The sequence below is a fragment of the Eucalyptus grandis genome, chromosome 3 (genome assembly GCF_016545825.1).
Source record: "Eucalyptus grandis isolate ANBG69807.140 chromosome 3, ASM1654582v1, whole genome shotgun sequence".
NCBI classification, from domain to species: domain Eukaryota; kingdom Viridiplantae; phylum Streptophyta; class Magnoliopsida; order Myrtales; family Myrtaceae; genus Eucalyptus; species Eucalyptus grandis.
Genome location: NC_052614.1, coordinates 47,249,323 through 47,312,241, shown reverse-complemented (window position 1 = coordinate 47,312,241; position 62,919 = coordinate 47,249,323). Strand labels below are relative to the sequence as shown.

General features: G+C 41.8%; 7 protein-coding genes and 2 long non-coding RNA genes across 14 annotated transcripts; 8 read left to right on the top strand and 1 right to left on the bottom strand.

The window, feature by feature from the left end:
* The first annotated feature begins 2,087 nt into the window (after window positions 1-2,087).
* On the top strand, window positions 2,088-5,007 carry LOC120291155. Of its 2 annotated transcripts, none has more exons than XR_005549005.1 (3): window positions 2,088-2,226; window positions 4,736-4,805; window positions 4,879-5,007. It is a non-coding gene; the product is annotated as an uncharacterized LOC120291155 (long non-coding RNA). The 2 variants fall into 2 exon arrangements; XR_005549004.1 differs by having other exon boundaries at window positions 4,867-5,007.
* Window positions 5,008-6,296: 1,289 nt separating this feature from the next.
* Window positions 6,297-6,911, bottom strand: LOC120291889. Its single transcript, XM_039309683.1, has one exon. It carries the CDS (start codon window positions 6,909-6,911, stop codon window positions 6,297-6,299), a length of 615 nt encoding a protein of 204 aa, XP_039165617.1.
* Window positions 6,912-9,043: 2,132 nt separating this feature from the next.
* LOC120291888 lies at window positions 9,044-12,589 on the top strand. Its single transcript, XM_039309682.1, has 2 exons — window positions 9,044-9,321; window positions 12,307-12,589. The coding sequence occupies exons 1-2, from the start codon at window positions 9,044-9,046 to the stop codon at window positions 12,587-12,589; spliced, it is 561 nt and encodes a 186-aa protein (XP_039165616.1).
* An 8,741-nt stretch (window positions 12,590-21,330) lies between these two features.
* LOC120291887 (disease resistance protein RPV1-like) lies at window positions 21,331-22,730 on the top strand. The gene is made up of 2 exons (XM_039309680.1): window positions 21,331-21,807; window positions 22,143-22,730. The coding sequence occupies exons 1-2, from the start codon at window positions 21,331-21,333 to the stop codon at window positions 22,728-22,730; spliced, it is 1,065 nt and encodes a 354-aa protein (XP_039165614.1).
* Window positions 22,731-25,695: 2,965 nt separating this feature from the next.
* Window positions 25,696-37,970, top strand: LOC120291886 (disease resistance protein RPP5-like). Its single transcript, XM_039309678.1, has 10 exons — window positions 25,696-26,206; window positions 27,480-28,574; window positions 28,749-29,036; window positions 29,124-31,259; window positions 32,677-32,830; window positions 33,033-33,094; window positions 35,624-35,962; window positions 36,105-37,593; window positions 37,697-37,780; window positions 37,883-37,970. The coding sequence occupies exons 4-8, from the start codon at window positions 30,279-30,281 to the stop codon at window positions 37,503-37,505; spliced, it is 2,937 nt and encodes a 978-aa protein (XP_039165612.1). The 5' UTR covers window positions 25,696-26,206; window positions 27,480-28,574; window positions 28,749-29,036; window positions 29,124-30,278; the 3' UTR covers window positions 37,506-37,593; window positions 37,697-37,780; window positions 37,883-37,970.
* On the top strand, window positions 25,830-29,955 carry LOC104439802 (disease resistance protein RPV1). Its single transcript, XM_039309679.1, has 8 exons — window positions 25,830-26,206; window positions 27,480-27,693; window positions 27,846-27,919; window positions 28,079-28,244; window positions 28,464-28,574; window positions 28,749-29,036; window positions 29,124-29,485; window positions 29,679-29,955. The coding sequence occupies exons 1-8, from the start codon at window positions 25,830-25,832 to the stop codon at window positions 29,953-29,955; spliced, it is 1,869 nt and encodes a 622-aa protein (XP_039165613.1).
* LOC108959062 lies at window positions 32,344-34,443 on the top strand. 2 transcript variants are annotated; one of them, XR_005549030.1, is made up of 4 exons: window positions 32,344-32,955; window positions 33,287-33,849; window positions 33,963-34,015; window positions 34,217-34,443. It is a non-coding gene; the product is annotated as an uncharacterized LOC108959062 (long non-coding RNA). The 2 variants fall into 2 exon arrangements; XR_005549031.1 differs by lacking the exon at window positions 32,344-32,955 and adding an exon at window positions 32,961-33,094.
* A 2,005-nt stretch (window positions 37,971-39,975) lies between the features above and the next one.
* LOC104450903 (disease resistance protein RPV1) lies at window positions 39,976-54,639 on the top strand. 4 transcript variants are annotated; one of them, XM_039308158.1, is made up of 8 exons: window positions 39,976-40,167; window positions 40,709-41,199; window positions 41,680-42,056; window positions 42,234-42,796; window positions 43,061-43,348; window positions 43,441-44,972; window positions 45,076-45,159; window positions 45,262-45,921. In XM_039308158.1, exons 1-6 carry the CDS (start codon window positions 40,045-40,047, stop codon window positions 43,966-43,968), a joined length of 2,370 nt encoding a protein of 789 aa, XP_039164092.1. In that variant the 5' UTR covers window positions 39,976-40,044; the 3' UTR covers window positions 43,969-44,972; window positions 45,076-45,159; window positions 45,262-45,921. The 4 variants fall into 4 exon arrangements, with proteins under 4 accessions (XP_039164092.1, XP_039164091.1, XP_039164090.1 ...); XM_039308157.1 differs by lacking the exons at window positions 45,076-45,159; window positions 45,262-45,921 and adding exons at window positions 54,317-54,400; window positions 54,503-54,639 and having other exon boundaries at window positions 41,680-42,796; XM_039308156.1 differs by having other exon boundaries at window positions 41,680-42,796.
* Window positions 52,419-54,583, top strand: LOC104439807 (disease resistance protein RPV1). Its single transcript, XM_039309677.1, has 4 exons — window positions 52,419-52,598; window positions 52,873-54,042; window positions 54,317-54,400; window positions 54,503-54,583. Exons 1-4 carry the CDS (start codon window positions 52,419-52,421, stop codon window positions 54,581-54,583), a joined length of 1,515 nt encoding a protein of 504 aa, XP_039165611.1.
* Window positions 54,640-62,919: the final 8,280 nt, after the last annotated feature.

The following is a 62,919-nucleotide window of genomic DNA, read 5'->3' as shown; positions in this document are numbered from 1 at the left end:
TTTTTCTTTTTCCTTTCTATTCTACCGTGTACAAGTTGTTGATCTTTTTTGTATGACTAGTTATTACAATTTAATTTTTTACCTCATCCTTTGTATAATAAGCACTACAATTGGATGTTGAATCTTTTTTTCTCGTGCTAGCATTTTTCAAATAGAATAAACTACTATTATATTATGATTATTACGTTAAAGATCTGCAGTAATTAAAAGGTAAACGAGTATTCAATGAGTTACAAAGGAGAGGGCCATACATGGAAGAATGAAGCTTTCACTCCTAATTTAACAGCACCTGAACCTTTAATTTCTCTGATAGAGATCATTGCAAGCAAAAAGATCTCTAGTTTATTCCTTATTCATTCTCTATTGGTTTTAAAACTCCTCTTTCTAGACCAGCAATTTCTTTCTCAAGGGTGAAAAAGAAGAAGGAAAAATCACAAGAATAAATGGGACCATGTAATTTAGAGGCTAGGGTGGGGAAATGTGAGTGAGTGAGTAGGGTTTGACAACGTGTGCACTGCATATAACACATGCAGTGGCTTGTAAAATAGATAGTGACCAAACCAAAAAAAAAAAAAAAGGGTCAGCCTATCATGCCTAACTTTTGCATGTAAGCAAGCATTAAGATTTCTCAACTCGTGAAAATTTGTTTTTACTAATTTTTGGAACGACCATATCAGAAGGAAAAGTTCTTTCATCATGTGAAATGATTTAGGAAGCAATTCCAAAAATTACGTGTTACACCAGCATAAGTGGTTTGGCTGATGAAATTGGGTCAGAGGTGGAAGAAAATATAAATCAGTTTAAATACGTTCTCTCTCAAAGCACTGTTGAAGTGTTATATAAAGCGCGTGTTACCCTTCTACAAATTATCTATTTGACCCTTCACACACTGAGCATTAACGCTATATTAAAAAGTATCAAACAATGAAATAAAAAAGGGAACATGTCATTGAATAAGCTATTCGATCATAGAGAACTCATTGGCCGGAAATTTGTAATGCGACACTGAATTAAAAGGAAAGCAAAATGTTAACAAATATTAATTTAAGGACAAAAAAAGTGACTAGGATGGGAGGGTATAATTAGGTCATCTTTAGGCATGATGTGGCATGGAGAAGAAGTCTAGTTTGGAATGTTTCCTGAGAGATATATATTGTATTGAAAAAGATAAATTTATTTGATTATGTTTTGAAGACATTCTCGATGATTTTCTTTTCTATTTTTTAAAATTAATATCAAGTCAAAGAAGCACATGCAAAGGTTCCAAGCGATATCTCCATAGTGCTTCGGAAATTGAAGAGTCAAGGATTTAGAGTCGTTGACCTCGACTATTGACGAATCGATGGAGTGATTGTGCTCCTCCGAGAAGGTATTTTTTTTTTTATTTTTATTTTTTTGTCGTTAACAGAAACTTCATTCACGAAATAGAAAAGTGACAGCAGTTCAACATATCAGTACATAACAGATCAAACAAAGCAGGAGGGGGGGAGGTGACCCAATTCGCTGGGAGAAGAGTTTGGGCTTGGGCTTTTGCAGCCCAGTCAGCAACTGTGTTGGTTTCTCGTCTGCAATGTTGGATGCGCAGGGTTGGGAAGAGGCGGAGCAGAGCCCTAGCTTCAGCGAAAAGAGCGCCGAGCTCCCATGGTGTGCGATCTAGGTCGTGAATTGCTTCAACCACAGCAAGAGAGTTTGATTCCAGAAGGAGGTTGTGTTGATTTCTGCTTGTGGTGATGAGGAATCGAAGGCCAAAGATGAGAGCTTGGGTTTCGGCGTGCAGGGGCGAAACAGAGGGTGTTCGGTGAGCACTGCCATCAAACAGCTTCCCGGAGGAGTCTCGACAAATACAAGAGACAGCAGCACCATCCATGACCGTGGGGAAGGATGCATCAATATTGATTTTAAGCACACCAGGAGGCGGAGGACACCAAGACAGATCCAAAGGGGGACGCCGAGGAACAGTCTTTCTAGCCGATCGAAACCCAGAATGAGAAGAAGCTGCATCAAATCCACTGGTGAGTGATCTGTTTCTCTGGACTGGGATGTCTTGCTGGTGCGACGTCTGATGATTAGGTTGCTGCAAGGCCTGATGACAGCGATAATATGAGCGGGCATGAGCCAGAGCAGAAGCTACAAGGTAATCGGGGTGCAGGGGTCTTCGGCGAAAGAGAAAGTCGTTCCTGGCTTTCCAGATGTGCCACAGGACATATGTAATTTGCGCATAAAACTGTAAGTTTCTCTCATGATCAAAGATATGTAATAGCCAGGCGTCAAATCTGTGATGTTGAGCATGCTGAATAGTACACGGTAGATGGGCATGAGTCCAAACTTTCTTTGTCCATGGGCAATGTAGAAACAAATGTTCAGTGGTTTCGGGGGTGGGGCTACTATCACTACAGAGTTTACAAATAGGATCTTCAATAATATGACGATAGTAGAGATTCGCAGCAGTGGCTATAGCATTGTGGCATAGTGACCATAAAAAGATACGCAGTTTTGGAGGAGCTGGTACCTGCCATATAGTAGCCCAAAGGTGCTTAGGGGGTTGAAAGGATGAGGAGGGCTGATTTTGAAGAACTGTGGTTGCTGCTGTTTTGATCCGGTGATATCCATTTTTGACAGTGTACACACCATTTAATCGTCCTTTCCACATCAATTTGTCTTCAGTATAGTGCGGACTGATCTGTATTTTTAGAATTTCAGCAACTTGATGCGCATCAAAACTTCTAGAAAGCAAGGGATATTCCATGTCCGAAGGTCCGGACGAGATGAAGTCCGCGACCTTAGTAGGCTCATTCCTAGGTCTTTGGTCCCCAATAATACACGTAGACAGCCATTTATCCTCCCTAATGTTAATGTTCTGCCCATTGCCCACTGACCACTGTAGATTAGATGCTATAGAATCTCTGCCTAGCAAAAGGCTTTGCCATCCCCAAGAGGGCCGAGCACCTCTGTCCGCATGTGCAAAATCAGTGGAGGGGAAATACAGCCCTTTAAGAATGCGACTCCATAGAGAGGTAGGTTGGTGAAATAGCCGCCAAGCTTGTTTAGCCAACAATGCTTTATTAAAAGAGATAAGATCCCTAAAACCAAGACCACCCGAGTCTTTTCGAACTTTGAGAGAGTCCCAATTCCGCCAATGAATACCTGACTTATTGCCCTGAGATTGCCACCAAAAGCTAGCCACCTTTTGTTCAATAGACTTACACAGTGATATAGGTATTTTAAAAATCGACATAGCATACTGTGGAATAGCTTGTACTACAGCTTTAATCAAGATTTCTTTCCCACCCTTCGAAAATAACTTTTCCTTCCAGCCATGAAGTTTAGAGTGAACTTTTGACAAGATCCAGGAAAACATTTCTTTTTTAGATTTCCCCCAGTCTGATGGGATGCCGAGGTATTTGCCAGTCTTGTTCATCACGGGAACTCGAAGTTCTCTAGCAAGAGACTCCTGTAGAGCAGTAGGGCAAGTAGGACTAAAGAAAACACCAGATTTATTACGGTTAATCTCTTGTCCCGATGCCCAGCAGTATTGAGATAATATATTGGAGAGATTCTGACATTCTAGCAGTTTCCCTTCTATAAAAAAGATGGCGTCATCAGCAAAAAATAAGTGTGAGAGGGTAGGGCACCTGGGATTGAGTCTAATGCCTGAAATGTTACCCATCTCCATAGCTTGGTGTATTAGACTAGAGAGTGCGTTCGCCACCAAGATGAACAAATATGGCGATAATGGGTCGCCCTGTCGAAGCCCCCTCTTCATTGGAAACGGAGGGAGGGGTTCACCATTTAGCTTGACACTCATAGAAGTAGTGGTGACACACTGCATAACCAGATGAACCCAGGTTGCATGAAACCCGATCTTCAAGAGATAATCTCGCAGAAAGTCCCACTCGACCCGATCATAGGCTTTTTTCATGTCAATTTTGAGTACACCCTGAAATGTACGCTTGCGTTTCCGTATGCGAAGTTGGTGCAAGACTTCCTGGACTAAGAGAATGTTATCCTGGATTTGGCGACCACTGAGAAATGCACTCTGTTCTGTTGAGATGAGGGTCGAGAGTAACGGCTTCAAACGATTAGCTAAGATCTTCGAAATGATTTTGTAGGAAAAGTTGCAGAGGCTGATTGGCCGATAATGGTCCAAAGTTTCAGGGTGAGAGATTTTTGGAACCAAAGTAAGATAAGTCTTATTAAGGGCTGGGTTGAGCACACTTGAATGGAAGAAGTCTTGAACACAGCTAACAATGTCTGCCTGTAGAATATCCCAATGCGCATGATAGAACTGACCAGTTAACCCGTCCGGGCCAGGTGCTTTGGTAGCTCCTAATTGAAAGGTAGCGTGGCGAACTTCCTCAGGGGTTACTGCAGCAGTTAGACAGGCATTCATAGAGTCAGTGACCACTATTGGACATTGATCAAGTATTGGGCCATAGTCTCGGTGACCCACAGTTGAATATAAATTCTGAAAAAAGTGCTGTGTCATATTCTGTAATGTCTGACGATCTCTGACCCATTGCTGATCTGCATTGAGTAACATGCTGATTCGGTTACGCTGTCTTCGCTGAATAGTAGTAGCATGAAAAAACTTGGTATTTTTGTCACCCCACTTGAGCCACTGAACTCGGGAGCGCATGGCCCAGTATTGTTCTTCTTGCTGCCACAAGTGCTGAATTTGAGTTTTTAAGGCATTCATCCGGAATTGGTCTTGATGAGAGGTGGTTTTGTTTGTCAGGATCTGAAGTTGATGCTGCAGTGCTTTGAGTTGGCGGGAGCTGTTCTGAAATTTGGACCTACTCCAACTGGTAAGGGCTGCTGAAACCTTTGTTATCTTCTTTGGTATATCCAAAATCTGAGAAGGAGCAGTTTGCCATGCAGTTGATATTACGGAACGACACTCCGGCTCTTGTAGCCAATAAGACTCAAAGATAAAGCCTCGTTGTTGCCTTGGTGGAGTGGCAGTTGTTGTTAACAGCAGTGGACTATGGTCGGATCAATGGTCGGAGCGCGAAGACTTCAGCTGCAGGAAAAGTAAGGCGCCAATCCATAGTACAAAAAAGCTCGGTCTAATCTTTCTTTAACTAAAGCATCCCCAGCTCTATTGTTGCACCAAGTGAAAGAACATCCTTTACTGTCAAGGTCCATAAGTAGGCATTTGTTTAACATTTGATGAAAAACTTGCATGCGCTGAGTAGAGGGTGATTGTTTACCTTGTTTTTCCCATGGATACATAACCTCGTTGAAGTCACCAATGCATAACCATGGTAAAGTGTTAAACTGGCTTATGAGTGTCAGGGCTCGCCATAAAGATTGCCGCGGCTGAAAAACTGTTGGTGCATGCAGACAAGTCAAGCGCATCATAGGTCCACTCTCCCCCTCCGCACAAAACATATCAAGATAGTCTGGGGTTTGTTGATCCAGTGTGAGGTAAATATGGTCTTTCCAAAACACCGCAAGGCCCCCTGCTATGCCTAAGGGCTGTTCCAAAATGCTATTTGGATAAGTAAGTTGTTTCTGAAGCTTTCTAAGTACCTGTTCTCTGTTCTTAGTTTCCATAAGGAATAGAATATCCGGCTGTTCCCGGGCCACCAACGCCTTAAGGGCTTGAATTGTCAGGGGATTGCCCAACCCCTGACAATTCCAACTGATGAGCTTCATTTGTCTTTGGGTGGCTTATTAGGGCCAGCCACCATAGCCCAACTGTTAGGGGTTTCAGCTTGAAAGATTGGAGTCTCCAAGAGGTATGATTCCTCAAGTCCCTCTTTCAACATAGTACAGCGTTTGGCCTTTTTTATTGGGCCTGACTTAGTACTCAGCTTACTGCTCCTTACTTTTTTTGTTGTCGGGGAGTGCTCTGAGCTTTCAAATGCCATGACAGGAGGATTGGAGACAGGAGCCAGGTGCGTGAGAGTGGGAGCAGCACAGTACTGGTCAGGTAAGGGACGCCAATTGAGAGGTTCAGCCGTAGTAAAGGATGGGCCATCCTGCAGAAACTGAACAATCTCTTTACCTTTGTGAGCAGGGGGTTGTTCCGGTGGAAGCTCAGTCGAAGGCACTATAGGGGTCTCCGGAACCATGTCTTCTGTTTCAGGACAGGATTGAGGAGAATCATAAAAAGTATGCCAGAAAGGGCTGTGCTCCCTAATCTCGGCCCTGAGCCATTGACCAAAATACATACTATCCCTGTGCTCAAAAGTGGCTTCATCATAGGGAATGTCAGGGCACCCCATGGCATAATGTCCAAGTCGACCGCAGGAATAACAGTAGTGCGAAAGGCGTTCGTATCGAAAATCTAACTAGAAAGTTGTTCCTGCAACTCGCAGCAGTTGTCCTGGTTTAAGAGGTTCATTAAGACTGAGATCAATCCTTGCACGGACAGACCGAAGAGATGTACCGTCTTTACCATCAATTTTGACTGCTTGAACCCTACCAACATGGCGGACAGCCCTGCGAATAACTTCTTCTGTGCAACGTTCTAACGGGAGACCAAAGACTTGGACCCAAAAGGTACATGTAGAGAAGTCATAGCAGTACAGGGGGGTATTAGGAATCCAAGGCTTGATAATAACAAGGTGATTTCCAAAATGCCATGGCCCATTATCAAGAATTCTCTGTTTTTCCAGTTCAGTTCGGAACTTCATAACGTATATGTCAGTTTCAGGGTGTGTAATTTCCACAGTGTCTACTCGCCAAGCTCGCCTCATGGTACTTTGGAAAGCTGGAAGATTGATTGAATTTTGGGTAAGTACCTTACCGACGAGGATGAGTTTGCATTCAGCCAATTTGTCAATCGAAGGCGCTTCATCACAGACTTCAATGCTCTGTGTTTCCCATAGGCGTCCAAGATGAGAGCACAAAGCAGCCAGTCGTGCATCTTCGGGAGGAGCTGGATTCTGGCCAGGAGGTTCCATGGGTGAGGTAACAGTAAATCAGCAATGCTTACGGTAAGACAAGGCTAGCACACATAAACCACAGGATATCGATCATTCTAATGAAAGAGATTGAACTCAAAAGAGTTGCATGCAAGGCCGATGAAGGAGAAAATCTGATGGAGGAGATTCGGAGCCATGCGATAAAGGTAGAATCAGGCGGATTGAAATTTGGGTGAGGGAGTACATCGCGATGAGGAGAAAATGCGTTAATTGAAGAAGGACAGCGATGAGGAAATCGGAAATTCAACTGGGAGGAAATGGATGGAACAGAGAAATTAGGGTTCCGAGGAAAAGGGAAGAAAAAACACTACCCGGATGGTAGAGAGCGACTCGACAGCGAAGGTTGAGTGGTGCGAGCAAAGCTTTCTAGACAGCGAAGCATGACATCTTCAAACAGTGCGAGGACTTTGTCGTGATCACGCTCAAGAAAGAGGGGAAATAGCTTCATGTCATCTTCCTAAAATTATGAGAGAAGGGTGGAGGACGAGTTAAGTAATTGAGAAGAGATATGATATTTAAATTGTTCGAGTGCACTAAAGTGATCAGTATGTTACCACCGCCTGTGGTGGCGTCGCTGGCTCAGGCTCTCTTCCTCTCACGAAAGGGAGGGGTTCGAATCCTAGAGGCGTCGTTAGAGATTCTTACGCGTGACGTCAGGGTGGTTTACCAAAAAAGAAAAAGAAAAAGTGATCAGTATGTTAAATTTCTAGACAGCGCCATGCCTTCATCGATAACCATGATTAGAATGAGTTTCATGGAGAAGAAGAGGAAAGTACATAAATCCATTCATGGTACTAGGAAGAAGACACAAGCAACCACATTTGATCGCGCAAGTGAACTTATGAAGCTCGATGCGATTACAAAATTAAGGAGAGAGAAGGTTGAGTAAGGAAGCCAGAGATCACAATCGTCATCAAGGGACGAAGCTCTAACTTCACTGTTGAAATTGTGCAAATTGAAGAACAAAATAACTTTGTAATCCCAAAACCAGAATAGGATTTGTCCGGAGATGGTAAAAGATTTTAGTAAAAAATGATCCTTATAGAAGATGCATTGGCTTGTGTTGCCTTGCTGACCAGAAAAATTAAATTAGGTTTTCTGGCAATAACTTATAATTGTAAGTCTTTTTGTGAAATTTCAATATAATTTTTTGGGCAAATTTTAGCTTTAATTTACTGATCTGGCAGTCTAGTTATTGTGATCCGAGGCACAGTGTGGATAAACTCAATTGAAAAAGGCCTTGTTTTCACTTATTTTCTGATTTTTCTATATATATATATATTAATTTTTACTGTTCATCTTCTTCACGTTTCATATTTTTAAAAATGAAGCGAAATTTTCATGTTTGAAGCTGAAGGGAGGGGTGAGGACGAGGGAAACCTTCACGAGACTTGCGGCCAACAAGCTTCACGGACGACGTCCTCCAATCTAAAGTCAAGCCGCCATGGACAACGACGCTTCCACTACCTTGGAGGAGGCTCGGCGACCTCAAATCTAAGGTCGCTTGTTTAGGAGCCAAATCTCGCCCCGGTCCGCTCCCATCCAGATTCCAGAGGTTCCTATCACCTTTTTCGTTGTCCCTCTTTAGCCGGACGAGTTGAGAGAACAAGATGAACGATCTCTGGTTCTTACACCCTCACATGAGAAACGAGAAACGTTCTTTCTGTTCCTCAATGAAAGGACTGAGCGAATGGTACATTGCACCCCATCACGTCCACATCATTATCCTGCTGAACTATGAGGCCTTGCGTGCCGTTGCTTTCAAGCATCAACACAAACGGCTCTAAAGTCAAGCCCCGCCCCAACCGAAAAGCTACCATCCACAAACCACAAATCAAGGGCGATGTTTGGTCGAAACGTACCCTGGGCTATCTAATTCGACTGTGAATTTGACAACGATTAGGGCGCGCATGACAAAATTTTTCGGAATAGAAATTAATTTTTAGTCAAAAATTAATTTTTCAATTTTTATTCCATGGACGAGTTTTGAATAAAGAAACGCGTTTGATAACAATTCAAATTTTCTATTTATGAAATAAAAAATTGTTTGATAACATAATAAAATTTCTATTTTTAGGAGCGGCAACGACCGGTGTTTGGTGGCCGAGTCGATGTTCGACGACGGCGTTCGGCATTCGGTGACCGGCGGTGGGCGGCTGAAGTCCAAAATTCGACGTTCGGCATCTGGCGCCAAGTCCAGTGACTGGTGGCGAGCGGCCAAAGTCCGGAGTTCGACACTGGAGTCCAACGACCGGCAACCGATGTCCAACATCCGGAGTTCAACGTCGACGTCCGACATTCGGAGTTTGGCGACAAGAGGCCAACAACGAGTGGCTAGTGGCCCGAGTCCGGCGACGGGTGGTGGGCGGCCGACATTTGGCGGCCGGTGGTGAGCGGTGGATGGTTGCCAACAAACATCTAGTAATTGGTGGTGAGCTTTCGACATCCAATGATTGGCGATGAGCGGCCAACGACCGGTGGGCATCCGGCATTCGGCGATCGACGATTGGCGATGAGCGGCCCGAGTGCGGTGGCGGCGGCGACGTCCGGTGGCCAGCGCCGGTGGCTGGTGGTTGGGGCCGGTGGCGGGTGTCCGGCATCCCACGAGCGGTGACAAGAGTGAACGATAAGAAAATTTTGATTTCTCATTTCTGTTCTAGAAATAGAAAAATGAAATTGCGTTACTAAACGGATTTCTGTTTCAAACCTATTTCGGGAAACAAAAAAACAGAGAAATAGAGAAATATAAATTTTGTCATGCGCGCCCTTAGCATCCGGAGGAGCCGGTCTTCTCCATCTAGGTCATCTTCGGAGACCGGAGTTTTCATCCCAAAATGTTTGAGGGTGTAGGTTGTGAGAAAGGAATGATCTGGGAACATGTTGGGAATTGGATTTTTCTTTCTGGACTGCTTTGCCGGTATGTGACCGATGAAAGTAGAGGAAAGATGGATTTTTCCCAGGGAGATGAATAGTATAGGAACAAGGAGCAAGATACGGTATCCATCAAAGAAAAGAACAAACATAATATGTAAAATTCAAAAATTTGTCTAGTAGACTATTTTATCAGTATTTTCAAGTCAAAATTGACCGGAATAACTATATTAGCATTTAATAAAAAATTCTAAGATTATATTAGCAAAATTAAAAAAATATAGGATCGAATGTGTTCACGATTGAGGTGATCATTTTTCCTCAATTATATTTGAAGGATCCAATTCAATCGAACAACTTAGGAGAACCACCTGCCAGTTTATTTCATCATCTTTATATGCTACTACCACTGAAAAGTCTTTTTTTCCTTCATCAAGCAAAGTTCGTCATTACTCTTGTTTTCTTATTTTATTATGATCCGTTTTATGTGACCAATCGTTAGTGTTGGATGGGCAAGACCAGAATGGCCGATGATTTTCCCACGCTTTGCGGGTGCCCAGAAGTCCGACTGTCTTGGTCATGTATTAAATATATCTGATGTTTATAGACCTCCTGTGCCACAGAGAGAGAGAGAGAGAGAGAGAGAGAGAGAGAGAGACGACAAATGGATTCGATGAGGGCACTACTGTCTACGGTGTTTCTTTTTTCGAATGATTGTTGCTGCAGTTGTTGGTCACACAGTGGGTTCGATGGAGGCAACACTGGCTGTGGTGTTTCTTTTTCTCGGAATGATTGTCGTTGCAGTTGTTGGTTTCACAGGGTGTTGGACGACGACAGCACTGCTTGAGGTGTTTCTTTTTCTCGGAATGATTGTTGTTGTAGTTGTTGATTTCGAAAAGAGGAGAAGAAACCGGGTCAGTTTCCTTTTGCATCTTTGAGATTTGTATGTCATGTAGAACTTTCTTCGACATGCATACGTTGCAGTCGGTCCTCTGCTTGTAGTTCGACCCCGCTAAATGCTAAAGATCCTCTGGAATGGTGCAAATCTTCTTTGACATGAACGATAAGAACCACTAAGTATTAAAAATCATGATGCTATTTAAAGTCCAAGCACTATTGATATCGTGCCTTGTCAGATCAGCGAGCTTAAGCTCGCCGGTCTCAGGGCTCGCTGGCCTTGGGCCTCGCCAAATTGATGAGCCTCTCCAAGATCAGTGAGTTCGAGCTTGCCTTAAGTCGGTTGCTATGGCCAGCGATCGACGAAGAAGAATGAGGAGAAGAAAAGATAAAAGGAAAAAAGAAAAATTTAGAAAGAAAATTAAAAAATCAATTTATTATAAAAATAAAAATATATAAAAAATAATTTTTTATTAAAATGAGTGCACGAAGGAAAATAGCTTCACGAACGCCATAGTTTCCTTGATTTGATAGGAATCATCTTCGACCTCATCATCCTCATCGTCATTGTCCAGAACCAATCATGAAGCGTTCTTGAGTTTTAGAGGTGCAGACACTCGCAGAGGATTCACGGATCACCTTCAATGCTAATTGGTAGATGCGGGGATTGAGGTCTTTAAAGACGACGGGAATCTCCATGCTAGAGAAAAGATCAAGCCAGAGCTAAAAGAAGCGATCAGGCAGTCGAGGATCTCAATAGCCATCCTCTTCAAAGACTATGCTTCCAGTAAAAGTTGCCTCATTGCCTCATGGAAGTGTTACAAATCTGGGAGTGCAAAATATCTAATGGATAGACTATTATCCCGATTTTCTATGACATTAGTCCCTCCGATGTAAAACACCAGGCTGGGCATTTTGAAACATCCTTTGGTTGACATGAGAAGGACAGTGTCAACTCAAATACCATCAAAACATGGAAGGAGGTTCTTCGACAGATTGGGGGGTTAAGCAGATTTCATCTGGAAAACGTAAATGGGGGGTAATTCTTTTACTTCTGGTTTCCATTCTCTTTCCCAGATAAATGAAAAAAGAAAAAGAAAAAAAAGAAAGAGGTTTAGGGCGATGTGAAAATGAACTTGAATCTTTTCAAATAAATATTATATGTAATCATATCGTTCATGATGGATACTCAAGAGGTCTTTAAGGTTATTCTCATGAAATGGGTCGATGATTTAATAGGTTGTAGCTTGATATGCCTATTGAATAACCGGTGAGTCAATTACAACGGCCATTTGAAAATGACTAGACTCGTGAACATTACTGCGAGTTCGATCAGACGTACTGATCTGTGGCGCCCTGTCCGTTCCCCCTTGGCTAGAACTTTTGTTTTGCAGATAGCATGATATCAATGTCATAATTGCTATGTGCATGAAAGGGAAATAGACCACGCATTAAAACTTGCTGTCCATTTTAATTGAAGATTCCCTCTGCCCATGTTGATTGTTTCAATTTTCATCGGTTCATTCCCCACTTGATTTTTGTCTAGTTTTTAATACTGTGAGTAACTGTGTTGTCATCGTTGTGCCTCTTCACTTATGTTTTGCAGGCATGAGTCCCAGCTTGTAAAAGAAGTTCTCAGACGGGTCAGGCAGGTGTTGAAGAAGGATGACCAAGTTGTAACCGATAAACTAGTTGGAACTGATCTTCATGTTCAAGAGGTGATGAGAAAGCTTGGTGTTGTCTACAATGATGGACGAGCAATCGAAGTTTGTGGACAAGACCTACGTGCCGTTGGAATATGCGGAATGCCAGGTGTCAGAAAGACTGCCCTTGCAAAGGTTATCTTCAACAAAATGCATATGTTGTTTGATGAATATAGCTTCCTTTAAGGTATTAATTCGAAAGGAGTCATGTTTTCATAAGAAATGTTGATTGCTGACCTTAAGAAAGAAAAACCTGCACCACTTAAATCTTCTGATGAAGGTATTAAAAAAATAGCAAGTCTATTTAGTAGAACGAAGGTTCTCATTGTCCTTGACGATGTGCATGAGGTTGAACAAACTAAAGCATTAGCCGAGAAACTTAATTGGTTTGGTCAAGGAAGTAGAATTATTGTGACCACAAACATAAGGAATGTTCCAGATGGATTTGACAGTGGACCAGCCGAAGAATACAAGGTTGAACCCATGAGATATCACCATGCTCTTAAACTCTTTCTTAAGCATGCTTTCCGAGGGGAAGCTCTTTAAGATGTCTCCGAGTATGATTACCTGTCCATAGACATCATCAAAGCTACTGGAGGGCTTCCTTTAGCTATTGTCGTTGCGGCTTCATATTTATGCAACAATAAGGATGATATACGAATATGGAGAAATACCTTGATATTCTTAAAAGAACACCAAGCAAATGAAGTTGAAGCTGCCTTTAGGGTCGGTTACCACTCTTTAGATGTTCATACAAGGAAGATATTACTCGACATAGCCTACTTTTTTATTGAAAGGTTAGCCTGCTTTTTTATTGGAAGGGATGAGAGGATTCTCTCTTACATGTGGGAGGCTTGTGATTACTATCCTGCTAGAGGAATAAAATGCCTTCGTGAGATGCCTTTATTGGAAACTGGAGAAAATAATGAATTAAGAATTCATGACCTGCTAAGAGACTTTGGCAGGAAACTTGTCTAGAGAACAGATCTTCATGAGCGCTGCAGGATTTGGAATCACAGTGATACACTTTCTGTTCTAAAGGATAGTAAGGTAAGTTTCAAAGCCTCTTGAAAGCATAAACTTACTTTTCTTTTCTAAACTTACTTTTCTTTTCTCAATCTCGAATATAAAGAAACGGATTTGTTCTTAACGCAATTTATAATGCATAGTGGATACCACTGATTTTGTAAATCTGATTTGTTCCGTTTCATTGAATGGAGTAAGATATTGAAGTTCTCAAATTACTCACGCGTTTTTCCCCAATCGAGGTTGACAGGGTACTAGAAATGTCGAAGGCATTGGTCTCACAGTTGAAGAGGGTTGCATCGTATGTTTTACATGTGAAGAATTTCATAAAATGTCGAATTTGAGGTAACTCAGACTGGACCAAGCTAACATTCAGGGAAACAACGAGGATCTTCTTCCAAATTTTAGATGGCTTGAATGGTCAACGTGCCGTTTGATTTCTGAGCTAGGTAATATGCATTTGAAGAAGTTAGTCATTCTCGATCTGTCTTTGGAGTCCGGTCACTGAAGAATTCACTAGTTTGGAGACAAATCATGGAGGTATGGTGGATATTGTTGGTAATTTGTTTATAAAATAAATGAGGAGGTGCATTGTCCCACATCGAAAAGATGTGAGTGCGCACGTGGACGAGATTTGGCACTAACAGACAATCATTAACTTTATTTATTGAAAAAAATTCGGATTTATTTCTATTAAAATTAACTATAGTCTTGTTGAAACAATGCGACAATTCATGAAAAGTTTCGATTATTTTTATTTTTATTTATTTAATTCCGAATTTTTTATGTCTTTTCAACTTAACCTTTGAGACGTCTTTTGTTCATGAAAGGTTGTCTTTGTTCTTTTGCAACCTTTTGAAGGGTTGCCTCTATTCAAAAGACAAAGATAAGTACGTTTGTTTTGAGATCAAACATATATCTTCTTCCATTTTTTCGTTTTCTTTCGAGAGAAATTACAGCCATTGTTTCTAATTATTTCTCATGAGAGACCCTAGAGAAATAGTAGAATTGCTATCTAGTATTCTCACTTGAGACTTTGTTGTATCCTGGAGGAAATTTGCCGGTGACCATTAGCAACGTAGTGGGACAAATAAATCCTTAAAGTGATATTACGCCTCAAAGTCCGACTTAAGTACTCTAAAGATCCGACTTCATTATTCTACCCAATTCAAGCCATATTTTTCCAACAATTTTAAGGATTTATTTGTGCAACAATGGAGTCAGAGACAATCAAAGCATTACTCAAGACATGGTGATACTAAACTGGTTTGATGGCAACAATTTTGCTTTTGTGATTTGATGCAATGCGGTGTGCGCTGATCATTTGATGTTTCTTATGTTCCGATTCTTTATCATCTCTATTCCCATGCCAAGACTACGTTGATTGTTGTTCTTAGTTTCGCTCTGAATATATTCCCTGAATCCTTTCGAGGAAGTTCTGTTTTGGGCTTGTGAGTGAACCATGCAAGAAATTGGGAGGATGAACTTCACGAATTTTCTTAAGTTTTAGATAGGAGTGGAAGGGAGTCAATGTGGTCCTGAAGGCATGTTCTTTCCTTTGGAGTTTACGTACTCTACGGCCCTTCTCCAAGCCGAAATCCGATGACCTGAAAGTTTCAAATGAGTCGGTCCTTAAACTTCCGGTTCCCGAACATACGAAGCACTTCATCTTTGCTATGAGGGAACCCGAGTCGCAGTCTGTGATTTACATGCTCGCCATGCAGAATTTTTCTGGGATTCCTGCGGGGAACGCTATGTGTTTGATTAGAAGAGAGAAGGGGAACCACCAAACGGCTATAATTGACGTTACAAGTTCCATATCTTGCGGGGGCCCAGATCATCAAAATAAAAAATAAAAATTCGCCTAGTAGAAGACAAGCGTCCATATTTGGCGTCCATGTCGTGGAACGCTGTCTTGAGGAAGCAGTTGAAACGAGTCCCTTGCCAATGCCGATTAGTAAATCTCGAGGCAACGGGTGGCCGTAAATCTCGAGGCAACGTGTGACCGTGGATAAAGATGCAAGAGGCCAGGTTCGTCATTGCGCGATGCGAGCACCAGACGCATGCAAGTGGACAGGTTCTTTCACTTCCCAACAGGTCTGTTCCTCGATGGCTTCTAGTCGACGCCAACAATCATCACTCATCACCGTTGGCCAGAGTTTCAAAGAAGATCTACAGGCTCTCTCTCTCTCTCTCTCTCTCTTTTTTTTTTTTTTTTTGTGTCCATTTTGGTTCTGTCATAAGGGTGTGTTTTATGTCTTTTGTGCGCCCAATGCTATGCCATGTCTTGTCTCTGTATTTGATGTTCGGTTTGGGACTAAACACTTACTAATCTTGACGGCATGCAAAAGGTGATGAATGAGGCTCTTGCTCACGATGTGAAATCCATCATGGAAATATCATGCAAGATGGCATCTCATCTTGTAAAAACGACTTTGAGGATGTCGAGACTCTGATCATGAGATCGAGTGCAAGATCTTTGTTCGGGAGGAGATATAGCGATCCTTCGGTCCAGAGTAACATGAGGCATTGGCCGTCAAGGGTCATTGCTGGTCCCGGCCTCAAGCCCATGATTGTAGTCAATTTCAAGGTAGTAAAGAAGCAGTTTGCTGTGGAGGAACTTTCATTTACCCTCCTCACAAAGATGCGTGAGACCGCTGAGGCTTACCTTGATATGACTATCAAGAATGTGTTGTCTGGGTCCCTGCACACTTCAATAACTCGGTCTCGTCAAGGGCCAGATACATGATGGATTCATTTTTTTAAAGATGCCTTTGAATCTCTTTCGCTGATTGGCATTTTGGATCCATATCAAGTAGGAGGTACTTTCGCAGTGAATACAAGTACCGAAGACTGGATGGTCTCACTCCTATAATACAAAGAATGGCTTTGATAGATGAGCTCAACAATTCGGATGACGGGTTCATATTTATTCTAATGACAAACGTTGGCGGTTCAAGGACAAATCTAACTGAGGCTATGTAGTTGACCCTGACTGGAACCCGAAGAAGCTTTTTGCGTGTGGTTGTTTGTTCTGAGACGCGAGTTGTGGTTCTCTTTAGGTATTCGGATGGGTGTCTTGTGTTGCGTGTGTCGTTGGCCGTATCGATTTGATCTATACTGGCCACGGCGTTGGATTTGCTCTGTACTGAGTCGATTATCATGACACTAGTCATTCACGCAAGGTTCTGAGTTGAACGAAATGAGAAATTCATATTCTTCTATCAAGGCACTTCAGAAACAGATGCTTTCATCCTGGGCATTCAAATAGAAGGGCAGTTGCAACGAATGATCTGTTTTGGGTTCCGCAGTCTCATAATAGCAGATTCGACCTTCGGTATAAAGAGATTGAAGCACCGGTTGTGCACGTTATTCATCTTTGATTCTAGACAGCATGCACTTCTTGTCACTTGGGTAATTACTCGTAGCTTTTCGAAGCCAGATGTCTCCAAGTGAATGAAAGCACTTCTTGATTGAGGAAGAAGTGTAGAGCCTTGGGGGAAGGTTAGTAGTTCTCTTATTAAGTATATGATTTTTTTTGGAACTAATATGACTAGAGTCATTGAGACTTAGAAGTGTCTAACTTTCAATTTCAAAATGAAAGATTTGGGTGAAGTAGATACTTTATTGGGTGTTAAAATTAAAAAAAAAGAAATAGTGGGGGTTATTCTTTAAGCCAAAGTGATGACATGGAAAAGAGGTTAAATAAATTTAAACCTCTTGGCTTCAAAGAAATGTATACTCCATTTGATTCAGTATTAAATTAAATTATAATACTAGTATAGCAGTAGCACAATTTAAATATGCTAGTGCTATAAAGTCTTTAATGTATGCGATACATTATACTAGACATGATATTGTGCAAGTTGAGTAGATATACTAGTAATACAAATATAGAACATTGAAAGGCCATTATTAGAATTTTTTTTTGGTTATTTTAAGAGAACTTAAAATTTGTGATTGTTCTATAATAATTATTTGGTTGTATTACAAAGATACACCGATACTAGTTGGATTACAAGTATGGGAGATGAAACTTCTGGATGGATTTTCATATTACGTGAATGTGTTGTTTCTTGGGCGAGCAAGAAACAAATGTGCGTAACTCACTTAACTATGAAATTTGAATTGTTGCTTTAGCAAAATTTGGGAAAGAGGCTAAATGGATTATGAATTTGTTATTGAATATCAAATTGTGGCCTAGTCCTATGCCTCCTATTTCTATCCACTGTGGTAGTCATGCTACTTTGGCAATAGTTTATAGTAGCACCTATAATGGTAAGTCTAAACATATTAGTCTAAGATATGAGTATGTGAGACAATTGATTAAAGATGGTACCATAACAATTGTCTATGTGAGGTCAAGTAATAATCTTGCCGATCCTTTGATGAAGACTTTACCGAGAGACATAGTAATAATGACCTCATAAGAAACGGGGCTGAAATCCTTTAATTGAAATCACCAATAATGGTAACCTGACATTTTTCTAGAACATTACTAGTTATAAGGTTTAATGGATAAAAACAAGTTATTGAATGTGATTGTTTGATACTGACGTAGTCCCGATATGAGAAGTTAGTATCGCCTGTTACGTTTTGTAGGTTAAATTGAATTCTTAATGAAGTATAGTACAAATTTGTAATGTGTTAATTGTAACAGAAACACATGGTAGATACTTCACCTATATGAGCTTAGAAGTGGTGCCGCTTCTTACGAAAATTAAGATTGCTTTCTAGAGAGCTCATGAAACAGGATCAAGCACAAGGCCATGATAGTGTGGAGTAATATAGAATTTCTCGCTGAAACAAGAGGTTAATGTATGTGTGGTATGTCCGATTCTATCATATAAAAGTACAAGTTTAAAGTCGAGCTACTTGTCACTTTAATAGAGCTTTGAGATACTTGCACTAAGTAAATGTTTAACTCGAAAGAAACTTTTATGTATGTATATTAATCTCACAGAAATTTTGGTTGTATATTTCTAACGTTTTATTTTTTGTTTTTTTTTTATAAACAAAAGTGGGGGGTTGTTGGTAATTTGTTTATAAAACAAATGAAGAGATGCCTTGTCCCACATGTTGACGCCTAAATTTTGTTTTTTAATTATGGAGTTTCTTTATTTATATATTTTGCTTCTTTTTTTTTCGGATAAAGAGATAATAAAACAGAAAAAACCAAAAAAATAGTAAAAACAAAAGAAAGCAAAAAAAGCCAGCCCCTCCCCTCTTTTCTTTTCCACGCGGGCCCAGGGCCTAGCCCTTGTTTTCTTGAGTTTTGGCCCGCCCCCCCCTCTCTTCTTCTTCCTCCTGTCTTCTTCTTCCTCATTCGCCTGCATCTCACGCGCAGTGGCCGGCGACGCGCTCAAGGGCAGCCTACGGTAGAGAGGCACGGAGGTAGGCCACTGAAGGAGAGGACGAGGCACATGCGCCTTCAATGCACCCCTTTAATGTTAAGATGAGATGCCGGTTTGGCCGCAGGAGTCCGGTCGGCAAGCCAAAGACCGGCGGCCGAATCCCTCCGTCGACCGGACCTCCTCGCCTATAAATAAGAGGGCACAACCTCCGTCAAAGGGCATCGCGAGCTCCGAGATCTTCTCACTAAGAGACTTCAGGGGGAGACTGAAGAGCGAGCGAGAGAGGAAGCGGGTCATGAGCTTAAACGACCTCCCACCGAGAGACATCGGGGGAGGCCGTCGGCGAGCGAACTTGCAGAGAGGGAGAGGGATCGAAGTCGCGACCCTTGGACACCCCACTGAGAGACTTTAGGGGGGCCGAGGGTTCGCGGCCGGAGATCCGAGGCGTTGCCGGAGGAGGAAGTAGAGAGAGAGAGAGAGAAGCGGATTGAGGTCGCAGACCTCGGACGACCCACTGAGAGACTTCAGGGGGTCCGAGGGCTCGCGGCCGGAGATCCGAGGCGTTGCCGGAGGAGCAGATCGAGAGAGAGGGGGAGATCGAGCACGGGGAAGGCAAAAGGGCGTTGAATGCCGTGCGACGTTGTCACCGTCTCTGCCGTGCACGGTTGTCAGTCTTGGCCAGGTAGCCTATCTCCGTCGTCATCATCACTTTGTCGCCGTCGCAGCCCTCTCCGTTGTCCCGTTCTCGTCACGCCTCCGTTGCTACCGTCGCCGCCATCGCCATCGCCGTTGTCGCCCTCGTCGTTGCCGTCGCCACCGTAGTCGCCGTCGCCGTCGTAACGCCTCGGTTCCCAACCTCTGCGCCGCGGATTCGCAAACCCTAGGGTTTGCAATTTCCCGGGTTACGATTCAGGTCGGTTCGGGTAGGGTTTTCGCAGGGGAGCCGGGTCGTGGAGCGGGTTGTCAGAGCGGGTCGTCGGGCCGGGCCGGGCGTCCCTAAACGCCCGGCCACGGCGCCATTTAAAAAAAAAAAGAAAGAAAGTAGAGCCCGCTACGCGGCCCGTCTCGTTTTGGGTGACTCGGGTCGGACCCAACCGGCGGATTCGACCCGGCCGGCTTTCATATTATTTTATGTAATATTTTAATAAAAGTATCAAGAAAAATAAAAAATAATTTATTTTCGAAAAATATTAAAAAATATTTTAATTTCCAGAAAACAGGAAAATGTTTTAAAATGTTAAAAAATGTTTTATTTTACAAAAAAATATTAAAAACATTAAAAAAATTATTTTCTGAAAAATCAAAGAAATAAAAAATATTTCATATTTTCCAAAAAATGCCAAAAATCCAAAAAAAGCCAAAAATTCATGAAAAAGCCAAAAAATTCATAAAAAGCCAAAAGACTTGTATTTCTAAAAATACCAAAAATCCAAAAATCCCTTTTATGTCCAAAAATGAGAAAAGACCTAAAAATGTTTTTCCTCCCCAAATTGCATGGAAAATCCATCGAACATCAAAAAAGCCTTAGGGTTTAAACAAGATTAGGTACCGAAAGGGCATTAGTGATTAACTAGTGTAATCAAGTCTCCGATCCTAATAATTCTCGTTGCTCGGGAGCGAGTATTTCTCCCGATACTTCGCTTGGGTTTCTAATCAACCCATCCAAAATCGATCGATGGCGACTCCATTTTAAAAATTGATTTACGGTTAAAAACTCAGATTATTAAAGTCGTGAATTGGTAGACTTGGGAGAGTCCGGGCATAACTAATTTCAGTCGAGCCATTAGCCTCCGCAAGGCGCCCGCCCCGATGTGGGTGCCGAAAAAACAGAGGTCGTGACACCACATCGAAAATATGTGAGTGCGCACGTGGACGGGATTTGACACTACCAGACAATCATTAATTTTATTTATTGAAAAATTCGGATTTATTTCTATTAAAATTAACTATAGAGTCTTGTTGAAACAGTGTGACCATTCATGAAAAGTTTCGATTATTTTTTATTTTTATTTATTTAATTCCGAATTTTTTATGTCTTTTCAACGTAACATTTGAGACATACTTGTCCACGAAATGTTGTCTTTGTTCTTTTGCAACATTTTGAAGGGTTGCCTCTATTCAAATGACAAAGATAAGTATGTTTGTTTTGAGATCAAACATATATATTCTTCCATTTTTTCGTTTTCTTTCGAGAGAAATTACATCAATTGTTTCTAATTGTTTCCCATGAGAGACTGTGGAGAAATACTAGAATTGCTATCTAGTATTCTCACTTGAGACTTTGTTGTATCATGGAGGAAATTTGCCGGTAACCATTAGTAACGTAATGGGGCAAATAAATCCTTAAAGTGATATCACAACTCAAAGTCCGACTTGAGTACTCTAAAGATCCAACTTCATTGTTCTACCCAATTCGAAGTCATATTTTTCCAACAAATATTTGCTTTTCAAATCTGTCTTAAGATGATAGATACGAGTGGTTAGGGTTTGAATCTTCTTTTCCACATTGCAGAAGGTGGATGAATTGAAAATCTTGAACCTACAAGGATGTGTTCAGTTACCTGCGTCATTGAACTTTCGAGCTCCAACCAATTTGGAGATTTTGATACTGGAAGATTGCACTCAGTTATATCTCAAAATGGGCCATTCATTAGTAATCTGAAGAACTGGAGTTCCTCAAATTTGAGAAAGTGCAGCCGAGTCAGGCAGTTGCCCCAAAAACTGTGCTGCATGAAATCTTTGAGGGAACTTCTGATTGATGGAACTGGCATTTACAGTATATGTTTCCCGGAAGGTTCTTTGGGGAATCTTGAAATACTTAGTGCTTGTGACTGTCAATATTTGCAAGATATATCCACAATTGGCCGCCTAAGGAGTCTCTCAAGTCTTGCTATGAATGTTGCTGATATCGATGGGCTTCCATATACTGTTGGATTTCTTCAGAAACTTCAGAGACTTTCTTTAAGGAATTGTTGGAAGTTCAGTAAACTTCTGACTTCCATCGGGAAGCTGGAGCTGCTAGAGGTAATGGACCTTTCATACATTGGAATCATGAAAGTGCCATGGTCAGTTAAGGATTTGAGGAATTTGAAGACACTAAAGAGGGCGCACACTCCCCTATGAAAATTTCCTGAAGATATCGTGAACTTAGAGAACCTAAAGGAGATAGATTTCTCCTGCTGCAGTTTGGAGGGTGAAGTTCGTTGTGGTATTTCAGGATTATCCTCTATGAGAATTTTGATATTATCATCATTTGATGTTGCCGGGCTGCCTTCGAGCATTTGCCATCTCTCGTGCCTCCAAACCCTGGACCTACTCGACTTCGACCAACTTCAGGCTCTACCAAAGTTGCCATCCAGTTTACTCGTCTCGTCTGGGGATACAAAGAAATGATAGCCTCCGACTTGTCATATCTGACGAATCTGAAAGAGCTACTTTTGAAAGATGCTGAGCAGCCAGAATTTGAATGGCCGATGAGGTTATTGAATCTAAAGATTCCCAATATTGAGTGGATCGCGAGATTACCAAGTCTAGAGACCTTGCAATTGTCCCCTCCAATGGTCACCAATCTCCCCAGGAACCTCGGTGCCCTTACTCAGCTCCAGGAGCTCTCTTTATCCTACATGAAGGAGCTAGACCTCACACGACTTCCCTCAACTTCAAGCTTATCGACTCTGCGTCTCAAACATTGCATGATTCAAGAGCCATATTTGTCTGGTCTGAAGTATCTGTCAGAACTGGAACTAGACAACTACGGTTTAGCAAAGATTGGTGGTCTTGAAAATTTAAAGCTTTTGGAAGTCCTGGAAATTTCCAAATGCAGCATAACCAACCTTGATGGAATCAAAGATTTACCCCGTCTCAGGAAGGTGCAAGTTTTCTCTTGTGATCTCGCCAGTCTATTGGAATTACGTGAATGTAAATGTGGAGTGGACATTCGCAGTTAGCCTATGCCTATATCTTCCATTTGCATCGCAAATGTGAATGTGAAGTCGACATTTTGAGTCTTTGACAGGACATTTCCTTTTAAGTCTAAGAAACTAAAGGGCGACCTCGCTAAGGTACATGCTCCACTTCTGTTTACAAGTCTTTTTAACCAAAACAAATTTGGATTTTACCGTTTCCGCGAATCCCTTATCTGTATATTGCATTGGACATTGGATCTGTGCAGGGCCACAAAATAGCCCGGGCACATTCTTCACATTCTATTTGTAGCCTGTAGGATGCATCCAAAATCCGTCCACTGCCACCCAACTCTTCTATCACGGTGAGAAAGAGGCGATGAAGGAGAAAATAAGATGCTGGTCCATGGGCGACAATGCAAGGACTCGGCAATAGTGAGCCCTCGCAGGCCCGTGATTTCGTCGACTCTGCTGGGAAAATTCATCCTGAACGCTGCCTTCATTGTTGCCATTCTCCATTTGAGTTAATCAAGTCGTGGGGTTCCCGAATCTCCCGGAGTTGATTGTAGGATGGTGATGACGAAAGTTTCACCAAGACGGAGGCTTTTGTTTTCTTTCCTCAATTTATTGCACGAGTTTTAACTTCTGTAACAGACATAATGTTCCATCTAACAAGCTAAAAGATGTCCAGACTGTTCCTTATTCATTTTCCGCATTTGCTATCAAAGCCTCTCCTTCTCAAGGATGAAAAAAATTGGAAAAATTACCAGAATAAATGAGACCGTTTTCTGAGGTAATTTTAGAAACAGCGGGCCAAACATATGCCCAAAACTTGAATGTGAGCAAAGATTAAGATTTTTCAATTCGTGAAAATTTAGATTTTACTAATGTTTGAAACAACAATATAAAAAAGAAAAGCACATCCATCGTGTGAAATGATTTAAGAAGAAATTCCGAAAATAATTGAGTTACACAAGCGCCCGTGGTTTGGCGGAGATGCCCATCGCTTGAGTCTTTGTTGTGCTACTTTAGCTGTACAGAAAGCTCTCTTGCAGTAATACTTAGCCTCGCGGTACAAATTGTTGCTTAGCTAATGGATGGCATAGTGATGTGATCAATATGATGGCGTCAAAATGAGTCAAAGAGGTGGAAAAAAATGAATTTGGTATTTAAATATGCTCTCTCTTGGCATTGTTGAAGCGTCATAAAAAGCTTGTAGCATACTCCTAAATTAATTCACCTGAGAAATTGTCTATGTTGGTTGATCCCCCATTGAGCATGACTTATTTTGTGCTTTGATACACAGATATACATTTTCTCAAAAGGTCACCCAAGCTTCATCTAATCTAGACATAAATTGAAATTCCAAAGTTGAATGTTATTACCACATCGGTCTCTTATGAGTTGATTTCAATGTCCCATATATAATCTGTGAATGCTTCCATCTTGTTCGGTGTGCAATTTGGTCTGTCATGTTTTGTCATGTTCACTTCACCATCTTTAAAATCCGCTAGAAGTGACACCTTATTCAAACCCTATTGTCCCGCTCTCATTGACCAAGTTGTTGCAATATGAAAATATAAGGACTCAAATTTTATAGACTTATAATTGAAGCTCATTTGGTCCCATTCATTCACATTGTTCTCACCTATAAAGAAAAAAAAAAACAAAGGAATGCCACGATGAATGATTTGAGATTCTGGATTTTGATACACTTCAGGGAGAAGAACCAAGATGGGTCCCACGCGGACTTGAGAAAACCTGAAAAAAAAACACCATATAAGGCAATACAGCAAATTGGTTCATATAAGAAGGCATATAACATATTGATAGCATTTTGGGAAGAAAGATGGTAAGAGATGGAGTCCTACCGATGAATTATAAGGTCATTAATATAAATCCATACATAACCCTGTGCATTTCATTTTGCAATTTTTAATGCTCGGTTATTTTTAATACAAAAAGGTAACAAACTTTCATGTATTTAAGGTATTTTTGGCTCACTAATAATATTAACTCACGGATAACAAATATTTTCTTTTAAATAAATTTGACTTTCAATGTGCATAGTAAACTTTTTATAGAGAAAAAGTATTTAGTATTTAGATAAATATGAATAATAACTTGTCATATATTTTTTGAACTTTAAAAAGTTATTACCATCAGATTTCATGAAGTTCTCGATCAAAAAAAAAAAAAATTGATGGAGGCCACCATTTATAATGATCCTCATTCAATTTATCTTATGATTATCTTGTGTACACGTATTAAAAAGCCCGTATTTACGGGAAATTATTGACTTGTAAAGTATGCAAGTTGCTTTTTAATTCTCAAAATCCATTTGGCTTCCTATCATTATCATTTCCCCCCACTCTTTGAGAACTATTTACCTGGATTCGAATACAACGTACCAAATGAATCACGGCTCTTAATCTCCACCTGTGGACCAGGCGGGCCCCACCACCTGCCCACAAGATCAGCGGCCGAGATTCAATTGGTCCAGGAACCAAATTCTCCCGACCCGCCCTTCCTTCGTGCTGGACGGATTGCTTTGTCCCGAAGCGCATCGACAGTCCCAAAGTCAACTCTTTGAGCAGACCGAACGCCAAGGTTACTGCACAATCTCTCTTTGGACGATCGTCTCGCGATCGCAACGGGGTTCAAGTTCATCCTGCACGCGCCGTGTCGTTCCCCGACGACGTGCGGCTCTTCCTTCGCGTGGTGCTCGTCCTGCCAGCTGCTGCCGCTCGGCTACCACCGCGCGCCCCGCGGCGTGTCCTCCATGTTCGCCGCCATGATGCTCGGCGGACTGTATGCCGCTCTCTTACTCTTCCTTTTTCTCTTCCGCCTCAAAGGTCACCAACCCAAAAGATGGAAATGAAAAAGCCAGTCTCCAAACTTCGTTGCATCTTTGTCAGGGCCTTGGGACTTCTCGCTCCGACCGTGCTCGCGTTCGTCAAATCGAAAGCGTCCAAAATCTTCCGCAAGCCCGCCGCGACGGTCAAGAGAGAGGAGACGAGCAACCCCGGAGCCGCGGCGAGCGGCGGCGACACGCCAGCGCCGGCCGGCGAGGAGTACGAGGTGTTCCTGAGCTTCAGGGGGCCGGACACTCGCACGGGGTTTACCGATTGCCTCTACCACGACATGCTCGGTGCCGGAATCCGCGTCTACCGTGATGACGAGGAGCTCCGCGTCGGCAGGGAGATCAGCGGCGAGCTCATGCGGGCGCTCGACGTGTCCAAGATCTACGTGCCCATCTTCTCCAAGGACTACGCATCGAGCTCGTGGTGCCTCCGCGAGGTCGCCCACATGGTGGACTGCGTGGCTCGATCGAAGGGGAATAAGGAGATCTTGCCGGTGTTCTTCGACGCGTCGCCCTCGGATGTGAAGCTCAGGACTGGGCTGTATAGGAATGCCATGGCCAAGCACAGGAAGAAGTTTGGGGATGAGGAAGTGAAGAGGTGGGAGGATGCTCTTGTTGAAGTTGCTGAATTGAAGGGATGGGACCTCAAAACGAGAGGGTAATTACTAATTTTCCAATTTTCTGTTCTTTTGATATTATTTTCGTGTCATTTATATGCAATCTGATGGTTGTATTAGGATGTACAATTTGAATTCCTCAATCTTTGCCATTTTCTGCATAGGTAAGATTTCTGGGAATTTCGACGGTTTGATTGGCAATAATTGTACATTGTCTGGGTCTCAGTTGGATGCTAGTATATTCTGTGTCTGGTGTTGTCATTGATGTATAGACTCATGAAATCTGGCAGGCTCCATTTTAGTAGTCAGCAACCAGCTTTCAAAATTAATGAGCCTGGATAATCTCTATTCTGTTCCTCACTTTGATGGGCCTTTCATCAGTGGTAAGTGATAATCGATAGGAGAAAACTGATGAGTTAATTAACTCTCCATTTTGGTCGTGGTCACTTGTATACCAACCAAATCAGGAAGTTCTGCAAAAAAATTTCAGTCATTTGGCTAGTCTAGAATGCAATTTCAAACTTCAGAGTACAGTTCAAACAGAGACCAAGCAAAAAACATCAGGTGGGTAAATGATATTAAGCATCATATCAAGAAGGCATTTGCAATGACATAATGTTGCACACCTCCTCTATCATACACATGGATTCCGTAGATCTAGAACCTACATATACTCGAGGGTGTGTTAAGTTCCAAGATATTCAAAGCTTTTGTTTGTATGTTATTTGCCTTGTCTGAAATCTAATATCACAAATTTACTCTGATGTTTTAAGGAGTGAAGCAACTAGTGGTTTCTGAGGAATGCTTCATTTTAGCAAGCCTCCTTCTTTTCTTTGCCCCTCGTTTACCATTCACTGGATATTTTTCACTCTTTTTCTGCGTGTTCTTTTCATCAATTCTTCTTCTTAAGTTTTCTTTCTGCTCTTACTCAACTCAATTTTTTTAATTTAACTTGTAGGTCCAGTTATTTATTCCATCTTGCTCAATCTAGCTTGGAAATCATTCATGAAGTAGGAAGAACTTTAAGCTTAAGTTGCATTTCCTATTGATGGTATAAAAAGAACTAAAAAAAAAAGAAAAAACAAAGAGAAAGCTTGAAGACAGATTTACATTGTTGGGAAAGAGGTATAAAACATTGGACCTCCGTCTCATGTGTAAAATTTTACCTTTGTATTATGTGCATGTTTCTTAACTGACTCCTTGTTTGTGAATCATCTATGCATAAATCCAAATACTTTTGCTTTGACTTGAAAGAAATGATAACATCTCTATTTACCGTCTTTTTTCAACTGAGGCAGTTCGTATATGTGGCAGGCATGGGGAAGCTATTAAGTTGATCATCCGAGAGGTTTTGGTAAAGTTGAAGATAAAGCATAAGTATGTGAAAAATCAGCTGGTTGGAGTGGATGATCGTGTAGAAGACATAATGAAGCTGTTGGATGTTGATTGTGAAGGTGTTTGTTTTGTTGGTATTCATGGGATGGGCGGTGTTGGCAAAACAACTCTTGCGAAGGTTGTCTTCAACCAGGTCTGTTCTTATTTCGATGATTGCTGCTTTCTTGGAGATGTTCGAGAATCATTAGAAAAAGGGGGCCTAGTAAATTTGCAGAAATAGTTGTAGACATTCTCGACTCTAGATTCGTGGACAACATTCATGACATTGATGATGGGATTAACCAGATCGGGACAAGATTTCGCAGCAAAAAGGTCCTCATCGTTTTGGATGATGTTGATAAGGAAGAACAACTAGAGAAGTTAGTAGGGGAATGAGATTGGTTTGGTTCAGGAAGTAGGATAATCATTACAACCAGGAATTAAGCTACTCTAAAAGTCCTGGATGAGGATTTGATATACGAATTAAAGGAACTGAAGTTTGATCAAGCTCTTAAGCTTTTCTGCATACATGCTTTTAGAAAAGATTATCCACCATATCAATACGATATTCCTGCATCAGAAATTGTTGTCACAACCAAAGGGCTTCATTTGGCTCTTGAGGTCATAGGCTCATTTCTCTATCGCCAACCAGAGAAGATATGGAAAGAGACTGTGGAGAGGCTAGCAAGAATACCTCGTAAGGATGTCTGACAATAGTTGATGATCAGTTATGAAGCATTAGGGGATGAGGAAAAGGAGATTTTTCTTGACATTGCTTGCTTTTTTGTCAACAACACCAAAAAGACGAATGCAATTTACATGTGGAAAGCTTGCAATTTTTTTCCTGAGACTGGGATACAGGTTCTTATGCAAATGCCTCTGGTAAAGATTGTTGATGGTGATGTATTATGGATGCTTGACTAGCTCAAAGATCTTGGGAGGCAAATTGTTTTGAGGGAGTGCTTGCATGATCCTGGAGAGCGTAGCCAGGTGTGGATTTGTGAGGAAGCCGTGGACATTGTAAGAACAAAACAGGTAAACAAAATTCACTGTTTTCATGAGTTGGATACGTGTAGAAAAGAGTTTACATACCCACTTAGAGGCCTCTCGATTCTTTTACCCCAAATGAGAATATGAAAATTTGTCAAATTCTTACTAATATATATATTTTTCAAATTCATGCTTGTTCATTTGTGTTTGCTTTGGTAGAGAAAGAAAAAAGTTCAGGCACTCATATTAACTGGAAGTGATTATCAACCACTTGTAATTACGCATGACGAACTTAGTAGGTTGCCCAACCTAAGGTTCCTTGAATTAGAGGAGGGAACCTTTGCCAGAGACTCTAGGGATGATTTTTCGAAGTTAAGGTGGATTTCTTGGTATTCTCCTAGGCTCCTTGATCTTGAGGTAACCAATCTATCTATGAAGAATTTGGTTGTCTTTGAGATCGTTGCAGGCAGCATCACAGATGACTGGAGCGGATGGAGCCTAATCAAGGTATGATATGCATTCGCTTTGATTCTAATTGGCGTATGATGTAATAGATACTATTTTCTTCTCTTGATGGTGAATCATTTTTGTTAGATGGCAAAGAATCTGAAAGTTCTAAACCTCAGAGGTTGCGAAGGCATAACTAGAACACCAGACTTCTCTGCATGCTTCAGTCTAGAGAGGTTGAGTTTCTACAATTGCATAAACTTGGTTGAGATTGATCCCTCCATTGGGAAGCTAAAGTGCCTGATTCACTTAAATCTTAAAGAGTGCCTCTCTCTTAAGGATTTGCCTGAAGAAATTGGAAGGCTTACGAATCTGAAGCTCCTTGCTTCTAGTGGATGTTTTCTGAAACTCCCGGGTTCATTGAAGGAGTTGGATCTGTCAAACATACAAATTGAATGCCTTCCTGATTGTATTGGTGATAAGAAGTTTCTATCTGTCCTCATTCTAAGGTACACACAAATTAGCACGCTTCCAGAGACTATTGGGAAGCTTGTGAAACTTGAGTCTCTCTCTCTCTCTCTCTCTGGGTGCATTAAGTTGAGAAAACTCTCTCTCTCTCTCTCTCTTTGGGTGCATTAAGTTGAGAAAACTCCCAGACTCAATTGGGAAGCTAGAGTCTTTGCAAGAGTTGAATTTATCCAGTACTAAAATTGCTGAGTTACCAGATTCAATTGGAAATCTCAAGAAATTGAAAGTGATAGCGATGGAGAATACTCCAATAAGGAAATTGCCCAGTACTATTGGAATGTTAAAGAATCTGGAAGAGCTCCATGCTAGTGATTGTGAAGAATTAATTGGTGGAATTCCAATTGAAATTGGCGCATTGTCCTCTTTGAAAGTTCTCAAACTATTAGGTGCTCATATTTCTGAGTGCCGACAACAATCAATCATATTCTCTACCTTGAAAGACTGGAGTTGACAAGTTGTAATGAGGTTCAAGAATTGCCAGAGCTTCCAAAAAGTCTGATCTATCTGCATTTTCGATCAGCGGCATTGCGTATTTTTCCGGATCTCTCGAACTTGACTAATCTGGTCAATTTGCTCTTATCTGATGGCTCTGAAGATGTGCTTAAAGCTTCATCATATCTGTTGCCAAGTTCCAGCTTAGGGTGGATTAGGAGGTTATCTAAACTGAAGAAGTTAGAATTGTCTCTTTTTAGTGTCCCTGCACCACCTACTGAGTTTGGTTCTCTTCCTCGTCTAACTGAGCTTATTTTATCTGGACTAGACTTGCAATGTATCATGAAGCTTCCTCCCTCCTTATCAGAGCTGCAACTTGTTAATTTTAACTCAATAATATCTTGGTCAATCTTTTCCAACTTGAAAAACTTGTCCAAGCTACGACTTTCTCAATCTCAGCTTCAAGAAATTGATCTCAGTGGACTCGAAGAACTGAGAGCATTGTCAGTGACTAAATGTGAACTCCTCCAAAGGTCATTCATCCCGGCAAGCTTAAAGAAACTTAAAGAATTGTGGCTATCAGAATGTCCGAAGCTAGTTGAGATTGAAGGTCTGGAGGCCCTAGAGTTCTTGGAAGAAATGAATGTACAGTACTATGGTTTCGTTGAAAGGTTATACGACCTGTCAAACTCAAAGTTGCTGAAGCTTTTGGTTATATCAAACTGCTATGAGCTCCGTACTGTTGAGGGCCTCAACGGTTTAGAATCTTTGAATGCATTACTTGTTTATGAGTGCAGTTCACTGGAGAAACTAATTATTCCATCGAAAGTAGAGAAGCTAACGCATTTGGAGGTTTCAGGATGTGAGAAGCTGATTGAGATTCCAGGTCTTGTTGCATCGGAATCGTTGGAGACTTTAACCATTAAAAAGTGTCCTATTAGCAAAATATGTGAGTTATCAAACTTACAGTTGAAGTCTCTGTCAATCGTCGGATGCCATGAGCAACAATCTATTGATGGTGTTGATGAGCTGGACTTTTTGTGTGATTTCTATGTTTCTAGCTGTCGGAAACTGGAAGCTTTGCTGGACGAATCTAACACGAAGTTGTCTGATGAATGCCTAATAACAATTCGGAAGTGTCGGAAATTACAAAGCCATGGCTATCCTAATGTCAATGGCCTTCCCTACAGGGATTACAAGGACATGATTATTGCAACGACAAACTCTCCTACAGGGTCACTCCCTTTAGAGACATCAGACGAGGTATCCATATTCTTCTTCACAAGTAGAAGGCTATGGCTACTGTGTTTTGGGCAAATTATTTAAAGATGAGTACATTCCAGAGACATGGAGAATTATCCGGGATTACTTAAGAGATCATCCACATGAGGGAAAAGTGGAAGCTGCCTTGAACGCAAATTATGATGTATTAAATGAACGTACAAAGGAGATATTCCTGGACATAGCGTGTTTTTTTGTTGGAAAGGATGAGAGGATTCCCTCTTACATGTGGAAGGCTTGTGGTTGCTATCCTCCTTTTGAAACAAAAGAACTTCGCAACATGCATTTCTTGGAAGATGGAGAAAATAATGAATTAAGAATGCACAGACTATTAAGAGACTTTGAAAGGAAAATTGTCGAGGGAAGGATCTTCGAAAGCGGTACAGGATTTGGAAGTTCAGTGACGCATGTTCCATTCTAAAGGATGGTCGGGTTTTCAAAAGCTTTTAGAAATTTCTTTTAGAGGGTCACGAATGCGTTAGATAACATCCATAAATAACATAAATTCTAAATAGTATCGACACGTAACATGATATGTTCATATGTCATTTTTCAAGAAAATAAAAATTTCGACACGTAATGACACATTATATAATAAATGAATATTTTTAAATATACATAATAAATTATCATTTTTTTTTTTGTTTGATTCTAATGCACATGTTTTTTTGGTAATTCATTCAAACACATGTTCTCAACATCGATTTTTTCTTATGCTGAACGCGATACTACAGAATTCTCTTATATATTCTTTTGAAAAGAATCGATATAAAAATATATTTTGCAAATGATTTGTGTTGCGACTAGGGGTGAGTGTGGTTCCGGGTAGAACCGGGAACCGGAACCGAACCGGAGGAGGTTCCGGTTCAGTTCCCGGTTCTAAGGGGACCGGTTCAGGAACCGGAACCTGAGGAACCGGAACCGGCAAAGTTAAAAAAAAAAACCCTAATCCCTTCCGCGCGAATTTCCCCCCCTTCAATTTTCCCCCTTTCCCTTTCTTTTTCTCTCTCTCTCTTTTCTGCCCTTTTTCCTCCTCACGTCACTTCCTGCCCCCACTTTTTCTTTTCCCTCTCTCTCTCTCCTCTTTCCTCCTCTCTCAGCCGAACCCTCCCACCTCTATCTCTTCTTCTTCTTCTTCTTCTTCTTCTTCCTTCCTCTCGCCGGTTGCTGCTTCACCCACCACCACACCGCTGCCCCACGCCCTACTCACCACCACCTCTTGGCCACCGAACCCCCACCACCCACTGCTCGTCCGACAAGCCGTCTCACCGTTGAGCCCGACGAGCTGTCTTGCCGTCCGCACCGCCGTGAGGCACCGCCGCCGTCCCCAAGCCACCGTCACCACCTCTTGCTGCCGCTTGCTCGGCTGTCTGGGCCGTTGTTGCTCCGAACCGTCACCACCTCCGCCCGAACCCGGAACCTATTAGGTTAAGCCCCAAATTAATTTACCCTGTCTCAGTTCCCACTTTCACTTCGCACTTCCTCTCTGTCTCTGCCCGACGTTGCTCACTATGCTCCGTGCTCGCCCTCGATGAGTTCCTCGACGAATCTCCACACGGAGTCGGGCCTCAAGTCCCTCGACGAGTTCCTCTCCGGCAAGACCTACATCTTCGGTAAAAGCTCGTCTACAAGAAGCCGGCGAAGAAGACGACCGCATCCCCATCTTCGTCGGCTCGGAGGACCTCGCGTGGAACCATGTATCATCCCACAAGAGGCAGCGTTCGCGGTGGCAAAGACCGTAAGCTCTCTCTCTCTGCATCGTTCTTTTTAAGCTTTTGAGCATTTGTGTTGTATTCTCTTTGCTCGATTTGAAAGCGCGGGGCTTTGAAGCTTGGGCTGGCTTTCGCCTCCTCGACAACGAGATTCTCATCCTCAAGGTCTGTCCCTCTCTTTGGACGTCGATGGCTTTGGTTGGATTTGCTAGGGCTCGTGGCGCGGGTTTACTCGTTGTTGGGGGCTTCTGTGCTTCGGCTCGTGCGCGAGGGTTTCTTTTGAATCTTAATTTGGGGTCTGTGCATTGATGGGGGTTTTGATGGGATTTCGTTTGTTTTTCTGTTTTGTGATGGTAGGAGGAGATGCAGAGGACGAATCTGGAGCTGGAGTCGTATAATTGATGAAGAATTCACAACGATTCCCCTTGATGGAAGACTACAATGCCACAGAGAACTGAGGTCACTCAACCGGGCCAACATACAGCATTAAATGGTGCTACTCACGGACACCATTCAACATGAGCATGTCTTATGAAGGGCAAAAATATACTGAGCTCAATCCTGCAAACACCGACTGCCGATGGTGATAATAGGAACTCCAAGCAGCTGCTCAAAAAGTTCCTTTAACAAGTTGCAGCACATCCTCTTGCCACCAGACAACAAAATCCAACATGGCTTCTACCAAAGAAGATACGTCTCAAGTCTGAACACAGAATCATGAGGCCAATACCCCAATACCCGCAGCAACAGCAAATGCGGGGCCCAAAGTTTCTGCGTGTTAAAGAATCCGGGTGGAAGACTATCAACTCTTTCATACTCGTCGAATCTATCTTAATGTTCTTCACGCCCTTGCAGAAATTCAACACAGGGGACTCTAAAACAGGGCTTCCCCTGACAATTCCGCATCGTTGATTCACAAGGTAATATGACATTTAGAGCCGTAAAATGTCTCTTTAACATCAGAGAAAAGACTGACTGTGGTTAATCCATGGTCCTGCCCATATCAAACTTAACATGTGAATTTATGTTGCAGATATATGTTCACTTCGGGTAGATGTGGAGAGACTGGCTTTTTCTGTTATCTGGGTATGTTTCTTGTTCTATCTTCGTCATTTGCTGTGCTCTTTTTGGTAAAGAGGATTGCATGTCCATTAGCCGCCATCACCAGACTACACTAAATGATAGCTCATGTGCTTACTAATCATGAATTGTCGGCCCTGTGTATACCAATATATTGATTGATCTTCCCATGAAAGGAGAACAATCTTGTTTACTGCCCATTTTCAGGAAATGACACCTGAAGCAGATATAATATCCACAAGATATACAAAAAGCATTATTAAATCATGTGCAGCTCTGTCTTATATTGAAGCTCAGACAAGGATGGATGACAGGTAATCATGTAAATGTTGAGAAGGCTATTCCTCTGTTCATATGAGCTCTTTTCTGGTGTATAACCTCTCACACATTGTACTAAACTTGTTCTGATTAATCAACATGCTATTTCCACATGACTTATCCTCTGTTCAATAAATTTTCACGTTAGCATAATTCGGCAGTTTCCTATTCTTGCTGTTGAGTCTTTCATGAGTCTTCCATTTTTTTAAACTAAAAATGAAAAAAAAAAAACTCGTTGGAACCTGTTGGAACCTAGAACCGACCCGGAACCCGTGACGGGGTAGGTTCCCAGGTTCTTGGTTCGACGGGTAGGTTCCGGTTCCAAAAATGAGGAACCCGTACTGAGAGTATGTTCCAGGTTCCAAGCGGAACCTGTACCCGAAAGGTAGGTTCAGTTCCAAGCGGAACCTGTAAGGAACCGGGAACCGCTCATCCCTAGTTGCGACTGCGTCCGCATCCAAACGTGGCGCTGATGCAAACCACGTGTCCCGTCTGCCGGGCGAACATCGTGCCCGAACCCGGTCAGACCCTCGCTCCGCCCCGTGCAACTGCCCGACCCAGACTCAGCGCTGTCGACGTGGACTGTGTGAAATAAAAAAATAAAAAATAAAAAATCTGCTTAGACCACCATCTCTCTCGTCCTCTTCCTGGAGTCCCTTGCCTCTCTTCGTCGTCGTCGGCGGCTTCGTCTTCCAGACCAAGAAGCTCGCATGACCGTCAAGGAATGCGACGGCAGCCTCAAGTGGAAGCACGGGATGCCATTCCAGTGGAAAGCTTGGCCATGGCCGCGATGGGCGAGGTCGAGATTCCGACGGCTCCTGGCCTCGACCGGCTTGTCCATGGCCCAAATAGGCGAGATCGATATCGGTTGCGATTGGGTTCCGTAGAGATTCCCCCGTCGTTGCCATGGCTGTTGCAGATCTAGCTAGCCAGATCGGATCTGCAGCGGCGGAGGCGTTGGGTGGGAACTCATCGCTGGGCGTGGCGCCCACACGAGTCCTCCACCTCCCTCAAGAACACCAACCCCCGCTACCTCTACCCTGTGACACGTGCATGCCGGAACTCACTACGTGTCTCGACACGGAAGGGCTCAGGAGAGTGTCCGTGCTTCCTAGTATAAACTATTCAATCTCTAGAGCAGGGAAAAAAAAAGGATTTGTTCTTAAACACGATTCGGAGCACGAAATGGATACCCACTTGATTTTTGTAAATTTAATTTGTCTCATTTGATTAAAAGGATTAAGAAATTAAAGTTTTTCAACTTACTCATCTGTTTCCCCCGTCGACACTTGACAGAATGATGGAAGTGTCCAAGGCATTAGTCTCACATTTGAAGAGGGTGGCAACGTCCATTTTACATGTGAAGCACTAAGCAAAAAATCGAATTTGAGGTACCTCAGACTGGATGGAGCTAACAGTGAGAATCTTATTTCAAATTCGAGTCGGCTCCCACTGGAGGAGGGTAACACTGCGAGAGAGCCTGAGAATCTTCTTCCAAATTTGAAGTGGCTTAATTGGCACGCCAGCCATTTCATTCCTGAGCTGCGTAATATGGATATGAAGGAATTACTCATTCTCGATCTGTCTAGGAGTCCGGTCACCCAAAATCCACATGCCTGGAAGCAAATCATGGAGGTATGGCCGATATTTGCTTTTTAAATCTCGTGTTAAGATTTTAGGTGCAAGTGAGTAAAGTCTGCTATCTTCTTTTGCACATCCATTGCAGAAGGTGGAGAAATTGAAAGTCTTGAACCTATAAGGATGTAATCTGTTAAAGGCATCGTTGAAGTCTTCACCTTCGACCGGTTTGGAGATATTGATAATGGAAGATTGTACTCGGTCACCTGCACTTTGGGAGTTCATCAGCCAACTGGAGAGCTTGAAATCCTTGAATTTGAGAAACTGCAAGGGAGTCCGGCTGTCAATCCTACAACTGAGCGGCAAGGAATTTTTGAGGGAACTTCTGATTGACGGAACTGATGTAAAAAAAATTGATATCGAGAATGATCCTTTGGAGAACCTTGAAGTACTTAGTGCTCGTGACTGTGAAAGTTTGGGGGACATTTCCCCACTTGGCCACCTGACGAAACTCAAAAGTCTTGCTCTGGATGGTGCTAAAATTGATTGGGTTCCAGAAACTTTTGTTTTTCCTCCTAATCTTGAAAGACTTTCTCTGAGGAAATGTGGGAAGCTGTTTGAACTTCCACGTTCCATCTGTACGCTAAAGCAGCTGGAGGAAATGGACCTTTCAGAAACTGGAATCACACAACTACCAGAGTCAGTCGAGGGTTTGAGTAATTTGAAGACGCTGAAGATGGAACGCACTCCCCTAGAAAAATTTCCTAAAGATATTGGGAAGTTAGAGAAACTGAGGGAGATAGATTTCTTTGGCTGCACAAATTTGGAGGCCCAAGATAGTTGCGATATTTCAGGACTATCCTCCTTGAGAATTTTGAGATTATCGTCATCCATTGTGGCTGGGCTGCCTCAGGGCATTTGTGATCTCCCTTGCCTCCGAACCCTTGACGTACGTAAGTGCGAACGACTTCAAGCACTTCCAGAGTTGCCCTCCAGTTTAGTCACTCTCTGCGGGGGATTCAAAATCATGGAGGCCTCCAAATTGACAAATCTGACGAATCTAAAAGAGCTATGCTTGAGTGATGATGAACAGCCAGAAGCGGGGTCATCGAGTTGGAGCCCAAATATTGAGTGGATCACGAGATTACCAAGTCTAGAGACCTTGGAATTGTCCCTTCCAAATGTCACCAATCTCCCTGGGGATTTTCGTGCCCTCACTCGGCTCCGGGAACTCACTTTATCCTACATGGAGGAGCTAGTCCTCACACAACTTCCCTCGCCCTCAAGCTTATGGACTCTGCGTCTCAAACGCTGCAAGATTCCAGAGCCAAACTTTTCTGTTCTGATATATCTGTCAGAACTAAAACTAGAGGACTGCGATTTGGCAAAGATTGATGGTCTTAAATATTTACAGAGTTTGGAAGTCCTGAAAATTTCTCCACGCAGCAGAATAACAGACCTTGACGAGCTCAAAGGATTACCTTGTCTCAGGAAGGTGAAAGTTTTCCCTTTTGATGCTGCCAGTCTATCAGAATTACTCGAACGTGGATGTGAAGTGGACACCTGTATCCGGCCTTCTTCTCGATCTGTGGCTGGATAGTCTCTGTCCTGTACGAACTACCGTTGAACTTTTGAGTCTTCGACATGACATCTCTTAGTCTGAGAAACCGGGTGGCCACCTCTCTAAGGTACTCGCTCCAATTCTGTTTACAATTCATTTTAACCGAAACAAAGTTGGATTTTATCAGTTCCGTTAACTCCTTATGCGTATATTGCATTGGATCTGTGCAGGGCCACAAAATACCCCAGGCAAATTCTTCTCGTCAGGCGATTGTCAGTGGCATCAAGAATCTCGCATCAAAGCCATTGCCGAAGGTAACGCCTCCACTCGAATTTCTGCATATTTTGTTGGTGTTCTATTTGTACTGTTTATATGAAGGTGTGATTCACCAAAACACCATTTACTGTTATTTGTAGCCTTAGGATGCATCATCCAAAAGCCATCCGCTGCCTCTCAGCTCTTCAATCACGAAGAAAGAGAAGTCAGAAGAAAAACAAGATGCAGCATCCGTGTGCAACGTTGCGAGGACTTCACGGACGTGAACCATCACGGGCCTTCACTTTTTTTAGCTCTGCTGGTGAGATAAGTGCTCAACACCGCGTTCAAGTTTTGCTTTTATTCTTTTCAGTTTATCAAGTCATCGGGTTCCGAATCTCCAGGAGTTCATTATAAGATGGCGATGCGAAATGGATTTGACGGAGATCTAATTAGAAGGAACGACAGCGCTCGTGATCGTGAAATTGAGTAGGATGATTGCGATGCTGAGAGAGAAGGAGAGAGATGCATCTTTGAATTGATCTGCTGCTTGGAAAAGGATATTTTTCATCCATCGTTCTCTTCTCCTCTTCTTATTCGATTTTCTTCCCTCTCGCAGCTCTGGATAGAATCCGAGTTCATGGTGATGGGAAGCATGCTCTGTATTCATCTATACATCTATAAATAATAACAAAGCATGGAGAACAGAGCTTTTTGTCGAGCCACATCTTAATTTTTCTTCTGCTTCTCCTCTTCACATTACTAAAAAAATACATATTGATTGAAAAAAGCAAAAGTATTGTTTAATTAAAAATAAAGGTTCCTACTTTTTTTGGTCATTGATTCATTAATGCTGATTTTGTTAAAGAGCCAATCGAATCTGTAATTGGCGATTTGTTGCAATTAATGTTTTTTTTTTTTGGGTCAAATAATTAATGTTGTCGATTCGCATGTGTAAATTGCTATACACATTTTGTCCAAAAAAAAAAAAAAAAATTGCTATACACATTGCCGTCAATTTCAACATCTATTATATTGAAAAATAAAACTAATGCAATACATTTAGCTCGAATGAATGTATTCTAATCCACCTGCATTCTCTTCCGTCGCTATTTTTGCAACAATCCATATTCCTTTCTGATGATCTAGATGATTTTTCTGGCATCTAATAATTTCTATGTATAAACCAGTAAGTATTATTCAGTCGGCGTCTCTGCCCAGCACCGGTTCAACAGCCCTTTACCACAGAATTAGCATTTAATTGACAATTAATTTCATTTGTCATCTTTTATATAGTGCTTTCGTGCGATAATTGAGGTGGAATCGTTCTTTGAGGAGCCAATTCGAATAACATGGTAGTTGGGAGAAGACAAAATGGCTCTTGAACTACAATTTCTATTATTTTCCTTTTCCACTCTAACATTTAAAAATAACATATTAGGTGCAGCTAGGTAGCCATATCAGGGAAAATTATCCAAAAAGTCCTAAATCTATTACATTTTTGTCAATTCAGTCTTAAACATTTTAAATTTGTCACTTCAGTCCTAAACCTTTTCACTTCTTACCAATTAAGTTCATCCAAGTAAATTTTTGCCTAAAAATGCTAACGTGTACAATTTTTAATAATATTTTAATTTTAAATTTTGAAATTTTTTTTTTCTTTTTGGCTTTCTTCTTTACCTTTTACGGTGATCGGCCGGCCACGGAGACAGCTAGCCACCGGCCATAGTTAACAGATTGGCCTCGCCCGCCACAGGCGAGGTCCCGCCGGCGAGGCGAGGGCTAGCCTCAACGAGGGGAGCTCTCACCTAGGTGCGGCCTGGCAAGGGTCACTTGGGGGAGGCCAACTTGCGCCCAGCCTAGGGTAGCCTCACCCGACACGTGCCCATTGATGAATGGTTTCCACATATGGTTTTCCACATTGTCTGTGTGGAGTAGTTCACCTACCTAATATTATTATACAATTGACAATTTTTTTGTAAGACAAAAAAACTTAGGGTAGATGAGCTAAAATTGGAGATTTTTTATTAGATAAAAAAATATAGAATAGAATTAAGACCGAAGTTAAAATTGGGGATATTTTAAGATATTATGTCTTTTTTACTTTTAAAGGGCTTTCGTAAGGACTTCTCGTGATGTTAAATCACGTGGGACTGGGGCTACCCGACAATTTTCCCTCACCTTTGCCCAAGCGCGTAGCAGATGGCCAGTAGTCATCGGTCTTGGTCATGATTATGAATAAAATGGAATATGTTTTGTTGTCCTATGACTATTGACCTCCTGTGCCTCTGCGAGAGAAAGCGCGAGAGAGAGCGAGCGAGCGATGGTTTCGACGGCAACACTGGCAGTGGTGAATCTGTCCCTCATGATGGCTTCGAAATGGTCTATGGCGTTTCTATTTTTCCTCGGGATGATTGTTTTTGCAGCTGTGAAGAGAAGAAACCGGGTCAGTTTTCTCTGCATCTTTGCGATTTGTATTATTATTTAGAACTTCTTTGACATGAATGCCTTATAATTGGTCCTCCGCTTGGAGTTCGACCCAACAAATGCTAAAATGGACTGGAATGGAGCAAATCTTCTTTTGACGTGAACGATTGAACCAATCTATGTTCAAATCACGGTATTCTATCGAAACTCCAAGCACTATTGATTTTGTACGCTGGGTCTGTTAATTACTGTTTTGCCTTCCTTAAAACTTGAAATATTTATTTAAATTTCAGAAAATCATCAGAAATTTACATGTGAATTCACTAATCAACGTTTGAGTATTACGAAAGTTCTGAAAATTTTGGATCTAAAAACAGTCAAAATGCATGAGTTGCAAGATCCAGTTAAAATCATCTTGCTGTGTTGGATTCGGCTCCATTGGAACCATAAAACTTTTTTTTTTCTTTTCCTTTTTCTTTTTTGTGTGTTTGTTTGGTTTGGCCAGAAGCATTAGACTTGTCTGAAACACTATGTTTACTTTAGTTTCCTTGATTTGGCAGGAATCATGTTCAACCTCGTTGTTGGCATCATCTGGAATCAATCATGAAGTATATCTGAGTTTTAGAGGTACAAATACTCGCAAAGGATTCACAGGTTTCCTACATAGAGGTTTGGAAAAGGCGGGGATCGAGGTCTTTAAGGATGACAAAAACCTTCATGGTGGAGAAGAGATCGAGCAAGGGCTAAAAGATGCAATTAAGCGGTCGAGGATCTCGATAGTCATCTTCTCCAAAGATTACGCTTCTAGTAAAAGTTGCCTCATGGAGCTGGTAAAAATGTGGGAGTGCAGAAAATCCCATGGTCAGATTATTATCCCGATTTTCTATGATGTTAGTCCCGACGATGTGAAACACCAGACTGGGGATTTTGCAACGTCCTTCAAGAAACATGAGGACGACAAAGTCAACCCAAAGACCATCAAAACATGCAAAAAGGTTCTTCGACAGATCGTTGATTTAGTCGGATATGAGCGGAAAGAGATAAATGGGGGGTAATTCTTTTGCTTCTGTTTTCTTTTCTCTTTCCTAGAAAAATGAAAAAAAAATGGTTTTAGATGATGTGATTATGAACCCGAACTTTTTTCTAAAAAATGCCATATATAATTATATCGATGATTATGCATGGCTAGAGAGATCTTTAAGGTTATTCTTGTGAAACGGATCAATAATTTAGTATGTTGAAGTTTTAGATGCCCATCAAGTAACTGGTGACTCGATTTAGACGAGCCGACCTGGTCCACAATGCTCTGTGGATTCCCCTTGGTTAGAATTTTTGCTATGCAGATAGCATGTTATCAATGTTAACATTTTTATGTGCATTAAAACTTGCTCTCCATTTTAATTGAAGATTACCCCTGCCCCCGTTGGTCGATTTAATTTTTGTCGGTTCATTCCCCACTTGATTTTTGTCTTCCCTTTAATATTTTTGGTAACTGTTGTCATCCTTGCGCTTCCTCACTCATGATTTGCAGGCATGAGACCGACCTCGTAGAAAAAGTTGTTACACGTGTCAGGCAGGTGTTGAAGAAGGACGACCAACTTGTCACCGAAGATCTAGTTGGAGTCGACCTTCATGTTCAACGGATGATGACGAAGCTTGGTGTTGTCTACAGCGATGGACAAGCGAAGAAAGTGTGTGGACAAGACAGACGGGTTGTCGCCATATGCGGAATGCCGGGTGTCGGAAAGACTACACTTGCGAAGGTTGTCTTTAACAAGATGCATAAATTGTTTGATGGATGTAGCTTCCTCGAAGATATAAATTCGAAAGGAGTAGAGGATTTCCAAGAAATGTTGATTGCTGACCTTAAAAAGGAAAAAATTGAACCTTTGGGATCTTCTGATAAAGGTATTAAAATAATATCAAGTCAATTTAGTAATATGAAGGTTCTCATCGTGCTTGATGATGTGCATAAAAATGAACAAATTGAAGCTTTAGCTGGGAAACTTTCTTGGTTTAAAGCAGGAAGTAGAATTATTGTGACCACAGATAACAGTAATGTTTTAGGTGTTTTTGACGATGTAGCAAAATACACGGTCAAACCAATGGGAAATGACCATGCTCTTGAACTCTTCCGTAAGCATGCTTTTCCAGTGGATGCTCCTCCAAATGTCCCCGAGTATGATTCCTTGTCGAGAGACATCGTCGAAGCTCTTGGAGGGCTACCTATGGCTATTGTGCTTTGGGCAAAAAATTTAAAGAGAAAGAAGGAAATAGAATCATGGAGAGGTATCCGGAATTACTTACAAGATTGTCCATCTGAGAAAAAGGTAGAAGATGCCTTTAAGGCCAGTTATGATTCTTTGGATAAACGAACAAAGGAGATATTTCTCGATATAGCAAGTTTTTTTATCGGAAATGATCAGAAAATTCCCTGTTACATGTGGGAGGCTTGTGGTTTCCATCCTCCTAGAGAAGTAGAAGACCTTTGTGACATGCATTTATTGGAAATCGGAAAACATAATGAATTAAGGATGCACAATCTGTTAAGACACTTTGGCAGGGAGCTTGTCAAGGACAAAGGTCAGCTTCAGCGCTGCAGGTTTTGGAATCCCAGGGAATCACTTCCCACTCCAAATAATGTCGAGGTAAGTTTTCAAAACCTCCAGAAATTTTTTCGTGGGTTACGAAAAGCATTCAGATAAACCTTCCACTCCCATTAACATTAACTTGCTTTTCTTTATTCGATCTCGAAGGAAAGAGAAAGGGATTTATTCTTAGCACGATTTAGAACGCGTAGCGGATACCCACTGATTTTGAAATTTCGATTTGTCTCATTTCATTGAAAGCAGTAAGAGAGATTAGAGTTTCTCAACTTACTCTTACGTTTTTTCCCAACCGAGACTTGACAGGGTACTCTAAGTGTCAAAGGCATTGGTCTCACAGTTGAAATGGGTTGCACCGACAGTTTTAATTGTAAAGAGTTTTGCAAAATGTCGAATTTGTGGTACCTCAGACTGGACCGGGCTAAAATCCAGGGAAATACTAAGGATCTTCCTCCAAATTTGAGGTGGCTTGATTGGCGAGGGTGCCGTTCAATTCCTGAGCTATGTGATTTGCATTTGAAGGAATTGGTCATTCTCGATCTGTCTGAGAGTAAGGTCACCAAAAATTCAGAATTCTGGGAACAAATTGCGAAGGTATGCCCAATATTTTTTGTTTTTATATCTTTGTTAAGATGATAGATATGAGCTAGTAAAGATTGATATCCTCTTTTGCACCTACATCGCAGAAGGTGGAGAAATTGAAAGTCTTGAACCTACAAGGATGTGTTAAGTTACATGCATCGTTTAAATTTCCGGCTCCCACCAATTTGGAGATTTTGATACTGGAAGATTGTACCGAGTTATCTGAAATTGGGCCATTCATTAAGAAACTGAAGAAGTTGAGTTCCTTAAATTTGAGAAATTGCAGACTAGTCAAGCAGTTGCCCCAAGAACTGCACGGCATGGAAAATTTGACGGAACTTCTGATTGATGGAACTGGCATCCATCAAATTGTTTGCCAGGAAGGGTCTTTGAAGAGTCTTAAAATACTTAGTGCTCGTGGGTGTAAAAATTTGAGATTTATATCCACAATTGGCTGCCTAACGGAACTCCAAAGTCTTGCTCTGGATGGTGCTAAATTTAATTGGCATCCAAAGTTTGTATTCCCTCAGAATCTTCAGTCTTTCTTTAAGGAATTGTCCGATGTTCAAAGAACTTCCAACTTCCATCGGGAAGCTGGGGCTGTTGGAGACAATGGACCTTTCAGACACTAGAATCACGGAACTACCAGAGTCAGTCAAGGAATTGAGTAATTTGAAGAGGCTGAAGATGGAACACACTCACCTACAAAAATTTCCTGAGGATATTGTGAAGTTAAAGAAACTGGAAGAGATAGATTTCTGTCGCTGCAGAAGTTTGGAGGGCCAAGTTCGTTGTGATATTTCAGGATTATCCGCTTTGAGAATTTTGAGATTATCGTCATCCAGTGTGGCTGGGCTGCCTCAGGGGATTTGCCATCTATCTCGACTCCAAACCCTTGACGTCCGTAAATGCAGACAACTTCAAGCACTACCAGAGTTGCCCTCCAGTTTAGTCACTCTCTTCTGGGGATCCAAAATCATGGCAGTCCCCAAATTGACAAATCTGACAAATCTAAAAGAGCTATGCTTGAATCATGATGAGCAGATAGAAGCGGGGTCATCGAATCAGACCCCAAATATGAGGTGGATCATGGTATTGACAAGGCTAGAGACCTTGGAATTGTCCCTTCCAAATGTCACCAATCTCCCTGGGGATTTTCGTGGCCTTACCAATCTCCGGGAACTCACTTTATCCTACATGAAAGAGCTAGACCTCACACAACTTCCCTCCTCAAACTTATGGACTCTGCGTCTCAAACACTGCAAGATTCCAGAGCTAAAATTTTCTAGTCTGAAACATCTGTCAGAACTAGAACTAGAGGACTGCGATTTAGCACAGATTGATGGTCTCAAAGATTTAAAGCTTTTGGAACTCCTGAAAGTTTTTCGTTGCAACCGAATAACAGACCTTGACGAGCTCAAAGGATTACCTCGTCTCAGGAAGGTGAAAGTTTTCCCTTTTGATGCTGCCAGTCTATCAGAATTACGCGAACGTGGATGTGAAGTGGACACCTTTATCCCGCCTTCTTCTCGGTCTGTGGCTGGATAGTCTCTGTCCTCTACGAACTACCGTTGAACTTTTGAGTCTTCGACATGACATCTCTTAGTCTGAGAAACCGGGTGGCCACCTCTCTAAGGTACTCGCTCCAATTCTGTTTACAATTCATTTTAACCGAAACAAAGTTGGATTTTATCAGTTCCGGTAACTCCTTATGCGTATATTGCATTGGATCTGTGCAGGGCCGCAAAATACCCCAGGCAAATTCTTCTCGTCAGGCGATTGTCAGTGGCATCAAGAATCTTGCATCAAAGCCATTGCCGAAGGTAACGCCTCCACTCGAATTTCTGCATATTTTGTTGGTGTTCTATTTGTACTGTTTATATGAAGGTGTGATTCACCAAAACACCATTTACTGTTATTTGTAGCCTTAGGATGCATCATCCAAAAGCCATCCGCTCCCTCTCAGCTCTTCAATCACGAAGAAAGAGAAGACGAAAAAGAAAAACAAGATGCAGCATCCGTGCGCAACGTTGCGAGGACTTAACGGACGTGAACCATCACGGGCCTTCACTTTTTTCAGCTCTGCTATTGAGATTCGTCCTCAACACCGCCTTCGAGTTTTGCTTTTATTTGTTTCAGTTGATCAAGTCATCGGTTCCCGAATCTCCAGGAGTTCATTATAGGATGGCAAAGCGAAAAGGATTTGACGGAGATCTAATTAGAAGGAACTACAAGAGAGTGTGCTCGTGATCGTGAAATTGAGTAGGATGATTGCGATGTTGAGAGAGAAATAGAGAGATGCGTCTTTGAATTGATCTGCTAAGATACTTTTCATCCATCGCTCTCTTCTCCTCTTCTTATTTGATTTTCTTCCCTCTCGCACCTCTGGATGTGTTGGAGATCGTGAGTGATTCTGTTTGTAGATTGATTGATTTAGTGAATAGGAAGTTTTAGTAAATAGGAAATTTAAAATTCTTTGTATATCGTTTCCTTTTATTCTCTTCCATTCTTGCACTATAAATGTAATTAATGTGCTTGTATACAGATCAATGAATATACAGTAAAATTCCTCTCTTTCTCCTCTATTTCCTGTCATGGTATCAGAGCAGATAATCCTGGTTAGCTTCCGCATTTTTTGAATTGCCACCGCTTCATCTTCTGGGCTGTTGTTGCACGATTCTCACCTGCGAAACAGACCAGCAAACCGGTTAGGAATTCAAACCTTTTTTTGGGTACCATGACAAAGAATATTGAGAGCTCTTCAACGGAGGGAACACCCACCTCAAATCCAGTTATCCCCTTTGGAGAAGAAAGATCTTCAGAAGAAACTCTTTCGAGAAGATTGGCTCCTACGATGGGCCAGATCCCCGGCCCAACACAATGGCCCGTGAATTTCCCACCAGCTAATTGGTATCAGTGGGCTACTGAGCCAGGGACAGATGTGGTCCCGGTACCCATATGGACCAATGCCGTCCGTAATAGGCCCCACTTGAAGCATCGGGCCGACGAACTTGGGCCGACGAACTTGGGCCAGGGATTCACGTCTGTGCCGGGCCAAGGATACGGAGCTGTCCCGGGTCAAGTCCCGGGTCAAGGGACAAATCCCTACCCGGGATCTCAACCCGAATCCACGCCGCTGGGTCAGGAACCCGGATCCATGCCGGGTCAAGGGACAAATCCCTACCCGACATTTCAACCCGGATACATGCCGCCCCTTTTTCCGATCATCGGCGGCGGCGGCTTGAACCCGGCGATCCACTTTACACATCGCCCGCGGATGGCCCCGAACTACGTCTCATCAGCAACCAACTTACCGGACCGAAAACTTACTCGTCGTGGGCTCGTGATCTTCGGCGGGCTCTGGTGACGAAGGACAAGGACGGCTTCCTCGACGGAGCCATCCCGTTCCCGACCGACGAACGCCTCCGGCGTCTCGGCGGAAGTGCAACCGGTTGGTTCGCACTGGATCGGCAACACGCTCGCTCCCGACGTTGCCGCCGGACCGCCACGCACCGAGGACTCCAAGCAGATCTGGGACAGCATCAAGGAGATGTACGGCCGGCTCAACCGAGCACGGCTCTTCAGCATCACGCAAAGCCTGACGGAATTGAAGCAAGGGAACCTCTCGGTTACCGCTTGCTTCAACCGTCTCTCCTCTTTATGGAACGAGTTGGAGTCGGCCGAGGAGAGTCTCCAGGGACCCGAAGCCACACTAAGGCAGTACAGAGACATACGGGAAAGGGAAAAGAGTACACGATTCTTACTCATCCTCAACGACTCTTACTCGGCCTTCCGATCTCAGATTCTCGCCATGGAACCATCGCCGCCGCTCGGACGCATCTATTAGCTCGCCGTCCAAGAAGAAAGTCAGCGCCTCGCCGCGGCCGAACACGCTCGAGGGGGAGAGGGGACGAGCCTTGCAGTTTTTCCAGAAGCGGTGGCCAGAGGTAGTAGCACAGCCGCACGCTCGGGATACCCAAAAATGGGTAATGCAGCTGCAGCGAAGAAGACACCCGACGGAAACCTGACCCTATTTTTTTTCGGGTGGACGGCCCAGATTCGCATGGCAGATCCAGCCGCTTCAATTCAGGAGGGCTGATGGACGGCTTAGATCAGAGAGATGGAATGAATGGCCACAGATCTTCCGTCAACTCGAATGGATCCGAAGGCTATTATGGTGCCACGTCAGCTCCTTTTAAAGGATCCTACGATCCACGTGACGCCACATCATCAGGAAAGGTTAGTGGGCAAAATATTAAATTCAAAAATAGATATTGTGAATATTGCAAACGCCCACATCATACTGTTGAAACGTGCTGGAAATTGCACTGAAAGCCTACTGACAAAAATAGAAAAGAAAAAGAATCGTCAGCTTATCAGGTCTCAACACAAAGGATAGATGGGGTACAACAGAACATTACTCAAGACCAGTATCAGAATATCATGCAAATTCTGAATCAATTAAAGATGGGCGACAAAAGTGCAGGATTCTCGGTACTTTATTTCATGAGGAGAATTCTTTTCTATGAATGCATGGATAATCGATACGGGGCTAGTGACCACATAATTTGTAGTGAGCAATTTTTTCCCATGTCGATCGACAATCAGAATTTCCCATGTCGCGCGTCTTCCAAATGGAAATGTCACTCAAGTTACCAAGACCGGCACTGTTCACCTTGGTCCCCATTTTGTCCTCAGAAATGTCTTATACATTCTTGATTTTGAATTCAACCTACTTTCTGTCTCAAAAGTATTCATAGATAGTTCCTGTCATGCAATATTCAGCTCTGACAATTGTTTCTTTTAGGACTGTTCGACTGGCACACTGATGGGCTTGGGTAGTGTTGCACAAGGATTATACTACTAGATTGATTCTCCTAGAGATGTAGAATTATTAAATAAAGGCATCTCTTGTAATGCTATCAGTCGAAATAAAAATATTCTTTTGCATCAAAGATTGGGTCATAGTGCATGTTTTCCTCATCCTAAATGCCCAATATGTCCCTTGGCTAAACAATCTCGAACGTCCTTTCCAAAGAGTACATCTCGAGCAGATAGAAAATTTTCTTTACTTCATATAGATATCTGGGGACCTTATCATACTTCTCATCGTGATGGATCTCGTTTTTTTCTCATGATTGTCGATGATTATACAAGGGCCACTTGGGTATATCTAATGCAATCCAAGAGTCAAACATTTACTCATCTGTTGAACTTTGTTTCCTTGGTTAAAAACCAATTCGATCAATCTGTGCAAAGAATTCATACAGATAATGGGCGTGAATTTTTCACTTCTGATTGTACCAAATTCCTATCTTCTCAAGGGATACTTCATGAGAGTTCTTGCATCTACACACCACAACAAAATGGAATTGTAGAGCGTAAGCACAGGCATCTCTTAGAAGTAGCACGTGCATTAAAATATCAAGCCTCTATTCCTGAAGGTTTTTGGGGAGATTGTGTGGTCATTGCTGCCTATTTGATTAATCGCATGCCAACTCGCATTCTGGATGGGAAAACTCCTTTTGAACTGCTTTATAATAAACAGTCTCGCAATGATCATCTTCAAGTATTTGGTTGTCTGTGTTATGTGGCAAATGTCGGTCCTTTGAATAAGATGGGCCCTCGGGCCACACCATGCATATTCATGGGATATCCACCTCTTCAAAAAGGTTATTGAGTTATGGAGATTTCTACAGGACATTTCTTCATCAACAGAGATGTCATCTTTCACGAGGATATTTTTCCTTTTAAAGATATGATATCTTCATCTTCTACATCATCATCCCCAAGTGATAGGCCTTTTCTATGTGAAGAAGATTTATCTATGGCTCCTCAATATCTGTTCGTTGCTCCAGAACCATCAATTTCTGTTCCAAGGAATGCTACCATTTCCGAAGACGACTTACCTTCGCAATTACCTGAGGATCCTCCTTTTGTCTCGGCTCCCTCAGAAACTAATTCTGAGTCTTTCTCAGCACCTGAACCAATAGTAGCTAAACAACCTTGCCGTTCCGGACGACAAATTCGTCCACCCACGTGGACTAAGGATTACATTTGTTCTGCATCACGTACTCCGGTACAAAATATCTTGTCTCTTCATATGTGTCTTTTAATCGACTGTCACCAGAACATATGTGTTGCGTCAGCCGTCTCTCGGAAGAAAACGAACCTTCTTCTTTCCATGAAGCATCTCATGATCCAAGATGGCAGCACGCCATGGAATCATAACTTACTGCCTTGATTGAGAATCATACCTGGGACATTGTTCCTCTTCCCCCGCACTGGAAACCCACTGGATGTAAATGGGTCTATAAAATCAAGTTTCGGGCAGATGGTTCAGTTGAAAGATATAAAGCTCGACTAGTGGCTAAAGGATTTACTCAAAGAGAAGGCTTCAATTATCATGAAACCTTCTCACCTGTTGCCAAAGAAGTCACCGTCTGTTCCTTCTTGTCCATTGCAGCCATTAGAAATTGGTCTTTACATCAGATGGATGTTAATAATGCCTTCCTTCACGGCGATCTAGATGAAGAAATCTATATGGAGCTTCCACAGGGATTACGCAGACAGGGGGAGTCTCGAGTATGTCGTCTACGCAAATCCCTGTACGGATTGAAACAGGCATCTAGACAATGGTACGCTAAGTTTACTACTGCGTTGACTAATGCGGGATTTCGGCACTCTAAGCATGATTATGCACTGTTTACATGGAGTGAAGGTAATTCATCAATCTATTTGCTGATATATGTTGATGATATACTTGTTATGGGAAACAATGACTCTCATGTTGCAAGATTTAAAAAATATCTGCACTCTACTTTCCATATCAAGGATTTGGGACCGCCCAAATATTTTCTTGGGATTGAAATTGCTCGATCTGACAAAGGTATCAATCTTAGTCAGAGGAAGTTCATCCTTGAAATTGTTTCTGAAGCTGGATTATCCGGATGCAAACCAGCTATCATACCAGCTGAGCAAAATGCCAAGTTGACTACTCATGAATATGATCTGAATTCTTCTTCATCTGTTGAGGATCCAATGCTCAAAGATCCGTCAGCATATCAACGACTTGTTGGTAAATTAATATATCTTACTATGACAAGACATGATATATGTTATGCAGTGCAGATACTCAATCAATTCATGCATAGTCCAAAACAATCTCATATGGACGCAGCCTTAAAAGTTGTGAAATACTTGAAAGGATGTCCAGGACTTGGAATTTTCTTATCTCGTGACTGCAACATGAAGATGATAGCGTTCTGTGATACGGATTATGCTACTTGTCCAATGACCAGAAGATCAATTACTGGTTTCTGCATCAAGTTGGGAAAGTCACTAATCTCGTGGAAGACAAAGAAGCAATCAACTGTCTCCTTATTATCGGCTGAATCAGAATATCGAGCCATGGCCAAGACTACTTGTGAAGTGGTTTGGATTCGAGGATTACTCTTAGATCTTGGTTTACAGGTTAGTGGACCAACTGAATTATTTTGTGACAACGATGCTGCACTCAAATTGGCAGCAAATCCAGTTTTTCATGAGAGGACGAAACATATAGAAGTTGATTGCCACTTCACACGGGATAAGATCAAAGAAGGAATCCTTGTAACAAAGGGTATTGGAACAATGGATCAACCTGCAGACATCTTCACTAAGCCATTATGTTAGAGACAACATAGTTATCTACGAGCAAGCTGGGTGTCTCGACATATAGGCCATCGGCTTGAGGGGAGTATTGGAGATCGTGATTGATTCTGTTTGTAGATTGATTGATTTAGTGAATAGAAAGTTTTAGTAAATAGGAAATTTAAAATTCTTTGTATATCGTTTCCTTTTATTCTCTTCCATTCTTGCACTATAAATGTAATTAATGTGCTTGTATACAGATCAATGAATACACAGTAAAATTCCTCTCTTTCTCCTCTATTTCCTGTCAGGATGGAATCCGAGTTCATGGTGATGGGAAGCATGCTCTGTATTCATCTATACATCTATCAATAATAACAAAGCATGGAACAGAGCTTTTTGTAGAGCCACGCCTTATTTTTTCTTCTGCTTCTCCTCTTCACATTACTAAAAAATACATATTGATTGAAAAAAGCAAAAGTATTGTTTTAAGTAAAAAAAAGGTTTCTACTTTTTTTGGTCATTGATTCATTAATGCTGATTTTGTTTAAGAACAGATAGAATCTGTAATTGGCGATGTGTTGCAATTAATGTTCTTTTTTTGGGTCAAATAATTAATGTTGTCGATTCGCATGTATAAATTGCTGTACACATTACCGTCAATTTCAAGATCTATTATGTTGAAAAATAAAACTAATGCAATACATTTCGCTTGAATAAATGTATTCTAATCCACCTACATTCTCATCTGTCGCTATTTTTGCAACAATCCATATTCCTTTCTGATGATTTAGATGATTTTCGGGCATCTAATAATTTCTATGTATAAACCAGTAAGTATTATTCAGTTGGCGTCTCTGCCCAGTCCCCACCGGTTCAACAGTCCTTTACCTCAGAATTAGCATTTAATTGATAATTACTTTCATTTGTCATATTTTATATAGTGCTTTCGTGCGATAATTGAGGTGGGATTGTCATTTGGGGAGCCAATTCGAATAACATGGTGGTTGGGAGAAGATAAAATGGCTCTTGAACTGCAATTTCTATTATTTTTCTTTTCCACTCTGACATTTAAAAATAACATATTGGGTGCAGCTGGGGTAACCATATCAGCAATGCACTAAACCATTTCATTTTGTCAAATAATTAATGTTGTTGATTAGCATGTGTAACTTGCTATACACATTACAGTCAATTTCGACTTCTGTTATATTGAAAAATAAAACTAATGCGATGCATTTCGCTTGATTTTTGTAAATCTAATTTGTCTCGTTTCATTAAAAGGAGTAAGAAATTAAAGTTTTAAACTTACTCGTACGTTTTCCCCGTCGACACTCGGCAGCCTAATGCATGTATCGAAGGCATTAGTCTCCCAGTTGGAGAGGTTGGCATCATCCGTTTTACATTTGAAGCGCTTGGCAAAAAAATCGAATTTGAGGTACCTGACTGGATGGGGCTGAGATGGAGGGAAACTCTTAAGAATCTTCTTCCAGATTTGAGGTGGCTTGATTGGCGAGAGTGCCATTTCATTCCTGAGCTATGTAATATGGATTTGAAGAAGTTACTCATTCTCGATCTGTCTAGGAGTCCGGTCACCAAATATTCACGAGTCTGGAGGCAAATAATGGAGGTATGGCCGATAATTTGCTTTTTAAATCTCGCGTTAAGATTTTAGGTACGAGTGAGTAAAGTTTGATATCTTCTTTTGCACATTCATTGCAGAAGGTGGAGGAATTGAAAGTCTTGAACCTACGAGGATGTGATAAGTTACATGCATTGTTGGACTTTCAAGCTCCAGTCAATTTGGAGATTCTGATACTGGAAGATTGTACTCAGCTATCTCAAATTGGGACATTCATTCGCGGACTGGAGAACTTGAGTTCCTTCAATTTGAGAAACTGCAGGCGAGTCAAGAAGTTGCCCCAGAACTAGCCCAGATGAAATCTTTGAAGGAACTTTTGATTGATGGAACTGGCATCGAAACAATTCATATCCAAAAAGCTTCTTTGCAGAAACTCGAAAAACTTAGTGCTTGTGGCTGTGAAAAGCTGAAAGATATATCCCCAATTGGCCACCTAACGAAACTCAAAAGTCTTGCTCTGGATGGTGCTATTAATTGGCATCCGGAAAATCCGAAACCTTTTGAGTTTCCTCAGAATCTTCGGAGACTTTCTCTAAGGAATTGTGAGAGGTTGTCGGAAGTTCCACCTTCCATGGGGAACCTGAGGCTGCTGGAGGTGATGGACCTTTCATACACTGGAATCATAGAACTCCCAGGGTCAGTCAAGGATTTGAGACATCTGAAAACGCTGAAGATGGAACACACTCACCTACAAAAATTTCCTGAAGATATTGTGAAGTTGAAGAAACTGGAAGAGATAGATTTCTCTGGCTGCAGAAGTTTGAGGGGCCAAGTTCCTTGTGATATTTCAGGTTTATCCTCTTTGAGAATTTTGAGATTGTCGTCGTCCAATGTGGCTGGGCTGCCTCAGGGCATTTGTGGTCACTCTCGCCTCCAAATCCTTGACATCCTTCGATGCAACCGACTTCAAGCACTGCCAGAGTTGCCCTCCAGTTTACTCAGTCTCCGTTGGGGATCCAGAAACATGACAGTCCTCGACTTGTCATATTTGACAAATCTGAAAGAGCTATGCTTGAAAGATTATAAGCAGCCAGAAGCGTGGTCATTGGGTCAGACTCCAAATGTTGAGTGGATCACGAGATTACCAAGTCTAGAGACCTTGCAACTGTCCGTTTCAAAGGTCACCAATCTCCCTGGGAATTTTAGTGCCCTTACTCAGCTCCGGGAACTCTCTTTATCCTACATGAAGGAGCTAGACCTCACACAACTTCCCTCCTCAAGCTTATTGACTCTGCGGCTCAAACACTGCAAGATTCCAAAGCCAACATTTTCTAGTCTGCAACACCATCTGTCAGAACTAAAACTAAAATACTGCGAATTAGCAGAGATTGTTTGTCTTGAAGATTTAAATCGTCTGGTAGTCCTGATAATTTTATATTGCAAAGGTGTGACAAACCTTAACGGGCTCAAAGATTTACCACGTCTCAGGAAGGTGAAAGGTATCTTTGAAGATCGACCCAGTCTACCAAAATTATCCAAGCGTGTTAAACAGGACATATACCCAGCGGCTTAATAGTCTCCGTCCTGTACGAACTACTGTTGTACTTTCGCGTCTTCAACAGGACATCTCCTTTTAGTCTAAAAAACTGGAGAGCGACCTAAGGTACATGCTCCAATTCTGTTTACAATTCTTTTTATCCGAAACAAAGTTGGATTTTATCGGTTCCATGAATTCCTTTTGTGCATATTGCACTGGATCTGTGCAGGGCCACAAAATACCCCAGACAAATTCTTGGCATCCAGCCATTGGTAGCGGCATCAACAGTCCCGCATCAAAACCATTGCTGAAGGTAACCCCTACACTTGAATTGCTGCATATATTGTCAGTGTTCTATTTGTACTGCTTTTATAAAGGTGCGATTCACCAAAACACCGTTTACTGTTATTTGTAGCCTGTAGGATGCATCCTCCAAAAGCCATCTGCTGCCGCTCAGCTCTTTGATTGCGATGAGAAAGAGAAAACGAAGAAGTAGAATAAGATCCAGCATACATGGGCGACATTGCCAGGACTCTCTAATCGGAAGCCATCACGGGCTGTGCTTTCGTCAGCTCGCTGGTGAAATTCATCCTGAACACCGCCTTCAGTGTTGCCATTCTTCATTCGAGTTAATCAAGTTGTCGGGTTCCCGAATCTCCCGGAGTTGATTATGGTATGGTGATGACGAAAGCTTCACCAAGACGGAGGTTTTTGTTTTCTTTTCTCAAATTATTGCACATGAATTTTTAAGTTCTTGTTGGGAATGACTGATCCCCGAAAACCGGATTTGACACTAAATCGAATCCCTAAATCAATGCGGAAGACGAAGCCCGGGAAAACACGTATCACCGATCGTAAAGCATACCACGGAGTCGAGCGTACCTTGTTAGCCACAGATTAAACACCGTCGTCAATGGAGGAAGAGAATCCGGTCGATGAAGCCTTGAAGGGAAGAAATTGGAAGCCGTATGCCTCTTGTTCTTCGGGAGAGAAAACGCGGGGAGAGAAGCGTACGTTGATTGTGCCAAAGGGTGCTTCTCTCTCTCTCTCTCTCTCTCTCCTCCCTTTTATACCTTCCCCCATCCACGGGCCCTATTCCCGTGGGCCGGGCTTTTTGGGCCCAACTTGGGCGGACGGGCCAACTCAGGCCCATCTCATAAATCCATCATCTCCCACTCGCACATGGTGGTACAAAACCAACATGGGCGGACAGAACCTACTCAGCCTCATCGGAGAAAAATCCATCATAGACTTTCTCTTAACATGGTGGGCGAACAGAATTCTCTTTTCCTCTCTTCAACATTCATACCGGTGAATAATTCGTGCGACCAGCATACTTTGAGAGCTCGTTGCTATACATCTGTTAGGAATATATAGCAGCTCATAATGAGCGTCACACTCCGAGTAGATTTAGTATGCAGTACCCTAGATCGATCGATCACATTTATATCTCTCTTGATCTCTTTCAAACAATGATATATTGTATTCACAATTATGATTATCACAAAAACAGTCATAATTGGTTAACCGGTGAATACAAAACTATAATGTGATTCTCCAAAATCAATTTTCCTCTTCCCTTCAAACTCTCAATTTCAGTTCAGCTTGCTTTTCTAGAAATGCCCCATTAGATCGCATCAAAATCATGATCATTGGCAACATCCTAAGATAACAAACACTAAATAGAAATCTTGAGAATAAGTAAGAGTCATGAGGGGACTAAAAATTGAGGAATTCTTTTCCTCAAGAGTCTCACATGACATAAAAAAAAAATTGAGATCAAACTTTTGCCACTCTTATTAGTCGTCTCATGCATACGTAGTATGAAATACGTATTACGGTATTAACTCCTTTCCCATGGAGCGTATGTCTACACCTTTCAATACCGTACAGATGATAGTTCAGACATACCCAATGTCTAACTTGAGTTCACGTATCTACTCATTTACAAAATTCATCAGAACTCACATCTGGCATCATAGACAGATAAAGTAAAACATGTGGGGGTATTTTTTTACTTTCGGACATAGTAAGTATTATGTCCTCATCTTAACACTCAGTTAAGGCGACATACGTGTTTTAAGCTTGAGCTCTCGATTATCACCTAGATAATAAGCTTAAAAACAGTCTCATCTCTATTTATCACACAGTAAATAGAGGCGATTACCCGTGTGAGTGGGCTAATCTTATATCTGTCCGACATACTTCTCAACTTAAAGTAATGCACTAAGCATTAAGATGCATAAAGATCAAACAAAGATTCATAGGCATTAATGATGAAAACACAAATTCATCAAATTGTGAACACTTAGGGAAATTACAATATTTAGTACATCGTCTCTACGCAGTCCTAGAGATTTCACATGGCCACAAAGCACATCTCTAGGTATTGGCTTTGTTATAGGATCTGCAACCATTCTATGCGTAGTATGTACTCTAAGTTCACATCATTTCGTGCAACCATATCCTTGACAAAATTATACTTTGTATCTATATGTTTGGTCTTGCCATGATATTTGGATCTTTAGTGTACACTTTTGCTGCTTGATTATCATAGTTTAACTAATAACAAATCTGCAGCACTTCCAATAACACCTAAATGATCCAATAATCTCTTAAGCCAAATATCTTCTTATACTGCTGCTGATAATGTCACGAACTCAGTTTCCATCGTGGACAAGGCTATACACTTTTGTTTCTTACTGCTCCAACATATGGTGCCATTATTCGGTAAGAGAACAAATCCAGAGGTAGATTTCCTTTCATCTAAATCTCCTTCTCAATCAGCATCATAATAGCCTTAGAGTCGCAGATCCTTTCCTCAATGACTCAGCGTATAATCAGCAGTTCCCTTTAGATACCTTAGTATTCTCTTAACGGCTTTCTAATGTGCTTGACCTGGATTGGATTGGTAACTACTCATCATTCCAACTGCAAAGCATATGTCGAGTGTTGTACACATCATAGCATACATCAAGCTCCCAACAAAGACCAGCATAAGGAACATATTTTGTTTGTTCCTTCTCTTGTGGAGTCCTTGGACACAGTCTATGGCTCAATCCTTCACCTTTTGCAATAGGAGTGTTTATGGGTTTACAATCCCATATCATTCATCTCAAAGTTGGAAGACAACTATCTCTTGACAGTATTAACCAACTCCATATTGCTTCTGGCAATCAGTATATCATCAACATATAATGATATGATCACAAATTGATCCTTGGATCTTTTGATATATACACAATGATCCTCATCAATCATTGTAAACTCATATGCCATTATGGCATTATGAAAACGCATATACCATTGTCTTGACAACTGCTTAAGGCCATATATCGACCCCCAAAGTCGACATACCTTTTCTTCTTGGCCTTTCACTATGAAACCAGCAGATTATTCCATATATGTTTCTTTCTCTAATTTTCCATTGAGGAAAGCAGTCTTTACATCCATATGATGCAACTCAAGATCCATACTAACCATTATTGCCAGAATAATGCGAATCTAGGTAAATCTTACTACAGGAGAAAATGTATCTTAATAATCAATTCATTCCTGTTGATTATACCTTTTCTTCACAAGGCGAGCCTTATGCCTTTCAATCGAGCCATCAGCCTTTCGCTTTATTTTGAGAACCCATTTGTTCCCAATAGCTCTGCGTCCTTTTGGCAGATCAACCAGTTCCTAGACTTAGTTTGATTTCATCGACTCCATTTCCTCTTCCATTGCATGAATCCATTTTTCCTTATTAGGGCAATTCAGAGCCTCATTAATATTTCTTGGCTCATCCTCATCTTGTGGAGCAACAATAAAAGTTTCCATTTCAATGTCAAAACATCGACGGGGAATGCTTTGGCGACTTGTTCACCGTATGGGAGATTGTACACTTAGCACATCATTCCCCATTATGCTCCCACTTGAATTAGGTAATGATGATGTCGTCTCATCATGTGATTGCAATTGAGAATGAGTTGAATTCAATTCATCACTTCTCATATTACTCCCACTTGGATGAACTCCACTACATCATTATCCCGATCCAAGGTCTCAAATAGGAGTAATCTTCTCCTATTTCGCCCTTCTTAGGAAATTCATTCACTAAGAATGTGACATCCCGTGATTCAAATTCAGTTATACTCCCACTTTCCAGCTCACCAATGAACACATACCCTTTCGAGTGTTCGGAGTATCTCATGAAAATACTCTTATTTCCTTTGGGACATAATTTCCCAAACTTGTGAGAGGACTCATGAGTATAGGCAGCACAACCCCATGACTCAAGAAAACCTAAGTCCGGTTTTCTACCTGTCCATAACTCATATGGAGTGGAACTAATTGATTTGGAAGGCACTTGGTTAAGTATATAGGCAGCAGTTAACAACGCATCACTCCAAAAAGTGATATGTAAGTTAGCATGCGCCATCATAGACCTAACCATTTCCAGTAGGGTTCTGTTTCTTCTCTCTGCAACACCATTTTGTTGAGGAGTATATGGAATAGACAACTGTATTTCTATTCATTTTCATCACATTATTTTCTGAACTCATCGATAAATATTTTCGACCTCGATCGGATCTAAATACTTTTATTTTCTTGTCTAATTGATTCTCTACCAGGTCGTAAACCTTTTGAAACAACTTATCGCTTCAGATTTATGAGAAACCAAATAGACACATCCGAATCGAGTATGATCATATATTAAAAGTGATGAAATAGACAGCCCCATGCCTTCCTCTCACATTCATTGAACCACAAACGTCATAACGGATTAAATGCAGAGGAAATTCAGCTCTTTTACATTTTCTAAATGGTTTCCTTGTCGTTTTCCCTTATAGGCAATGCTCACATATGGACAAATCAACTTTTTCAATATTGCCCAACAAGCCCTCTTTGGCTAGTCTTTTCATATGTTGCTGGCCCATATAACCAAGTCTAGCATGCCACATATTCACATCTTTATCATATGAAGTAGAAGACGTGAAACAAACATTCACATCATTATCATGTGAAGTAGAGAAGACGTGAAACAAGGGAATAACAATTATTGACATCGCCATAGTCAACATCTATTACAATAAAACCATCCAGAAAGTGACCACAACTATAGTAATTCATATCCAAATACAAATCTACACCTCTATTATGGAAGTTCATATAAAAACCAAGCTTGACCAACATCAAAACAGACACTAAATTTCGACGAATCTCTAGAGCATATGGAACGTCATGTAGGAACAAGATGCATCCACCACGCATGTTCAATTGGCAGGTGCCAATCCCTTTAACTTCATTTCTGGAGTTATATCCCACATATATATCCACTTAGTTCGAGTTGGTATCGTCGGAATTCCACGAAGGATTCTCTATCCTTCGCTACATGGTCTGTCTTTCTTGAATCTACAGTCCACAAAGGATTGGATTCAGCCAATAATGCAGAACTTGACACATAATCAAAGTTCTCAAATGTACAAGAGGTGTTTACCTTTTTCAGCTCACAACAATTGCGAGCATAGTGACCCTTCTTGTCACATTTGTAACATCTCACCCTTGACATTTTCTTCACTTGAGGACGTTTTCCTCTCTTGTGTTGGTTAACTCTTGATCTCTTGCAATAAGGACTTGATCCTTTGCATTCCCACATATTGAACGAATCAATACGCTTGCGCTTAGAGCTCAAAGCCCTTTCGAGCTAGGACCAAAGCATAGCCAATGTCTATTTTCAGCTCAAATGCCGATAGGCAGTCCTCTACTAGCTCAAGGTGGCACACAACATCCTCTAGATCTTCCATAATATGGTCAAGAGCTTCTAGTGCTTCTTGCTTTTCCAGCACATATTGAATCTTCGTATTCAATATTTCACAATAGTTGCCGTTCATATAAGCAATCACGTTTTTAGTTGCTGAAACCATCAGTCTGAACACATCAGACATTCATGCACGAATAATTAATGCCTATCATTTATGCATCCCTATTTACATAGACCCATCATATTAATGAATAATTTCAAGTAAGGTTTCATAATCAAAAGGTCACTACGTTTCCAATCATCCTCCAAAAATCCTAACTTAAAACTATCATTAATATGATTGTCATATGCAAAATCAATTCTATGAAGTTATAAAAACTTCTATAACTACCCACAGCTAACTACCCACAGCAATCAGCATTAACAGAAAGCAAATATTATCTAACATCCAATATAATAACAGTGCTTTCACATAATACAACTATACATTACACTAAGCAATATATACAAAGAGAAATATCAACATGGAAAGAGATATTTACAGCCATAAAACATCTCATAATTAATCTAAGAAATAATTAGGGAATGTCCCTTCTAATCTATCAGTCAAAACATATAAGAAATTTGAAGGCACATTTGCCAACCATGGAAAAACATTTGGAGAGCTCTCATGTCGCCACCAAGGCGCATTCACTCTGCGCCATGTGGCGCTCAATCTAAGGATTGAAGTTTTGGCCAACTCAATCCTATAGTATTCTCTTACAAAAGCTTCCACTAGCCCCTTGTAATCCGGGACCACGTTGACCTCCCATAGCCGATCTAACACTGCTTGCCATTCAGGTGGAAGAGTGTTCATCAAAGCCGGCACCTTCTCAAAATCCGGCATAAAATAACCATTCCAGATGATTTCCTGTATCATCTTATTGACCTTGACCATGTGTGATACTAAATCACCATCAAGCCACCGATAATCAGCTAACTCTTTCATCAGCCCTTTTCGCCTAGCTCTTCCTTCGTCCGTTCTTGGGATTGCGGGTATCCGTGCATAACGCATCATAGTTTCTACAACAAATGCAGAACTAAAATGGATCATTTATAATCCATAATAAACAAAATGGAAAATACATAAATTTCCATGATTCATGCAACAAATGCAGAATAAAAATGGATTACCTACAACCCACACGGACATAATTAAAAAAAGAAACAAATTCCTTTTTTTTTTTTTTTTTTTTTTTTTTTTTTTTTTTCGGGTCAACGGTCAACGGTCGTCGGACCGGTCGGGCCGGTCGGACCGACGCACGTGCCGCGCGCGTACGGGGGATGACGTCACGCAGACGTCATCCGCACGTGCCTGCCACGTACCTTGGTCTCTGGTGGGTCGGGTCGCCGGCCGGTGACCGTCCGGCGAAACGACGTCGGCGATGACGTCATCGGTGACGTCATCCGAGCGGTTACCGACCGTTGGATGACGTCAGCACGCGTCGGTCCGCGGACCGGCGCGCGTGCCGTTCGCCGCTGTCGCCGGCGCGCACGTGCCGGTTCGTCACCGGCGCGTGTGGCGCACGCGCTGCCCATTGCCGCCGCTTCGGGCGCGTGGCGCCCACGCGCAGCGGCTTGTGGCCGCGCGTGTGGCGCGTGCGTGTCGTCCGGCGACGCACAACATGTCGCCGGACTCGTCTCGACGTCCTCTTTCACCCAGTGCTTTCATAATTTAATTTCGACTTACGAAAACGCAGAAAAATGGCCGAACAGCGCTCGGGTGTCGGGATTTTCGCCCCGATCCATACGGCCGAATGTTTTCGCGAAAAAATCAATCAAAAACATCAAATTGATCGGGAAAACGTGAACTAGGGCTCTGATACCAATGTTGGGAATGACTGATCCCCGAAAACCGGATTTGACACTAAATCGAATCCCTAAATCAATGCGGAAGACGAAGCCCGGGAAAACACGTATCACCGATCGTAAAGCACACCACGGAGTCGAGCGTACCTTGTTAGCCACAGATTAAACACCGTCGTCAATGGAGGAAGAGAATCCGGTCGATGAAGCCTTGAAGGGAAGAAATTGGAAGTCGTATGCCTACTGTTCTTCGGGAGAGAAAACGCGCGGGAGAGAAGCGTACGTTGATTGTGCCAAAGGGTGCCTCACTCTCTCTCTCTCTCTCCTCCCTTTTATACCTTCCCCCATCCACGGGCCCTATTCCCGTGGGCCGGGCTTTTTTGGGCCCAACTTGGGCGGACGGGCCAACTCAGGCCCATCTCATAAATCCATCAGTTCTGTAATAGAGATAATGTTCGATCTAACAAGCTACAAGACGTCCAGTCTGTTCCTTAATTCATTCTCTGCGTTTGCTATCAAAGCCTCTCCTTCTCAAGGACAAGAATAAATGAGGCCTTTCTTTGAGGAAATTTAAGAATCAACCGGCCAAACATTTAACCAAAACTTGAATGCGAGCAAAGATTATGATTTCAGTTTGTGAAAATTTAGACTTTACTAATGTTGAAACAACGATATTAGAAAGACAAGCGCATTCATAGCGTAAAATGATTTAGGAAGAAATTCTGAAAATTACTGAACTACACAAACGCCGGTGGTTAGGCGTTAACGCCCATCGCCTGTCTTTGTTATGCTCCTTTAGCTGTACATAAAGCTCCCTTGCGGTAATAATTAGCCTTGCGGCGAAAATTGTTGCCTGGCTAATGGATGGCATAGTGAAGTGAGCAATATGATGGCATCAAAATGAGTCAAGAGGTGGAAGAAAGAAATGAATTTGGTATTTAGATATGCTCTCTCCCGAGGCATTATTGAAGCGTTGTAAAAAGCTTGTAGCACACTCATAAATTAACTCACTCGAGAAATTGTCTCTGTTGATTGATCCCACATCGAGCACAATTGATTTTGTGCTTTGGTATACAGGTAGACACTTCCTCAAGAGGTCACCTAAGCTTCATCTAATTTAGACATAAATTGAAATTCCAATGCTGAACCTTACCACAATGTTAGTCTCTTATGAGTTGATTTCAATGATCAGGAAATGCTCCCCTCTTGTTTGGTGTGCAATTTGATATGTCATGTTCCCT

What these genes read in the sequence shown, in the direction of transcription:
- LOC120291889 (XM_039309683.1), bottom strand. Translation starts at nt 6,911, where the DNA reads ATGGAACCTCCTGGCCAGAATCCAGCTCCTCCCGAAGATGCACGACTG.
- LOC120291888 (XM_039309682.1), top strand. Translation starts at nt 9,044, where the DNA reads ATGTTCGACGACGGCGTTCGGCATTCGGTGACCGGCGGTGGGCGGCTG. An exon ending in CCGACATTTGGCGGCCGGTG is followed by an intron (nt 9,322 to 12,306) that starts GTGAGCGGTGGA and finishes TATGTTTTGCAG; the next exon opens with GCATGAGTCCCAGCTTGTAA.
- LOC104439807 (XM_039309677.1), top strand. Translation starts at nt 52,419, where the DNA reads ATGGGGCTGAGATGGAGGGAAACTCTTAAGAATCTTCTTCCAGATTTG. An exon ending in TCTGGAGGCAAATAATGGAG is followed by an intron (nt 52,599 to 52,872) that starts GTATGGCCGATA and finishes GAGAAACTGCAG; the next exon opens with GCGAGTCAAGAAGTTGCCCC. An exon ending in CATCAAAACCATTGCTGAAG is followed by an intron (nt 54,401 to 54,502) that starts GTAACCCCTACA and finishes TGTTATTTGTAG; the next exon opens with CCTGTAGGATGCATCCTCCA.
- LOC104439802 (XM_039309679.1), top strand. Translation starts at nt 25,830, where the DNA reads ATGCTCGGTGCCGGAATCCGCGTCTACCGTGATGACGAGGAGCTCCGC. An exon ending in CAAGAATACCTCGTAAGGAT is followed by an intron (nt 28,245 to 28,463) that starts GTCTGACAATAG and finishes ATGCTTGACTAG; the next exon opens with CTCAAAGATCTTGGGAGGCA. An exon ending in CTATCTGTCCTCATTCTAAG is followed by an intron (nt 29,486 to 29,678) that starts GTACACACAAAT and finishes GAATTTATCCAG; the next exon opens with TACTAAAATTGCTGAGTTAC.
- LOC120291886 (XM_039309678.1), top strand. Translation starts at nt 30,279, where the DNA reads ATGAAGCTTCCTCCCTCCTTATCAGAGCTGCAACTTGTTAATTTTAAC. An exon ending in CGGCAAGACCTACATCTTCG is followed by an intron (nt 32,831 to 33,032) that starts GTAAAAGCTCGT and finishes TCGATTTGAAAG; the next exon opens with CGCGGGGCTTTGAAGCTTGG. An exon ending in ACGAGATTCTCATCCTCAAG is followed by an intron (nt 33,095 to 35,623) that starts GTCTGTCCCTCT and finishes GACACTTGACAG; the next exon opens with AATGATGGAAGTGTCCAAGG.
- LOC120291887 (XM_039309680.1), top strand. Translation starts at nt 21,331, where the DNA reads ATGTGTTCAGTTACCTGCGTCATTGAACTTTCGAGCTCCAACCAATTT. An exon ending in GGAAGCTGGAGCTGCTAGAG is followed by an intron (nt 21,808 to 22,142) that starts GTAATGGACCTT and finishes GTTGCCATCCAG; the next exon opens with TTTACTCGTCTCGTCTGGGG.
- LOC104450903 (XM_039308157.1), top strand. Translation starts at nt 40,045, where the DNA reads ATGGTTTCGACGGCAACACTGGCAGTGGTGAATCTGTCCCTCATGATG. An exon ending in CTGTGAAGAGAAGAAACCGG is followed by an intron (nt 40,168 to 40,708) that starts GTCAGTTTTCTC and finishes TTGATTTGGCAG; the next exon opens with GAATCATGTTCAACCTCGTT. An exon ending in CGGAAAGAGATAAATGGGGG is followed by an intron (nt 41,200 to 41,679) that starts GTAATTCTTTTG and finishes CATGATTTGCAG; the next exon opens with GCATGAGACCGACCTCGTAG.